Below are 67,484 nucleotides of genomic sequence, written 5' to 3'. Positions count from 1 at the left end.
ATTCCAGGAAGCAGCTGTGAGACACGGTTGGCTCCCCAGGCAGCTGTGGTGATAGAGCGGGGCCCGTTCTGTCTAGAGCAGAGAAGGCCGCTCAGGGGCCGGATCACGTCCCTCAGAGATGTCTGGGGGTGTAAAAGGTGAGCTGGCAAAAATTGCAGCTAGCTAAGCTCCAGGCAGACTGCAAAGAGCGACAAGAGGAACTTGCAAAACTGGGTGATGGGGCAATAAAGTGGCATGTGGGGTTCCGTGTTGATCTGTGCAAAGTCATGCCGATTGGAAAACGCCTTCCCAACTATATGCACAAAACGCGGGGCTCTAAATCAGCTGTTGCCGCTCAAGGAAGCGATCTTGGAGTCGCTGTGGCTGGTTCCCTGAAAACAGCCACACCATGGGCTGCGGCAGTCAAAAAAGCAAACCGAATAGTGGGAATCGTTAAGAAAGGTTGATGTACGGAGGGATGGATATGATATTAGCTAGCCTCGCTTATAAGATCAGCAGTATCTTAGAAATCCAGGGCACGCCCACAGCTTGATTACTGCATGCAGATGTGGTTGCCTCACCTCACAAGAGCTATCTTGGAATTGGGAAAGGTTCAGAAAAGGGCAACAGAAATGATGAGGGATATAGGACGGCTGCCATGTGAAGAGAGATTAATAAGAGCGGGACTTTTCAGCTTGGGAAAGAGACACCGAAGAGGGGATATGATAGAGGTGTTTCCAGTCATGGCTGGTGTCGCGAAGGTAGATGAGGAAGTGCTGTTTACTCCATCCCGTAACACAAGAGCAAGGGGTTACCACGTGAAATGAACAAGCAGCAGGTTGAAAACAAACCAAAGGCGGTGTTTCTGCACGCAGCGCCCAGCCAACCTGTGGAACTCCCTGCCAGAGGATGTGGTGAAGGCCACGAAGACTATAACAATGTGGCCATTCTTAGGTTCTGCTAGAAAGAGGATGGGGATCAGTAGTTCTCCACTTCCCTCAAGGGTGGAACAAGAAGGAACCAGCTCAGCTTGCAGAAAGATCCGGGGGAGATGGGGTATTAAGGCAAGGTCATCACTGGAACAGGTTTCCGAGGGCGGTTGAGAAATCTCCTTAGAGCCCTCTAACGACAGAGGAGGGACAACTCCCGGGGATCGGCTGGGTTTATTAGGTCCTGTCTCTGCATGCAGGGGCTGGATTAAATGGCCTTCCGGGGTAACAGATCCGTGGTGAGTCCTTCCGGGAGCAAAACAAGCTGATAAGCATCTCCCTGCAGCACACCCGGCTGCACCCAGCTACACGCAGCATCCTCTGCTGACCCTGTGGGGCGCGGGCAGATAATCCGTGCTAATTACAGCCACAGCCCACCTGTCCACTCCAACCACTTCTCAGAAGCGTAATGACTGTCGCCTCGCACCACCTCGAGGGAGGGAGAACAAGTTCACTGGCAGGAGCAAAAGCAGGTGCGGAGTTGCCTGAGGTCACGACGGGCAGAGCTGGGGACGGCACCCCGGAGTCCTGGCCGCCCAGCCCTTCCCCCGTGAGGCGCTAACCACTAGACCACACTCCCCACCAGGGAGGAGGAAGGGAGCGGGCCGCAAACGTTTCCTGCCGTGATGATGCCACACTGCCGTCCGAACGGGAAAACTTTTTTTCCTGTATGGAGGGATTGTTTTACGTCAGCAGGCGGGGTGGGGGAGGGAAGGAAGGGTGGCTGGGAGGTTTTTTCACCCCGGGTTTGCCAGGGAGTCGCCCACAATTTGCCCAGCACTAGAAGGGTTATTTCAGGGACATTCTCCAGGCTGCGTTATGCAGGACGCCAGCCCCGCTGGGTCCGTCTGTAAATCTCAAAGATCCTGCAGGCCATATGAGCAAAGGGAACCCTACGTCCCGCCATGAGAGGGCCCCGATTCGGCTCAGGCCTAGCTGACAGGAGCCAGCTGCATGTGGCCTGCCGGGGTGAGGAACCTTTTCTGGGTCGGGGCCGCTGACCCACAGAACAATCAGCCGGGGGCCACACCCAAGTGAGAAGCACAAAAAAACCCCAAACCCCTCCCTGAGGCAGCCCCTGAGGAAGGAGAAAGACACACCCCACCTTCCCCCCCACACCAGAGCCTCGGAGGGGCCCAGGCTTGTGTACCCCAGCCCTGTGGGGGAAAGCAGGGGGGCCGGAGAACCAGCTTGGGCTCCCCAATGCTGGAGACAGAGCCCAGAGGCCAGATCCAGGCAAGCGAGGGTCCACATGCAGCCCCTGGGCCCCCCTTCCCGCACACACTCCAGCCCTGAACCTGTGACCGCAGCAGGCTGGGTTTGTGTGCAGTCGTTAGTCCCGGATTTTGGTCTGCCAAGGCCTCTGCGGTCACCCCCAAGCCGGGTGCAAACCGGAGCAGGCTCCTCCGCGGCCAGTCTCTTTCCACGGGCTTTTTCTAACGCCCCACGGCGCAGCTGCGGTCAGCTCCAGACTACGTCGCCCCCAGTTTGGCGTGGCTTCAACCGTGAGCTGCCGGTTCTCCCCCCACAATGCCATCAAATAGCTGGACACAGGGCGCTTCAGACACGAACCCCTTAAGAGAGGGGTGATCAAGGCAGCTGTTGCTGCTACCCCGAACGTGAAGACCGATAAAGCACCCGGAACTGTGCCCATGGCGGTCGGTTTTGCAACGTGTTTGAGGCCTAGCGGTTAGCACATGCTTTAGAAATGTGTCTCTTGTAGGGTTGCCGGATGGGTTCAACAAAAGTACCGGAGACGCCTGACATTCCATCACAATCGACATGCCATCGGAGTTAGAAAATACCGGACAGTTCTATTTTCTCAGTTCTATTTTCTCCATTTGTTTCCCGAACAGAAAGCTCGAGTACTGGACTGCCCGGTTCAAAACCAAACACCTGGCCACCCTAGTCTCTGGTGATGAACAAGTAAAGGAGCAAGCTGAGCTGCAAGGAGCTGACTTTTTGGTGTTTGTGACTCATAGACTCCTAGACTTTAAGGTCAGAAGGGACCGTTATGATCATCTAGTCTGACCCCTGCACAGTGCAGGCCACAGAATCTCACCCACCCCCTCCTAGAATAATCCTCTCACCTATATCTCAGATATTGAAGCCTTCAAATACTTTGAAGAACCCAAGATGCAGAGAACCAGCGTTGCAGGGGTTCTTAATTCAGTTTTTATTTTTCATTTAAATCATTGTTCTGGGATAGGACTGAAGATAAGGGCTTCAGTATGCATGGGGTAACTGAATACACCAATGAATGGATCCTGGCAATCCCTGTGTGGTGAGGGTAGTCTCTAAAGTGCTACAGGACTACTTCTTTTTGTTGAAACACAGAAAGCCTGATTCTACAACCTTTCCTTGTGAGATCTATCAATGGTCCCCTATCCAAATGTTGCTCAGGCTTTTTTGACTTTCATTGTGACATTCAATGAGATCAAAATCCCAAGATAACCTACAGTTTCAATCATGGCTCAGGGTTTTCCCATCTTTTATTCCTGGTGTCCCTAGATTTAAACACTTCCTACATAGTAGAAATCATAGAATCCCGTGGCTGGAAGAGACCTCAGGAGTCATTGGGTACATCTAAACTACATGCCTCTGTCGGCAGAGGCATGTAGATTTGTTTTTTTGGCAAAGGCAAATGAAGCTGCGATTTAAATGATCGTGGCTTCATTTACGTTTACATGGCTGCCGCGCTGAGCCGACAAACAGCTGATCAGCCGTTTGTCGGCTCGCACGCTAGTCTGGACGTTCCCCCTGTCGACATCAAAGCCCTTTGTCGGCAGCCCCGGTAAACCTCATCCCACGAGGAATAACGGGGCTGCCGACAAAGGGCTTTGATGTCGACAGGGGGAGCGTCCAGACTAGCGCGCGAGCCGACAAATGGCTGATCAGCTGTTTGTCGGCTCAGCGCGGCAGCCATGTAAACGTAAATGAAGCCGCGATCATTTAAATCGCGGCTTCATTTGCCTTTGCCTATGTGTCTAATCTACATGCCTCTGCCGACAGAGGCATGTAGTCTAGACACAGCCATTGAGTCCAACCCCCTGCCCAAAGCAGGGCCAAGCCCAACTAAATCATCCCAGCCAGGGATTTGTCAAGCCGGGACTTAACTTCTAGGGATGGAGACTCCACCACCTCTTTAGAGAACCCAGCCCAGCGCTTCCCCACCCTCCTAGGGAACTAGCTGTTCCTAATATCCAACCTAGACCTCCCCCACTGCAATTTGACACCATTGCTTCTCATTCTGCCATCTGTCACTTCCAAGTACAGCCCCTCTCCATCCTCTTTGGAAGCCCCTTCAGGTAGTTAAAAGCTGCTCTCAAATCCCCCCTCACTCTTCTGCAAACTAAACAATCCCAAATCCCTCAGCCTCTCCTCGTAGGAAAGAAATGCACGGATGGACCGAAAGTCTTGGGACGATGTCTGGACACAAGTAGCTTAGGCCAATCCTAGAATCCAAGCGTTCATCAAGTCCAGTCTCCTGCCCTTACGGCAGGACCAAGCACCTTCTAGACCATCCCTGACAGGTGTCTGTCCAACCTGCTTTTCCATATCACGACGTCTATGGACCTTACCAGCTCGACGGCAGCTTGGCTGTGACCCACACCGCCGCGCTGCAGGCCTGCCCTCCCGTATCTAAATCCAAGGGGCTTATTACCACGCAGAGACCTGTTAGCCAGCGGGAGCCATCAGACCCTTCTGTCCGCTTCTCCGGTTCCTTGGCTGGAAGGCCCCTCCGGGACACGGCCGGAGCTTGGACGGATCCGCCACGCGTTGGCTGCGAGCGCCGGTCTGCGGAGAAACGACTGACAAGCCGGAGATGACACAGGGGCCCTTTTCCATCCTTCGCCGTGTGGTTTGTCCGGCCTTGGTCCCAAACACAAGCTCACAGCCTACAAAAAGTCCCTGTCCATGGGGATGTTCCTATGTGTCCGGCTGACCCCTGCCTTCTCTCAATGGGTTCATCTGATGGCTGATTGGCCGGGAGAGGCCATCAGGCAGGCGTTGGGCGTGTCAGAGGGCTGGGATGATGGAGTTGGGGTTGGCCCTGCTTTCAGCAGGGGGTCGGACTCGATGGCTCCTGAGGTCTCTTCCCACCACGGCGCCACACGTGGAATACGACGTGAAACCTGCCTGGAAACGCGATTTGCCTCGCTCGCCTGTTCCCCCGGCTCCCCCAGGTTTCCTTCGGGGAAGGTGCTGGCCCTGAGCCGTGCAGACGAGTCACGAGCCAACGACAGCCCCGGAGAGGACGAAGCACACGAGGGAGCCTCCCTCTGGGACTCGGGGTGACGGGGAGAGCCGGCGGCTCCCGTGCGCAGGGCACGGCTGGAGGGGGCGCCGAGGAAAGCTGGCAGGCATGGCAGTGGAACGAGGCCTCCTTCCTCGCCTCCCCCTTTCCTCCCAGGATGGGGGGGTCTCCCGCAAAACCCATGGGTTCCCTTCCCTCCCGACGCCCGGCTGCGGAGCCCTGGCCCTTCTGGGGGACTGCAGCATCTTCCCGAAAGGCAGCCGGCGGAGGCTGGAGAATCCGTCACTGCCCCCGGCCCTCTTCCCGGGGACGGGTGCCAAGCAAGTCCCCCTTAACTAGTGACCCTCTGGGGCACTCGATGGTTGGGTGGGTCGCTAGAGGGCTGTGTATGGAGCGGGATGAGAGGTGGACGGGAGTACCGGGGTAGATAGACGGGCAGACATCAGTGTGTAGGGCCACAGGGGGTACGAGGATGGATGAGTGGATGGATGGAGGAGTAGACTTTGGTGGGTTAGAGGTGGGGCCGGGAGCCAGGTCGCCTGGGGTCTGGTCCGGCTCTTGGAGGAGAGTGCGGTCTAGTGGTTAGAGCAGAGAGCCAGGTTGCCTGGGGTCTGTTCTGGCACAGGGAGGGGATGTAGGGTCTAGTGGTTACAGCAGGGGAGCTGGGAGCCATGTTGCCTGGGTTCTCTTCTGGCTCGGGGAGGGGTTGTAGGGTCTAGTGGTTACAGCAGGGGAGCTGGGAGCCATGTTGCCTGGGTTCTCTTCTGGCTCGGGGAGGGGTAGTAGGGTCAAGTGGTTAGAGAAGGGGAGCCAGGTCACCTGGGTTCTGTTCCAGCTCTGGGAGGGGAGTGGGGTCTAATGGTTAGAGCAAAGGAGCCAGGTTGCCTGGGTTCTGTTCTGGCTCTGGGAGGGGTTTAGGGTCTAGTGGTTAGAGCAGAGGGGGGCTGGGAGCCAGGATGCCTTGGTTCTGCTCTGGCTCTGGGAGGGGTGTAGGGTCTAGTGGTTAGAGCAGAGGGGGGCTGGGAGCCAGGATACCTTGGTTCTGTTCTGGCTCTGGGAGGGGTGTAGGGTCTAGTGGTTAGAGCAGGGGGGCTGGAGCCAGGTCTCCTGGGTTCTGTTCTGGCTCAGGGGGGGTTGTAGGGTGTAGTGGTTAGAGCAGGACTCCTGGGTTCTCTTCCAGCTCTGGGGACGGAGGGGGAGGTGGGGTCTAGTGGTTACAGCAGGACTCCTGGGTTCTCTTCTGGCTCGAGGAGGTGCTGGGACTGAGGGCTTACACTGGGCGCTTGCCCCAAAAGAAGGGTTCCTGGTGGAGGGGATTAGCCTGCTAATTGGGCGCCTCGCCTGGATAATTGCAGCCTTCCCAGCATGCGCCTTTCCAGGAAGCTGTTGAGCAAACGAGAGCAGCCAAGCGGCGCCCTGGCTCCCCTCTGAGCCCCCGGCCAGGCCTCCCCCAAACTGGCCGCCCGCCCTGAGCCTCGTCTCCTCCGGGCCCAGCCGCCGCGAGCCGGGCGCAGGCCTAGGCACTGGGGTCAGTGCAGTCCTTGGCGAGGTCTGCGGCTCCTCGGGAAGGCGGGGCTGGGGCGAATTCACTGGGTGGGTCTCCGCGCTGGGCCGTCCGCCAGGAAACGGAGCCCACAGGGCCTGGCTCCCAGTTCCCCCAGCAGGCCCCATGCCAAAACCCAGCTCTCTTGGCTCCCAGCCCCCTGCTCTACCTCACCAGACTCCCCTCCCCTCGCCAGGCTGGGAAGAGAACCCAGGAGCCTTGGTTACTGCAGGACCCTAGTCCGGTGAGATCGCCCGGCTCCCTCAGGGACTTCCCGACTTGCTGCAGTTTTGTTCCTACAGACTCTTCCACCGCACACACAGAACTATGCTGTCCGATCGCCCTGTTAGTCTGTAGAGATTAAAGGCACGTCTATGGTACGGGGAAGATCGACTCCGCCATCGATCTTCCAGGGTTTGATTGAGCAGGTCTAGCGAAGACCCACTCAATCGAACTCAGAGGGCGCCCCGTCAGCTCCGGTTCTCCTGCTCCTCTCTTGCCCCGTCGCATTCCCATTGTGTGGACGGCAATTTAAGGTGCGTCGACGCCAGCTTCTCGACACAGCATATCTTAGGTCGACCTCCCCCTCCAGTGCAGACCGGGCCTCGCCCATGGGTGTGGGCCGAAGCTTTGGTCTGACAAAGCGGCTTTGGCCCACGGAAGCGTATGCCCGGGTCTATCGGCTCGTCTGCAAGTTTCCCCGGGACCCCTCGTTCCCACTGGAGAGCGACTGTCGCAGACTCACGGACTTGGTAGCCCCGTTGAATGTTTCTGCCGGTCTCCACGGGGCTGCCCGTGGGTTGCAAGCCAGGCCGAGGCGTCGGGTCCCGAGTTCACTCTCGTGTGCTGAGCTCACCGTGAAGTCCGCAGGCTGGCTCGCCGCACGGATGCTTCCCAAGGGGGCGCCGCCGCAGCGCAGCCGGACTCCGCGTACCAGCCCTGGGGGGGGACTTAGCCGGCCCGCGGGCTTTCTAGGGCCCTGCAGCGCCAGACCTGCTCTGAGTCCCGCTCGGTGACTCCCCTCTGGGAGTCTTTTGCTGCTCGGGGGAGCACCCGTCTCCCAGGGAGGCAGCTGGAATCGCTGGGCGACGGGCCAGCGTCCCTTTCGCACCCCAGCGGCAAAGTCCTGTACGTCAATATCAGCATCCTTTGTGGCCCCATCAGCCATGAACACTGCTAGGGATCTTCCTGGCGCAGTCCCAAGAGGGAACCCGGCCGGACACAGCCCGGGCTGGGATGGTTGAATTGGGGTGGGTCCCGCTTTGGGCAGGGGCTGGACTGGGTGGCTCCTGAGGGCTCTGCCCACCCTGGGGTTCTGTGCGTGTGCCCCTCTATGGATCAGGACCGTGCCCCTGAGTTTGCTGGAGTCCTGCCCCGCAGTCCCCGAGTCATCGCCGGAACCTGGGAATCCGAGTGCAAAACACCGGCCCAGCAGCTCTAGCTCTCCTTGGCACTGGTGATTGTGCCGGGCACTTGGTGCAGAACAGCCAGGAATCCTTGGTATTTCTATTAAGAGAATTACAGGGGCTATGGCTCCAACATACCAGAGCCTATTTTGCGGCATAGCTCGGATACCGCTGGGTTCGTTCTCTTGCTGTCCGAATGCCAGCACTGTGCCAGCCAGCTGGAGCGTGCTCCAAAACGCCCTCGTCGGAGTCAGAATCACAGCAGGGACCTTGCCATGTGCTCTACAGGCGTGCAGGCGTCCGGTGCCTCCCGAAAAGTGAGCGCGACGACTTCCGCTCGGCCGCTCCCTGGGATCCCAGCTGCCAGCACGGGCGGGGGGGTTCCCGGACAACGGGCCATGCCTGGAAAGGAATTGTTTCACCGCCAATGAAAAGGGAAGGGGTATGAGCGCAGGGACAGTGCAAGTCGTGAATGACCACAAGGGGGCTACAAGCGCCCCTGGGAGCAGTCGCTGGCAGACACACGGCCCCCGTCACTCCCCACTGCCCCGGGGAGCAATCACTGGTGGACACATGGCCCCCGTCACTCCCCACTGCCCCAGGGAGCAATCGCTGGTGGACACACGGCCCCCGTCACTCCCCACTGCCCCAGGGAGCAATCGCTGGCGGACACACGGCCCCCGTCACTCCCCACTGCCCCAGGGAGCAATCGCTGGTGGACACATGGCCCCCGTCACTCCCCACTGCCCCAGGGAGCAGTCGCTGGTGGACACACGGCCCCTGTCACTCCCCACTGCCCCAGGGAGCAGTCGCTGGTGGACACACGGCCCCCGTCACTCCCCACTGCCCCAGGGAGCAGTCGCTGGTGGACACATGGCCCCCGTCACTCCCCACTGCCCCGGGGAGCAATCGCTGGTGGACACACGGCCCCCGTCACTCCCCACTGCCCCGGGGAGCAATCGCTGGTGGACACATGGCCCCCGTCACTCCCCACTGCCCCGGGGAGCAATCACTGGTGGACACATGGCCCCCGTCACTCCCCACTGCCCCGGGGAGCAATCGCTGGTGGACACATGGCCCCCGTCACTCCCCACTGCCCCCGGGGAACAGTCGCTGGTGGACACACGGCCCCCGTCACTCCCCACTGCCCCAGGGAGCAATCGCTGGTGGACACATGGCCCCCGTCACTCCCCACTGCCCCCGGGGAACAGTCGCTGGTGGACACACGGCCCCCTGTCACTCCCCACTGCCCCGGGGAGCAATCGCTGGTGGACACATGGCCCCCGTCACTCCCCACTGCCCCTGGGAGCAATCGCTGGTGGACACACGGCTCCCGTCACTCCCCACTGCCCCAGGGAACAGTCGCTGGTGGACACACGGCCCCCTGTCACTCCCCACTGCCCCGGGGAGCAATCGCTGGTGGACACACGGCCCCCGTCACTCCCCACTGCCCCGGGGAGCAATCGCTGGTGGACACACGGCCCCCGTCACTCCCCACTGCCCCGGGGAGCAGTCGCTGGTGGACACACGGCTCCCGTCACTCCCCACTGCCCCAGGGAACAGTCGCTGGTGGACACATGGCCCCCGTCACTCCCCACTGCCCCGGGGAGCAGTCGCTGGTGGACACATGGCCCCCGTCACTCCCCACTGCCCCGGGGAGCAATCACTGGTGGACACACGGCCCCCGTCACTCCCCACTGCCCCGGGGAGCAGTCGCTGGTGGACACATGGCCCCCGTCACTCCCCACTGCCCCGGGGAGCAATCACTGGTGGACACACGGCCCCCGTCACTCCCCACTGCCCCGGGGAGCAATCGCTGGTGGACACACGGCCCCCGTCACTCCCCACTGCCCCCGGGGAACAGTCGCTGGTGGACACATGGCCCCCTGTCACTCCCCACTGACCCGGGGAACAGTCACTGGTGGACACATGGCCCCCGTCACTCCCCACTGCCCCGGGGAGCAGTCGCTGGTGGACACATGGCCCCCGTCACTCCCCACTGCCCCGGGGAGCAGTCGCTGGTGGACACATGGCCCCCGTCACTCCCCACTGCCCCGGGGAGCAATCGCTGGTGGACACATGGCCCCCGTCACTCCCCACTGCCCCTGGGAGCAGTCGCTGGTGGACACATGGCCCCCGTCACTCCCCACTGCCCCGGGGAGCAGTCGCTGGTGGACACACGGCCCCCGTCACTCCCCACTGCCCCGGGGAGCAATCGCTGGCAGACACACGGCCCCCGTCACTCCCCACTGCCCCAGGGAACAGTCACTGGTGGACACATGGCCCCCGTCACTCCCCACTGCCCCAGGGAGCAGTTGCTGGCAGACACACGGCCCCCGTCACTCCCAACTACTCCCGGAAACAGTCGCTGGCGGACACAGGGCCCCCATCACTCCCAATTACCCCTGGGGAGCAGTCGCTGGCAGACACACGGCCTCCGTCACTCCTGACTACTCCCAGGAACAGTCGCTGGCGGACACACGGCCCCCGTCACTCCCGACTACTCCCGGGAACAGTCGCTGGCGGACACACGGCCTCCGTCACTCCCGACTACTCCCGGGAACAGTCGCTGGCGGACACACGGCCCCCGTCACTCTCAACTATCCCCGGGAACAGTCACTGGCGGACACATGGCCCCCGTTACACCCGACTACCCCTGGGAACAGTTGCTGGCAGACACATGTCCCCCGTCACTCCCGACTACTCCCGGGAACAGTCGCTGGCAGACACATGGCCCCCGTCACTCCCGACTACTCCCGGGAACAGTCGCTGGCGGACACACGGCCCCCGTCACTCCCGACTACTCCCGGGAACAGTCGCTGGTGGACACACAGCCCCCGTCACTCTCAACTATCCCCGGGAACAGTCACTGGTGGACACATGGCCCCCGTTACACCCGACTACCCCTGGGAACAGTTGCTGGCAGACACACGGCCCCCCTTCACTCCCCACTGCCCCCGGGGAGCAGCAGCCGGCCATTGCATGGCCCCCATCACTCCCCACTGCCCCGGGGAACAGCGGCTGGCCGTCCCGCGGCCCCTGCTGCCCTGGGGAGCACCAGCAGCGCCCCCTGCCCTGCTCTGGCCGCAGGGAGGAGCCGGAGGGCAGAGTGGCCCCGTGCCCCCGGCAATGCCAGGTAAGTCTTCTAGAGAACGTACTTGTACGCTGCCCGGAGTGCCACATGCAGCCCCGCAGCACCTCTGTGCGGCTCCATGTCCTAATCCGGTACCCGCGGGCCGGCCGCGGCCACTGCCGTGCCTCCAAGCCCTCCCTCCCCAAACCCGGCTGGCATGGGGCACCCACCATGGCCAAGGACAGTGCCCGGGGGGGCCGCAGAGCGAGGGGAACCGCGGGCCCAGCTGGCGAGTGGCAACAGGGGAAGCAGGAGAGGCATGTGCCAACCTCTGCCGAACCTGTCGGTCAACATTCTCAGCAGCCTAACTGGATGGCTATATAGCCGTGCGGGGTGCACACCCTGCCCTGGCTCTGTGCACCGCCCGGCAGCCTGGCTGCTTCTCTCTGCGGGCCTGGGGATCCCCTTCCGGGCTAGCGACGAAGGAGCAGCATGGAGGAGCGGCGAGGAACCAAGGCCAGCGGGCTGAGAACCGGGTCCCTGCTCCTGCTCACGTTGCTGCTCGGTAAGACTCCAGCCGCGGGAGCGAGTCGCCTCCCGCAAAGGTGCGGGGGAAGGGAGAAGCAGGGCTCTCTGCTGCACTGGAAGGGGAGTGGGGTGTAGTGGTTAGAGCAGCAGGGCTGGGAATTCGAGCCATAAGGAATCATGGGTAGGATGTGTGCATTGTATTCCCAGCTCCGTGTGGATTGTGGTTGCTGGTGGAGGGCGTCTAAGCTAGGGTACTCCCTCGGCTAAGGGTGACACGGGCCCGCCGGATCGGTTCCCCCAGCTCTGGGTCAGGAATGACTCCCTGGCCGGTCAACGGAGCGGTTAACATGCAGGGCGGAAAAACCTGCCCACTCCTGGGCCTCATTGTGGAAACCGTGGGCTTTAAACCCCTGCTGTGTTTGAAAGCTTCAGGGGGTCGCCGAGTTGGTCTGTTACAGAAAAAAACAACAAATGGTTTGCTAGCACTTTATAGACTCACCCAACTCGGAGATGGGGCCATGAGCTTTTGTGGGCACAGCCTACCTCTTCGGATGACTGGAGCTCTGACTTTAGGATGTGTTTTCCTCCCGTGTGTGTGAGCCAAGATCTGGCTTTTCAAAATGACAAACTCCAGGCAGATGAAGAGAGAAGGAACATCTGTAGGAAAAGGGTTAAATTTGACACTGACCGATATTTTTGGTGGAGGAGAAAAGGCAACCGTCTGCCCAGAAGTATTAAAGTTAGGCTCACAAACTTTAGGGGAGAGACGGGGGAGTTGGTCCAAGAAATGGGCAGAGGAGGGGAAGCTGTAATGTGTCTGCAAAACTCCCTGCTGACTTTGGGGGCAAACGTTTTGGGGGCGAACGGCACAGAAATTGCAGGTGCAAAGGGGTCCGGTTGAAGAATGCAAAACCCACAGAGGTTTGGTGGGGAAGGATTTATCCCCACATGCTCCACTCCGGGTCCAGCCTTTGAAATGTGGCTGCCTTCAAAACTGCCCCCAGCGGGGCAAACCTCAAAATGGGGGGGTGCAAACATGCAGCCAGATTTTGGGTCCAGTCATGCAAAAAAAAAAAAGGTCTAGAATTTGTATGTTGCCACGGAAACGGGTTCAGTTGTGACCCCGGCCCGAGGCCGGTGTCAGTCTCATACATGCTGTGGGGGGGCTTGTTGCGTGTTCGCGAGAAATCACAGCGGGTTATTCTCGAGCTGCTTTTCCGTGGAGTTTCAAGTCCACTCTTGTCTGTGCAACTTCTCCCTACGCCGTATCTTCGGCAGATTTCAGTCCGGATCGGGTTTCATGCAAATGCTCCGCCCCAGAGCTGGTCGCAGCGCCGGGAAAGCCATCTGTGTGCGGCTCTTCCCCAGCGGCCTTGTCCCGCATGCAGCTTTGTCTCCCCTTCTGCAGACACATAACCCACCCCCCATGCATATTTTAAGCCTCTCTCCTAAACAAACAAAGCAACTAGCACAAACTTTTTGGTGCAGACACACAGGGAGAGAAGGTCCCTGCTGAAAGCAGCAGGCAGCGCAAGCAAAATTGTTCTTCCCATTTCACAGATGGGAAAACTGAGTCCTAGAGTGAAGCACAAATTTACTCACAGGGGAATCTTTAGCCAAGCTGGGAAGAGAGCCCACCAACCTCCCTCTCCTTCTCCTCTCCCAGAGTTGGAGAGAGATCCGAGGAGTCCTGGCTTCCAGCCCGCTGCTCTATCCACTAAACCCCACTCCCCTAGCCAGGCAGAGAACCCAGGGTCCTGCTGCTCTCCTGTCCTGGCATGCTGCAGAATGAGTGAGGGGAGAAAGTTACCCTGCTGGTGTCTCCCTGGTGCCCTCTGCCAATGCCTGACCTGCCCGCACCAGGGCTGAGCCGTGCGAGGTGAACAGCCCTGCCTGCTGTGAGCGCGGTGAAGCCAGGCACGGAAGGGAAGGTGGGCACCCTCTTCCCAAGCACTCGTCCCCCGGTTCCAGGTGCAACCAAGCAGCAGAACTCCATGCCTCAGGGGGAACTCTGCAGCTGGGATGCTTAATTGGCTAATGAGGGACAGCTGTAATTCTTAACGAGCTGCTGCCCAGGCCAGCCTGGCAAAAGGCGACATGGGCCGTGCGTGCCACGGGGCTGGAATGCTTGGATCTTGGGGTGCTGGCTGCTGGCTTGCACCAGGGGAAAGGGTGGGAAGGAGGAGGCCTGATACCAAGCTAGATGGGCCCATGGGTTGGCTTCGGCACAGTCAGCAGGATTAAGGGCATGGGGTGCGGCCAGCGCAGAGACGCCAGGCCCGGCCTGTAGCCAGCCGTGTCGCAACGCAAGAGGCGGTGCCGCATTCCACGGGGTTGGCTTCTATCCTTCACTTCCTCCCCTCTAATCCCGGGTAATTGCCACCCTGCAATTAAACACCAGGGAGGTGAAGCCGGCCGAGATGTGCCGGCTCGGATCCCACGCCAGCCCTGGAATGTGAGCCTGCCTCTAGGAGCAGGCAGGGTGCAGCCTAGCTCGGAGACCCTCCAGCACTGGGGTGGGGGACTGTGAACGGGGGGGCAGCTCCCGGGAGGGTGATTGATATACCAGGCTGCCTGAGTTTGCAGAGAGCCTGAAGCGATTGCCCCGAGACTCCCAAATCAGAGCAGGGCAGGAAGCCGCTTCCTGCCCCACCGATGTTTTTGAAAGTTTCCCTTTTCCTCCCAGCTGAAATCAGGCTCGGATGCCCAAGCCCCGATCGGTGCGGGAGGAGACGGCGGGTCCCACACTGGGTCAATCCAAAAGTTTCTTTCCAGTAGCCCTCTGGGGGGGGGGGGTTCTTCCCCGAGCCTCATTCTGCAACATGGCGAAGCCAGCGTCTCTTCGCGCCAGACTCTCTCAGCCCCAACAGGTCCCAATCAAACTGGTCGGGCGGCGCATAACACGTTTTCCCCCCCAGTTGTTTCTGGGAGACGGCAAGGTGGCCAGCCCGCATCTGGTTTTGCAAAGCGCTCCCGGGGTGAGAAAGGGGCAGAGCTGGTGGGAAACCAACGAGCGTTGCCAGGAGAACGTGGGTTCCCACGGCACAGAGGGGGCAACTCACCCGAATCCTCCTGTTGGTTCTGTTTTAAACACCTCCGGGTCGTTGGGAGCCTGTCCTGGCTCGCGGGCGCCGTGCTGAGCGCTCCAGGCGGCCGGAGGAGGGAAGGGGCGTCTGGCGCCAAGTTGCGGCCACTTCTGGGGTAGAACAGCTGGGGAACAGCCGCATGGCAACGGAGCACAGGAGTGATTCGCCGGGCACTGAGAGGCGGCCACTTCGGGGGTGGAACTGGGGGCGCGGCTGGTCTCTCCGCTGCCTCCGGGGTGGGGCGGGAGAAGGCTGCGGCCTAGACCCCACGTCTCCCCCTCTGACCTTGTCTCCTTGCATTGCAGGGGCCCAGCAGAGCCAAGGAACCCAAGGTGAGTCCACGCCCCGGAGCCAGGGCTGAGCAACCCCCACACCAAGCCGGGCGCCTACCCTCTGTCCCTTCTCTCTGCAGTCTGCGGGCGGCGCCACGTGAGCCTCACCCGGATCGTGGAGGGGAACGACACCAAGGAGGGGGAGTTCCCCTGGCAGGCCAGTGTCCAGTGGAAAGGGGTCCACATGTGCGGGGCCTCCCTCATCAACCAGGAATGGCTGATCACGGCCGCTCATTGCTTCTACCAGTGAGTGTGGGGGCTCCCCGGGCCTGCCCCCCGGCACCTGCCCCGCCTGCCGGCCCAGCCTGCCCCCTCGCTCCCGCCCTGCCCCCTGGCACCTGCCCTGCCTGCCGGCCCCGCCTGCCCCCTCGCTCCCGCCCTGCCCCCCGGCACCTCCCCGCCTGCCGGCCCCGCCTGCCCCCTCGCTCCCGCCCCACCTGCCAGCCCAACCCTGCCCCCTCGCTCCCACCCTGCCCCCCGGCACCTGCCCGCCTGCCAGCCCCACCGTGCCCCCTCACTCCCACCCCGCAGCTCTTGTCAGTCCAGCCCTGGGATACTCCTGCCGCATCCCCTCTCTGCTACTGCCTCAGCCCCTAACCTGCCCTGATGGGTTTCTCCCCCCAGGCTCCGGAACCTGACCCAGTACCGGGTGGTGCTGGGGATCCTCCAGCTGCAGAACCCGGGCCCCCATTCGCGCGCCTGCCCTGTGCAGCGCATCATCCCCAACCCCAACTACGCCGGGCAGACCACGAGCGGGGACATCGCCCTGATCCAGCTGGCCACGCCGGTCAATTTCAGTGACTACATCCTGCCCATCTGCCTCCCGGACACCTCCATCCGATTCCCGCCGGGCAAAGAGTGCTGGGTGACCGGCTGGGGCAACCTGCGCCCCTGGGGTAGGTCGGCACGGGTCCCCCGCAGCGGGCATGGGGCCTTGGGATAGGCCCGGGCAACGTGGGGCCAGCAAGATGGGAGGGAGAAGAGAAAGCAAGACAGCGAGCAAGAGAGAAACCCAGCACGTAAAGAGAGCAAAGGAAGAAAGCGAGAGGAGGCGCGTTACCAGAGCCAGCGCTTGGCTGGCAGAGGCTGAAAGTCGGGGGTCAGGAGCACAGAGACTGTGCAGAGGAAGGACTGCAGGGCAGCATGGAGCCGGGGGGCCGGCGAGGAGGAATGAAAGAGCGGGAAGGGAGCAGGGGCACCAGAGAGCCAGGGCAGGGGGAAAGCCAGGGAAAGGGGCTGCAGGAGAGCAGGGAAGAGCCAGGAAAGGGAGGAACAAACTGTCGAGAGGGAAGGATGGGGCGGGGGAGCGCAAGGGGACAGGGAAGGGGCTGGGGCAGACAGCAAGCCCCTCACCGTGGCTCTTGGTACCCTTGCAGTGGACCTGCCGTCCCCGCAGACCCTGCAGAAGCTGCAAGTCCCCATCATTGACACCAAGACGTGCAAGTCCCTGTACCGCACCAACGGGGTCAACCGCCCGCCCTACAGAGACATCCAGGACGACATGATCTGTGCCGGCTACGCTGAGGGCTTGAGGGACGCCTGCAATGTGAGCGCCCAGGGGCCAGAGACCCCAGGAGTGCTGGCCCCCAACCCCTTCTCTAACCACTAGCTCCCACTCTCCTCCCAGAGCCAGGAAGAGACCCCAGGAGTCCTGGCTCCCAGCCCAGGGAGTAGGCGGGGTGGCAATAGGCCCAGGGTTATGGACACCAGACAAGGCCTGGCTTCTGTGCAAGCAATCCCTTTGCAGCATCCCAGTGCAACTTTTATCCACCTGCCAATCCCCACCCCAGAGGTGGCTGCATTTTAGTTCTGGAGCAGCCATCCCTTTGGAGCCCTGCTGTGAATATGCAGCTGCCCAATTTCATAGCTCCCATCTGCACAAGCCCTTCTGCCTGAGAGAGAAGCTCCCATTGTGTACAGGCCTGGTCTGAGATCAGGGCCCTGCTGAGGCAGGAGGTCTTTGTCAAGCTCAGAATAGCTCCCATATCCCCAAATTGGCTTTTTTAGTCTAGGAAAACAAACTCTGAGAGAGGAACTGAGTTTGAAAATTTTGAGATTTTGAAAATTGCAAATTTTGAAAATTTTCAAATTTTGAAATTTTCAAATTTTGAAAATTTTGAAAATTTTGAAATTTTGAAAATTTTAAATTTTGAAAAGTGCAAGTTTATATGCAGAAAATAACAGGAAGGTACTGACAAATAAATTAATGACCTCATTAATTATCAATTAATTAATTTCAATTCTCCCATCCCAGGGCACTAAATCTTCTCCCTCTCTTCCTTAGGGTGACTCTGGAGGCCCCATGATGTGCATAGTAGGGGATGTCTGGGTGCTGGCTGGAGTTGTCAGCTGGGGCGAAGGCTGTGCCATCAAAAACCGCCCCGGAGTCTATAGCCGCCTCACCTCCTATCAGAACTGGATCCAGGAATATGTCCCTAATATAGAGTTCATCAAGGAGTCCAAGGGCCGGAAATCTCGTGACGTGGCAAATATCATAGGACAAAAGCACCCTGATGAAGTCTGGGCCAGCCATGCTGCCTCTGCTGCTGTCAGCACCCTCGTCCTCTTGGCTTGCCTGCTGTACCTGATCTAAAACCGAGACAGTGGGACAGAGAAAGAGAGAGGATTCCCTGCCTCCTCTAGCAAGATGGAAGAAAAAGAAAGAAGGAATCTAACTCTCTGATCCTGTCTCCCCAAAACTGGCTCCCTAAAAGCCCTGGACTTTAGCATTCCCTGTGGGGAAATAATTTAAAAAGTTTAAAAACTAAGGAAATTCCCAGACCAAAAAGTTTGTGAAACACTGCAAGTGCGCATACTTCCCTCTGTCACTACAGCCAGGGTGCCATAGTTGTGAAGGAGGGTCAGCCACTTGTTCTAGGTTTCTATCTTCATGAATATATTTAGGGCTAGGGCATGGGAGATAGGACAAAATAGCCTTTGCTTTCTTAGGAGGGATCATTTCAGGCGGGTATAAATACATGGGAGATGGCCATCAGTGTCTGGTTTTGTAGGGTGGATGAGGTCTCTTGGGAGAAGTCAAGGAGATTTTGGTTGAGGGTGAAGTTAACCGAAACTGTTTTGAATGGTGCTAATTTGATAGGAACATGTCGACATTTCTGACTTTGACCAGGAAAAGATTGGCAAGTGCTAATGCCATCAGACAAGGGCCTCCTCTGGACTCGTGTGCTCAGTTCTGGGCACCCATGGAAAAGAAAGTAAAATTCTGAGATGGACAGGTGCAGAAAAGGCCTTCGCGGACGAGCAGAGGCATGGGAAGCCAATCTTATGAGGAGAGACTTGGAGAGACTGGCTTTTTTAGTCTAGGAAAACAAAGCCTGAGAGAGGAACTGAGTTTGGAAATTTTGCGATTCTGAAAATTGCAACTTTTGAGATGGCAAAAATTGTGAAATTTTGAAATTTCAAAAAGGGAAAATTTTGACATTTTGAGAAGTGCACATTTTGAAATTTTAAAAAATTGCAAATTTTGAAATTTTGAAAAGCACACATTTAGTTGAGGAGAATAACAGAAAGGCACTGATGGTAATTAATTCATTAATTTCAATTCTCCTCTTTCACCGCTACCATCTTTTGACCAGCACAATCTGGGTTACAAACCATATGAATTTTATTCCACTTTGGAGCGGAAGTCTTTCTCTCTGGATTGACCGATCCCCTTTATAAATTTGAGAGGGTGTTTATGGGCGTATATATACTGATGCATTTCTCACATGAACTAACTCTAAATATCATAAAACACAGACAAACGCAAGTCCTGAGATAACCTGCGTTGTTTTATGGTCTTCCCGCTGTGGAGCACAAACTGTGAACGAGAGACAGCTCAGATGTTTTGATATTAAGGAGCAGTTTGGTCACTGGACACAATATTGACCGATAAATAGAGGTGTGTCCATAGACATGCCAGAACTACGGGTATTTGTTGAAATGGTATGCAGTTCCTGGTATTTCAAACATTTATCTTTATTGTGACTTTCAATATTTCACACCTGCTGGTGGTTTGTTTTGTAAGTGAATTGGTTGTGACCTTAACAACTTTTTTTGTCTGGGAATTTCCTTAGTTTCTGGGAGCTACAAAAAACTTGCTGCCATTAGTTATTATTTTTCTTTTGATCAAGCATCTATTTCTCTGGAGGCGGCGGCTTGTTTCAGTCAAACGCAAGGTAACGCGGCATTCCAATATTTCGCCGCCGGAGCGCAGGACTGCTTTGGTCCAGAGATGACTAGCAGACAGAGGTTGCAAGCTCCATCCAGCTGTCCGGGTGGGGAAATGCGACTTTCTCAACTGCTGTTGCTTGACTCCTTCACCCTTGCTGTTTGGCTGGGATTTGGTGAGTCTACCGTCAGAATGTGTGGGACCCGTGGGGCCAGAGTGATGAATCTCAGGGAGTTTTATGAAGTTTTACAAACTCTGCGCCCTTGGGTTGAAGTGCTTGGAAGTTTCCAAAGGCGGCAGGAGACGAGGACAGACAAGTCTCTCTTCTGTGAGTGCCAATCCAGATCCTTCTCTCTGCTTCTTTAGCGAAGACCCGGATTCTCAAGGGAGCTGCACGTCATGGGCAGCAAAGCACCTAGACGGGATCTAGCCAAGGAGCGTGAGCCGAACATCAGAGAAGCCAATGGCTGGTGGCCACTGATCAGGTCGCCAGCGCCAGCAAGGGGTGGACAAAGGAATTCGCTGTTTACAACAAGGGCTGGCTCTCAGGAAAGCTTTCCAGACCTAAGCTCACGGCTGGAACAGGCTCCTCGGGGGAGAGGGGGGGTCATGGATGTACCATCGCTGGAGGGGTCTAGGAACTTGTCTGGGAGGGTCTAGGTTGACTTGGTCCTACCTCAGCCTGGTGGGCATGAAGGAGAGGGCCTGCTGTGTTTCCATCCTGCCTGGCGCGGCCGCGATCGGCAAAGGGCCCTTCCCGAAGGGTTGGTCCCAAGGAGACGTGCTCTTCTCCACCCTCGGAGCCCACCTGCAGCTCCCGAGGCCTGGTCCGTTGTCGGACGTTTCCAGCGTGACTTCTGGATGCGCTCAGGCCTGGATTCCTCCTTCAAAGCCAATAAAATCCTTTCGCCCCCACAGCGGCCTCTCTGAGCAAATAAAGCAAGGGGAAGAGATTGCAGCTGGGCGCCCCCCCCGGTCCAGATGTGCTAGAGAGAGGGTGTGAACTCCTCGCGCCCCCTCCGCCGACGTGGGGTGGGGGGCTCGCCCGGCAACGGGTCCAAGATGCACAGTAGCTGCGAGGCATCGCGAGCCGAGACGGGGCCCGCCACGCAGGGGCAGCTCCGTCAGGAAGCCGGCGGCCGGGCCGGGCCTACCCTGGAAGGATGGGGGGCTCAGATGGGGTGTCCCCAGGGTGAGCTAACGGCCTCGTCCTTGCACTGGCGAGATGTTCCCTTCCCAGAGGAGGAAATTCACGGTCCCCTGGATCCAGGCCAGTTTTCCACTGCAGATCCTGGGGGGGGGGGCGCGGAGGCTGGGAAAGGAAGGCATGCAGCTGTTCACATCTGGATGTGAGCCACCGCCAGGCTCACCCCCCACCACAAGACCAGAGGGGCTGGAGGGGGAGCTGATACAGGCAGGACCACGCTGGCTTCCTTCCCACCCTGGGTGAACGTGCGCTGCCTGTTCCCACGCTGGAGCTAAATGCTCTATTAAAGCCAGAGAAAGAGTTTAACCCTCTCGGGCCTGCAGGGTAGAAGCCAGGAATCCTGGCTCCTGGGCCCCCTGCTCTAACCACTAGAGACCACTTCCCTCCCAGACCTGGGGAGAGAATCCAGGAGTCCTGGCTCCCAGCCGCCCCCCCGCTCTAACCACTATTCCCCACTTCCCTCCCAGAAGTCCTGGCTCCCCACTGACCCCTGCAGTCCCCAAAAGGCCTCTGTCTCCACCCCCTACCCGGCTGGCCCCTGCCCGCTCACACGTGAGCCTGCGAACGGTGAACAATGTGTCCAGGCCAAGCTGCCCGGAGGGCGTGGATGTCCTCAGCCAGGGCCATGGCTGCGCTCCCCTCCCCCCGCTTTCATTTCCTGCCAGATGTGGTGTTTCCACCCAGCCCCGGTGCAGAGATTTCCAGCCTGTAAGCCGATCCCCGGGCTTTGGGGGGGCTGGGGGGCGGGGAGCAGGAAACGCGGGCGGCCGAGAGCAGAGCTCGCCGGGACCCTGGGCGCTCCGGCCAGACGAGGCAGGGGCTGCGGGCTGGGACGGGCGGCACACGGCGCCATGAAGGTAACACGGTGCCATGAAGGGGCGTGGGGGTGGAGGGAGCAGGCCGGGAGACGGAGCCGGGCCCCGCAGCGGGTGGGGCTGCGCCGGGCTCTGCCCCAGCAAAGGGGGCTGGCTCAGCTCGCGCTGCGGCAGGGCAGGCCAAGGCCAGGTGTGTCTGGCCGGCCCTCCCCCTGCAGGGCTCGCCAGGGACCCCAGCCCCCCCTGACCTCGCCAACCCCCTCTGTCTGCCCGCAACCCCCCTGCCTAGCCATCCCCTCTGTCTGCCTATCCCATAGCCCCCTGCCTACCCATCCCCTCTGTCTGCCTATCCCATAGCCCCCTGCCTACCCATCCCCTCTGTGTCTGCCTATCCCATAGCCCCCGCCTACCCATCCCCTCTGTGTCTGCCTATCCCATAGCCCCCTGCCTACCCATTCCCTCTGTGTCTGCCTATCCCATAACCCCCCTGCCTACCCATCCCCTCTGTGTCTGCCTATCCCATAGCCCCCTGCCTACCCATCCCCTCTGTCTGCCTATCCCATAACCCCCCTGCCTACCCATCCCCTCTGTGTCTGCCTATCCCATAGCCCCCTGCCTACCCATCCCCCTCTGTCTGCCTATCCCATAGCCCCCTGCCTACCCATCCCCTCTGTCTGCCTATCCCATAGCCCCCTGCCTACCCATCCCATAACCCCCCTGCCTACCCATCCCCTCTGTCTGCCTATCCCATAGCCCCCTGCCTACCCATCCCATAACCCCCCTGCCTACCCATCCCATCCCATCCCCCTGCCTACCCATCCCCTCTGTATCTGCCTATCCCATAACCCCCCTGCCTACCCATCCCCTCTGTCTGCCTATCCCATAGCCCCCTGCCTACCCATCCCCTCTGCCTACCCTATCCCATAACCCCCCTGCCTACCCATCCCCTCTGTGTCTGCCTATCCCATAGCCCCCTGCCTACCCATCCCCCCCTGCCTACCCATCCCATAACCCCCCTGCCTACCCATCCCCTCTGTGTCTGCCTATCCCATAACCCCCCTGCCTACCCATCCCATAACCCCCCTGCCTACCCATCCCCTCTGTCTGCCTATCCCATAGCCCCCTGCCTACCCATCCCCTCTGTGTCTGCCTATCCCATAGCCCCCTGCCTACCCATCCCCTCTGTGTCTGCCTATCCCATAGCCCCCTGCCTACCCATCCCCCTCCGTGTCTGCCTATCCCATAGCCCCCTGCCTATCCATCCCATAACCCCCCTGCCTACCCATCCCCTCTGTGTCTGCCTATCCCATAGCCCCCTGCCTATCCATCCCATAACCCCCCTGCCTACCCATCCCCTCTGTGTCTGCCTATCCCATAGCCCCCTGCCTACCCATCCCCTCTGTGTCTGCCTATCCCATAACCCCCTGCCTACCCATCCCATAACCCCCCTGCCTACCCATCCCCCTCCGTCTCCCTATCCCATAACCCCCCTGCCTACCTCTGCCCTGCAAGCCTCTCTCTGCCTGACAACTTATCCCTTTAGTCTCCTTCTCTGCCTATCCCCTGCTCTTGATCTGCGTAGCTAGCTCCCTTCTCTCCCCCACCCCTCAACCTACCCCTCTGTCTAGCCCCCCCCCTTCCCCACCTCGCTCTCTTGCTCATCAATCCCATTCGCTCCAATCAACACGAGCGTGTGGCCCACATGCCCTGGGACCGCCGCCAAGGGAGACTGACATTTGCTGTACAGCCGTAGCCAGCAGCTTCTCAGTGTGTACCTCCTGCAGTAGACGCAGGTGGCTTTAGTCCCCAAGGTCACAGGCTCAATCCCCCCTCTGGCCAGCACTCTGCTTGTGGGGGATCGACCCCGCCAGACTTGATCTCTTTCCGAAGCGTTTGGCAGCGTGAGGCTGGTAATAGACAGAGACTGTCGGACATTTGACTTCCTACCACAAGGTATATTGGCTGAAAAACCAGCCTGGTATCAAATGACCATACCCCACTTTCTGTGGGTTAGATCCTGGCCAGCGGGTAGGTCTCTAACTGTCCCAGGGGATCTCCACGGAGCAGGTGCATTTCTAGCGGGGTCCCACCACTGGCGGTTTTTGGCCCTACACCATTTCACACTAGTGTCTGTGACTTGGAAGAGAACACAACATCTTCACTGAGAGAGTTTGCAGCTGCCTCACGGCCCTGCTACTCACCAGGCACTGGCAAGGACAGCCAGGAGAACCCACACAGCTGCAGAGAGCAACAGACGGGGCAGGGAAGCATGAGGATCAGGGATATGGGCTGGAAGGTGGAGGAGCCCTGTATGTTCCACCCAGCCCTGGCTTGGCGGGAGGCCAGGGCCTTCAGGGGAAAGAGGAGTGGTGGGGGTGGGGAACCATGGTCCCCCCACTTTTAAGAAGAACAATGCCAGTTATTTACATATTCGGAGGTTCTATGTTTTCAAATATGTAGACATCAATTGCAGCCCAAAATCCAAAGAGAATGGTTCTCCCTTTGCATTTCTTTGTGCTGACCAATATTTGCACTGGACAGATCAAAAAGTAAATGGTGTTTTTCCGGTCACTTCCTATGTGCACGGTCATGCAGTCTCTGCCTCATGAAAGTTGAACTTCAAATTATGTGCCGAAAAGAATTGCCTTTAAAAATAAAAGTGTGCCCTACAAGTCCACTCAGTCCTACTGCTTGCTCAGCCAATGGCTCAAGCAAACAAGTGTGTTTACATTTGAGGGAGGTAATGCTGCCTGCTTCGTGTTCACAGTGGTCCTTGAAAGCGAGAACAGATGTTTGCATGGCATTGTCGTAGCTGGCATCACAAAATATTTACATGCCAGGTGTGCTAAAGAGTCGTGTGGCCATGCTGCTTATGGGCTCTGCTGCATAATGATCCAAAGCAGCGTGGACTGACCTACGTTCCTTCTCATCATCTGAATCAAATGCCACTAGCAGATGATTGATTTCCGTTTCCGGTGCTTTGGGTTCTGTACTTTCGGAGGGTTGCTCTTTTAAGACTTCGGAAAGCTCATTCCATGCTTCGTCCCTCTCAGATTTTGGAAGGCTCTTAAACCTCGGGACAAGTGCTGGAGCCATCTTTAGAAATCTCACTCTGGAGCTTGCTTTGCGTTTTGTCAAATCTGCCGTGACAGTGTTCTTAGAATGAACAACATGTGCCAAGTCGTCATCCGAGACGGCAATAACATGAAATATGTGGTAGAGTGTGGGTAAAACAGAGCAGGAGATATGCAGTTCTCCCCCAACAAGGTCAGTCACAAACTTAATTAACACATTTTTTTAACGAGCATCCTCAGCCTGGACGCATGTCCTCTGTAGAAGCATGAAGGGACACATGTATGTTTAGCAAAGCTGTCATGTAAATACCAGGCAAAGTGCCATGAGAACATTTGCTCTCACTTTCCGGTGACATGGGAAATAAGAAGTGGGCAGCATTATCTCCCGTAAATATAAACAAATTTGTCTGAGCCATTGGCTGAACAAAAAGTAGGACTAAGTGGACTTGTCGGCTCTAAAGTTTTACTTTTTTTTTACCAAAAAAACCCACCTTACCCTTTCCCAATAAACAGATTGCACTCCAGTGCCTGTATGAGGCAGGATGAAAAATACTATCACTTTTGTCTTTTTTACAGTACAAATATTTGTAATACAAATTAATCATGTCAAGTGCATACTGTGAACTTTATAGTCTGTGTTGTCACTGAAATCAATATAATTCAAAAGGCAGAAACCCATCCAAAAATATCGAATGCATTTCACTTGGCATTCCGGTGTTTAACAGTGCGGTTAAAAAGCAATTAGTCATGGTTCATTTCTGGAATTGCAATTCCGTTTTTGAGTTAATCATGGGAACGAACCGCAATTCATTGACAGCCTTAGTTATTTGACCTGTATCTTCAACCCTGGTGCGACCGCTACTGGAATCCTCTGTCCAGATCTGGTGTCTGCGGTCCGAGAAGGATGTTGATAAATTAGAAAGGGAATAGGGAAGAGCCATGAAAATGAAGCACAGATTAGAAACCATTCTTAGTGGTGAAAGGCTCCAGGAAGTCGATTGATTTAACTTAAGAGAAGATCCAGGGATGACTTAATCCCAGTCCATAAATGGCCAAATGGGAACAAGTCTACTATATATTTGAGAGAGTTTGTTTGTTCATGCGAGCGAGCGAGTCTGTCTGGCCAGCCATCTGTTTGTTCAAGAATTTCTCCTAAACGGTAAATGCTAGGACCACCCAATTCGGTAGGCAGCGTCCTCTCACCACAGCTCAAAGCAAGGGCAGAGTTTGGTTGCGCCAGGACAAGGGACTGTGTCTGGAACGGAATTGCTTCTCACAAAACCCGACAGAAAAGAGAGACTCAGTCCTGAGCCTCCCACCCGCAAGGAGCGAAGGGAAAGTGCCCCGTTTGCTGCATTCCTCACTCTGGCTGGGGGGGTGCATGGGGCAGATGAACCTGGACCTGCCCCAGCAAGGGGACATGCCCCCCTCCCCTGCTGTGCCCGCTGCAGCTGCAGCAGCCATGGAGAAGTGCTTCTCCCCAAGCCCCAAGCCGCTGCAGTGAGGGAGGGCTGGGGTTGTCCTCTCTCCCTGGCGCAGCCTGCATATGAACCACCCCCCACCCCACAACCCTGCCCCACATCTATGATTAAAATGAAGACAAACAGAACTGACCTGAGAGAAGGACCTGAGCAATGCCGGATGAATCGTCTAGTGTTTCGGTTCGGGCTCCTCAGTGTTGCAAAGAAAGATCATAGAACCCTAGAGCACTAGAACTGGGAAGGACCTCGAGGCATCCGCTCCGGGCAAATTGCTCCGACTCAGGGCTCCTTAGAGCCTCTGACCAGTGGCCTTCCCAAACAGGTCACAAACCAGCACTCCGAGCAAAACCCCTGACAGCCCAGCTCTCCCTGTGCCACAGTCAGCCCCAGGCCTAACACACAGGGGAGGGGTTATGGGACCCAATCTCACCCACCCCCAACGGGTCTTTCCAGTCCCAAAGAACCAGCCACAAATCCCAGTCAATGTACACTCTGGATCTAACCCACGAGATCACGCCGGGCCAGTCCTTGAGCATCTACCATCGAAAGGGTTATTACGAAAAGAAAGAAAAGCCTGAGAGTGAGGTTGTGAAGGAGAATAGGGGATGTCTACACTACCAGCCCAGTTCGAACTAGGCTTTCTACCGTTACTCCTTGTGGAATTCGAAAGCCTAATTCGAACTACCTACTCCGTGCCGCGTGTAGCCGCGTGTAGCCGCAGGCACGGAGTCCACACTAACGGGGATTTAAAAATGGCGGCGCCCGGCAAGATGCAAATGAAGCCTGGGATATTTAAATCCCGGGCTTCATTTGCAACTTCGAATGCCTACATTAGCCAGTTCGAACTAGGGGGGCAGTGTAGACAGACCCATACATGACATGCACCGAATCATCCAGTTCTCGATGCAGGCTCTCAGCAGAGCTGGCTTAAAAGTCTCTGGTGCACATCCTATGCCAGGATGGGTCCACAGTGCTTCCCGGCTCGCTGTGCCTCGCAAGGCTGCATCTGGGATCAGAAGCAGAACTGAAGACAAGATGGAGTCGCCTTGTGGCATTTTATATCCATCCCTGGTCTCTTCCAAGCTGGAGCGGGTCACATGGCCCAGTGACCGATCCCAGTATCCCCATGATACTGGCTGGTTTGCTGGTCCCAGGCACATTCCTCAGGTGGGTACTGGCCTCTCCGAGAGCCTCGTCCCTGGAGCCTCGCTAATTAGCACAGTCACTGACTGACGATTCCTAGCCCCTTGCTCTGCCTCAGACGGAGAATCTCCCAGCGTCAACACAGAGTCCATGTTTCTAACCCCACACAGACATCACACACGCACATGAATCACACACACAGGATCAGTAGGACATGAGCTTCCATTGGACACCTCACATGGCCCCTTTGTACAGACTTTGGAGCTACCCTCCCTCCCCCAGGCGCAGCAGTGATATGGCTGCTCCCCTTAAAATCCAGTAACGAGACAAAAGCACCGTCTAGACCATCCCTGACAGGTGTCTGTCCAGCCTGCTCCCCAGCCCGATGGCTGGCAGTCAAAGCTGGAACAAACTCCGCCGGGACACAAGGCATGGGTGGCTGCGGGCGTGGTGGGGGGGGGGGGAATTAGCCGTTGGGGAGTGGACATTTGGAGCATGTGAATGAAGCCAAGGTGGTCCTGGGGCAATCAGGGTCCAGCCACCTCAGAGGGCGACGAGACCCCCCAGAAGAAGCGAGCCCGTCATGGCGGTGGGGGTCCGGCGGGTCTTTCACAGAAGCCTTTCACGTTCTGCACCGGCCGGTGGCTTGGACCTCTGTTGCCGGGTTCCGGCCATGGGGGGACGCGTGATGGAGCTTGAGATACACCCGGCGTAGAGCGACTGTGCCCCCCGGGAGACCGGGGTGAAGGGTTCATTCCTTCGGGGGGGCCAACCAGAGGGGAAAAGACCAAGGGTCTTACTGGTTTGGGGAGCCCCAAAACGTCATCAGTCCCCAGCCCAAAACCTTTGTGGGACTAGACGTTAAATCTCTACAGGGGAGGGACGTTCAGAGCCAGGAGAGGGGCCAATTCCAGGGTCCCCCATTGTTACTCTGAAGCTCCCCACTCGGGGTCTGTCTCTCTCCAGTTGCTGGTCCATTTCCCGCTGCTGGTCCTCCTGCTGGCTCCAGCGCCCACAGCCAATGGCCAAGCCATCCTTACGCAAGGTAAGTCCCATCCGAAGCCGTGTGGATCCTGCTAGCAGGGCTAGCAGCGGGGCAGGGCTCAATGGGCCAGGAGGAGGACGGGGCCGCGCCGGGTCTGACGACGCTCTCTCCGCCGGGCAGCCGAGCAAAAGTTGTGTGCGGACGAGCCCCTCCCCCTGGACTGCGATGACATCTACGACCAGGGCTCGGAGACGGACGGGGTCTATCTCATCTACCCCGCGGGCCCCAACACCCCCGTGCCGGTCTACTGCGACATGACCACGGACGACGGGAAATGGACGGTGCGTCAACCCCTCAGGCGCCCTTCCACCTCTCTCTCCACCAGCCCCCATGCCCCTCCCGGGGCCAGGAGAGACCCCAGGAGTCCCGGATCCCACCCGCTCCCCGCTCTAACCACTAGCCCCCACTGCCCTCGCAGCCAGGAGAAACCCCAGGAATTCTGGATGCCACCTGCTCCCCGCTCTAACCACTAGCCCCCACTGCCCTTGCAGCCAGGAGAGACCCCAGGAATTCTGGATCCCACTTGCTCCCCGCTCTAACCACTAGCCCCCACTGCCCTCGCAGCCAGGAGAGACCCCAAGAGTCCCGGATCCCACCTGCTCCCCACTCTAACCACTAGCCCCCACTGTCCCCGCAGCCAGGAGAGAACCCAGGAGTCCCGGATCCCACCTGCTCCCCGCTCTAACCATTAGCCCCCACTGCCCTCGCAGCCAGGAGAGACCCCAAGAGTCCTGGATCCCACCTGCTCCCCGCTCTAACCACTAGCCCCCACTGCCCTCGCAGCCCAGAAAGGGACGTCCTGCCGGAGCCCCTCCCCCGGGCGTCTGACCCCGCTCTCTCTCCAGGTCTTCCAGAAGCGCTTCAACGGCTCCGTCAGCTTCTTCCGGGGCTGGAACGACTATCGGTTCGGGTTCGGCAGGGCCGACGGGGAGTACTGGCTGGGTAGGTGATGGGACCGGACCCCCACCAGCCTCCCCTGCGCCCGTTCGTCTGACCAGAGTGCCCTACCGTGGGTCGCTCCCCCCCGTCCCCCCCTCCAGCCCTGCCTTGTCCGACCCGCCCCACCGCCGGCTCCACCCCCCCCCCGTCCGCCCCTCCGGCCCTGCCTTGTCCGACCCACCCCACCCCACCGGCCCCACCCCCACCCGGGCCCCACCCCCCCCACCCCCCCCCCCCCTCCACCCCCCCCCTCGTCCACCCCTCCGGCCCTGCCTTGTCCGACCCCCCCCGTCCGCCCCCCCGCCCTGCCCCACCCCCCCCGCCGCCCCACCCCCCCCCGCCCCACCCCCCCCCGCCCCCCACCCCCTCCAGCCCTGCCTTGTCCGACCCGCCCCACCGCCGGCCCCCCCCCCCCCCCCGTCCCCCACTCCAGCCCTGCCTTGTCTGACCCGCCCCACCGCCGGCCCCACCCCCCTCCTCGTCCACCCGTCCGGCCCTGCCTTGTCCGACCCACCCCACCGCCGGCCCTACCCCCCCCCGCCGGCCCCACCCCCCTCCTCGTCCACCCCTCCGGCCCTGCCTTGTCCGACCCGCCCCACCGCCGGCCCCACCCCCCTCCTTGTCCACCCCTCCGGCCCTGCCTTGTCCGACCCGCCCCACCGCCGGCCCTACCCCCCTCCTCGTCCACCCCTCCGGCCCTGCCTTGTCCGACCCACCCCACCGCCGGCCCCACTCCCACCTCGTCCACCCCTCTGGCCCTGCCTTGTCCAACCCGCCCCACCGCCGGCCCCACCCCCCTCCTCATCCACTCCTCCGGCCCTGCCTTGTCCGACCCGCCCCACCGCCGGCCCCACCCCCCTCCTCGTCCACCCCTACGGCCCTGCCTTGTCCGACCCGCCCCACCACCGGCCCCACCCCCTACCTCATCCACCCCCTCCGGCCCTGCCTTGTCTGACCCGCCCCACCGCCGGCCCCACCCCATCTAACCCGCCCTTTCACTGGCCCCAAACCTCACTCCTCCTCTGCCCCACCCACCTAACCCTCCCCCCTCCAGCTCCGTGAGCCCCGTGAGTCCAGCCCGTCCCACATGCTGCCATCCACCCACCGGTGCACACCCCCGGCCATCTGCCCACCCCCACCCCCATCGCCTCCCCCTTCCCATTCTTTCCCCTTTCTCCCGTCCCTGGCTTCCCGGTTCCTGCCCCACTGCGCCTGGGCCGGTGCCCCAGTGGAAACGCGCTCCCCCCCCCCCCCGAGTACCCTGTCCCCGGGGGAGCCTCACTCGCGCGCCCCGCCCGCAGGGCTGCAGAACATCCACCTGCTGACCCTGAAGCGCAAGTACGAGCTGCGGGTGGACCTGGAGGACTTTGAGAACAACACGGCCTGGGCCAAATACACCGACTTCTCCCTGTCGCCGCACGCCATCAGCGCCGAGGAGGACGGCTACACCCTACACGTGGGGGCCTTCACCGACGGCGGGGCCGGTGAGAGAGCCCAGGCGGCCGGGCCCCGGGCCCCTCCTGCAAGCCATACCCTGAATCTCACCTCCCCCGCTCTAACCACTAGCCCCTACTCCCCTCCCAGAGCCGGGGAGAGAACGCAGAGGCCCTGGCCCCAGGCCCCTCCCCCGCTCTAACCACTAGCCCCTACTCCCCTGCCAGAGCCGGGGAGAGAACGCAGAGGCCCTGGCACCAGGCCCCTCCCCCGCTCTAACCACTAGCCCCTACTCCCCTGCCAGAGCCGGGGAGAGAACGCAGAGGCCCTGGCACCAGGCCCCTCCCCCGCTCTAACCACTAGCCCCTACTCCCCTCCCAGAGCCGGGGAGAGAACGCAGAGGCCCTGGCCCCAGCCCCTTCCCCCACACTAACCACTAGCCCATACTCCCCTCCCAGAGCCGGGGAGAGAACGCAGAGGCCCTGGCCCCAGGCCCCTCCCCCACGCTAACCACTAGCCCCTACTCCCCTCCCAGAGCCGGGGAGAGAACGCAGAGGCCCTGGCCCCAGGCCCCTCCCCCACGCTAACCACTAGCCCCTACTCCCCTCCCAGAGCCGGGGAGAGAACACAGAGGCCCTGGCCCCAGGCCCCTTCCCCCACACTAACCACTAGCCCATACTCCCCTCCCAGAGCCGGGGAGAGAACGCAGAGGCCCTGGCCCCAGACCCCTCCCCCACGCATCTCCCCGGCCCTTCCTCAGTGTCCCTCTCACCAAAAATGCTGGGAGGAAAGCAAGGGGAGGAGACGCCCTACCCGGGCCCATCCCGCCCGTCCCCTTCCCAGGGCGGGGCCCGCTCCCCCGGTGGGACGGAGCCCCCCCTTCTAACCCGCCCCCCTCCGATCCAGGCGACTCCTTGTCCTACCACACGGGGCAGAAGTTCTCCACCTTCGACCGGGACCAGGACCTGTACGTGCAGAACTGCGCGGCGCTCTCCTCCGGGGCCTGGTGGTTCAAAAGCTGCCACTTCTCCAACCTGAACGGCTTCTACCTGGGCGGGGCCCACCTCTCCTACGCCAACGGCCTCAACTGGGCCCAGTGGAAGGGCTTCTACTACTCGCTGCGCAAGAGCGAGATGAAAATCCGGCGCATCTGAGCATGTCGGACTGGGGGCCGCGAGTTCGAATCCCGGGGGGGGGCGGGAGTGAGGGGCGCCCATCCGAGGGGCTGGCCCCTGCCCCCTTGTGCCCCACTCTCTGTCCCCTAATAAAACTCCCTTCCCTGAGGCTGCTCTCTGGCTCTTTACAGGATGGGGGGGTCACAACCCCCAGTCTGCCCCGTCTTTGCTCCCCGCCCCCGACAGATAGCGGAGCGACAGCGGACCTCAGCTCAGCTGGCACCCAGAGGCCGTGCATTGGGGGGAGTCTGGGGGCTGCCCCTCAGAGTGCTGGGTCTTAGCCATCCCACACACCTGGCTCCCTGCCCAGCCTCATGGAGGCTGCTCACGAGCCTGGACCCCCGACAGACTTTGTCCCACAATGCACTGCAAACTGAGCCCTCTGGAGAGGCATCGCCGGTGTCCCACAATGCACGGGTGGGGCGGCTCCCTGGGGTCCCACAGAGCACTGCAAATTACCCAGCAGCCCTTGCTGCATGGCTCCGTAGAAAGGGGCTTCACTGGTATCCCACAATGCTTTGCTGCAAGACTGTCCTTCTATCTGCATCCCTGAGGGAATTGGCTTCAACTTGGTCCCACAATGCATTGCAAATTACCCAGCAACCCTAGCTACAAGGCCCCGTTCCCAGGGTAGCATCGCTAGCCTCCCACAATGCACTTGGCCATGAGCTATGGGTCTTCAGCACACATCACCCAGCAAACTTTGCTGCATCTCAACCTGAACAGGGCCGCCTCCCACAATGCATTGCAACCCACCCAGCGTCTAGGGGACCATCGCTAGCCTCCCACAATGCATTGCAACCCACCCAGCGTCTAGGGGACCGTCGCTAGCCTCCCACAATGCATTGCAACCCACCCAGCGTCTAGGGGACCGTCGCTAGCCTCCCACAATGCATTGCAACCCACCCAGCGTCTAGGGGACCATCGCTAGCCTCCCACAATGCATTGCAACCCACCCAGCGTCTAGGGGACCGTCGCTAGCCTCCCACAATGCATTGCAACCCACCCAGCGTCTAGGGGACCGTCGCTAGCCTCCCACAATGCATTGCAACCCACCCAGCATCTAGGGGACCGTCGCTAGCCTCCCACAATGCATTGCAACCCACCCAGCGTCTAGGGGACCGTCGCTAGCCTCCCACAATGCATTGCAACCCACCCAGCGTCTAGGGGACCGTCGCTAGCCTCCCACAATGCATTGCAACCCACCCAGCGTCTAGGGGACCGTCGCTAGCCTCCCACAATGCATTGCAACCCACCCAGCGTCTAGGGGACCGTCGCTAGCCTCCCACAATGCATTGCAACCCACCCAGCGTCTAGGGGACCGTCGCTAGCCTCCCACAATGCATTGCAACCCACCCAGCATCTAGGGGACCGTCGCTAGCCTCCCACAATGCATTGCAACCCACCCAGCGTCTAGGGGACCGTCGCTAGCCTCCCACAATGCATTGCAACCCACCCAGCGTCTAGGGGACCGTCGCTAGCCTCCCACAATGCATTGCACGGTGTCACTGCCTCCCCTACCCCCAGCGGCATGCTGGGGGCGCAGCTCAGAGCTAACTCCTGAGAGACCGTGAGCCCTGCCCGGCACCCGCCCTCCCAGCAGCCCCCAAGCAAACCAGTCTCCTTCCAGCTAGAGAGGGGACTGGCTGGGGCCTGGGACGTGGGGACTCTCCCCTCCAGGGGCCACGGGCGCCGCCTCCCTATGTAACCCGGGCACCCGCCGCGGGTCCTCCCTAGGGCCAGCAAAGCCATAGGGCAGAGACCCAGAGAGGGGGGGATGCTCAGGAGAGCCGCCGGCAGATCGGGGGTGTCACCCGGGGTGGGGAGTCCCGGGCCCTGCCCCCATCCGCAGCCGGGGGGCTCCCAGCCGGCAGGGGGCTCAGGAGGGTCACCAGCCCCCAGGAACCCAGTGCGGCACAGACTGGTCAGCACAGGGACCAGGAGCAGCCAGGGCAGCCCAGCTTGGGGGGAGCCCAGAACCAAGGGCCCTGCTCCCCAGCTCTGCCCCCCAAGCCCACCCAGGCTCACCCACACACCCAGCAGCCTGGTCCCAGCCCCCCAGACAGGCTCATCCTCCCTCCTTGGACCTGTTTCCTGGGCCAAAGGGGTCTCCTGGCCACATTGCTCCCGGGCTCAGGGTGAGGGACGTTGGCCAGCGTATACAGCGTATTCCCTCCATGAGTCACACCCGGAATCCCCATCTGGGATCGGCGCAGCCCCCAGGGAAACTGAGGCACATGCGGGGCTACCACAGGACAGTAGAACTCAGATGCAGCACAAGGGGATCCAAGCGCCGGGTTCGTCATGCAGGGAGAGGGCCGGGCCTCGCCACCACGAAACGCGACCGGCGACAATACGGAGGAGAAAGGCGCCAGGCCGGCGCCCCGAGAGGCCCCATCCCCCATCCCCCGCCCTGCAAAGCCCAGCAGCACCCCTGGATTTCCTCCCACGCTTCACTCAGATCCCTTCCTCCTTGTTTGGAGCCCCCCACTTCTAGAGCCCTGCAGCCCCAGCTGATCCCCCAAACGTACCAGACCTGTCCCCCATCGGCGGGCCTAACCGGACACAGCCTTGCTCTGAAACAGCCATGCAAGAGCCCTGGAGTCCCGGCCCCCAGCCCGCCTGCTCTACCCACTACACTCCACTCCCCTCCGAAGCCAGGAGAGAGCCCTGGAGTCCTGGCCCCCAGCCCGCCTGCTCTACCCACTAGACTCCACTCCCCTCCGAAGCCAGGAGAGAGCCCTGGAGTCCTGGCCCCCAGCCCGCCTGCTCTACCCACTAGACTCCACTCCCCTCGCGAAGCCAGGAGAGAGCCCTGGAGTCCTGGCCCCCCGCCCGCCCCGCTCTGACCCCAGACGTGTCTAGACAGCTGTAGCTCCCTGGCTCCCTGCAGTTGTATCTGGCTCCCGCCCCGGCCCTGCAGCCAAAGTCAGGCTTTGAGGGATGAGCTCACTGCACACGGGTTCTGAGACGCAGATCCTCAGCCAACATCTCTGCCGAGCCTCAGCCACGACCCGGCCTGTGTCCCTACGTGCCCCAGGGGGCTGCACGGCGGGAGTGGGGGGCACCGGCAGGGCTGGGCTGGCAGGGGCTGTGGGGCGGGAGTGTGGGGCACTGGCAGGGCTGGGCTGGCAGGGGCTGTGGGGCGGGAGTGTGGGGCACTGGCAGGGCTGGGCTGGCAGGGGCTGCGGGGCGGGAGTGTGGGGCACCGGCAGGGCTGGGCTGGCAGGGGCTGTGGGGCGGGAGTGAGGGGCACCGGCAGGGCTGGGCTGGCAGGGGCTGGGGGGCGGGAGTGAGCGGCACTGGGGGAGGCTGGGCTGGCAGGGGCTGTGGGGTGGGAGTGGGGGGCACCAGCAGGGCTGGGCTGGCAGGGGCTGGGGGGCAGGAGTGAGGGCCACTGGCAGGGCTGGGCTGTCAGGGGCTGTGGGGCGGGAGTGGAGGGCACCGCAGGGCTGGGGGCAGGGCTGGGCTGTCAGGGGCTGTGGGGCGGGAGTGGGGGGCACCGGCAGGGCTGGGCTGGCAGGGGCTGTGGGGTGCGTGCGCGGGGCACTGGGGGGGCTGGGCTGGCAGGGGCTGTGGGGCGGGAGTGAGGGGCACTGGGGGGGCTGGGCTGGCAGGGGCTGTGGGGTGGGTCTGAGGGGCACTGGCAGGGCTGGGGGGAGCTGGGCTGATAGGGGCTGTGGGGCGGGAGTGGGGGGCACTGGGGGAGGCTTGGCTGGCAGGGAGCAAGGGGGCGGGAGTGGGGGGCACTGGGGGGGCTGGACTGGCAGGGGCTGGGGGGTGCGAGTGGGGGGCACCGGCAGGGCTGGGCTGGCAGGGGCTGGGGGGCGGGAGTGCGGGGCACTGGGGGAGGCTTGGCTGGCAGGGAGCAAGGGGCCCATCTACCCCGGTCTCCCACCTCCTGGCTATGCCAGAGGAGCTGCCGGCTCCGAGTCGATGGAACCGGGGGACCTGCCCCCCATTGCAGGTGTCACACGGAGCCTGCCTGTCCCAGGGGAGTATCTGACCCCTCCCCCATCTTTTCCCACCTCTCCCTTCCCGTCATGCCGGCTGCCCCTCACCCCGGTGTCTGGTCTCCCAGCAGCAGGTGCCCCCCCGTGACGGCGCGTCGGGGTTCTCCCGGCCCTGCACCCCCGCCCTCAGCCGGATGTGACTCCGCCAGCCAGTGGAAGAGCGAGGGGTCACTGCGGCCCCGCATGGGACGGATGGGGGCTTAGGACGGCTCCCCTGGGGGAAGGGGTCGCAGGCCCCTGAGCCTCCCTACACTGGTTAGTCTGCGTCCCCCACGCTGCCCCACAGCCGCCTGCCCCCCTCCACAACACCCCTTCCTTTGCTCAGCGCCCTGGTCTCCGGGACATGAGGCTCTCGGGGCCACCCCCGCCGGGCAGTGCAGACGCAGGCCAGCAGGGGTCACCCCCAGCCCACACAGCAACCAGGGAGTGCCCCGCCAGCGTGGGCCCAGGGCCACAAGTGGAGACAGCCCCCCCCCCCGTCACTCCCCCGGCCCCTCAGGCCAGATCGTGGGGTGGCAGGTCCGCCCCGGCCCCACGGCCTGGCACGTGGGGGGGACTCGCTCACCACCTGCCAGGGTGTGGGGCCGGGCACTGCTTCCAGGGGTGTTGGCAGGGGGGTGTCCCGGACGCCTGGGTTCCTCGTCCTGGTCTCTCTCCTGCAGCCTCCAGGACCCGCCCTGTACACGGTCCCCCTGGGCCCGCGTGCTGTCGGCCCCTGGCCCCGTCTGTCCCCCAGCCCCAACACGCCACCATCCGAGCCAGCTGCTGCTCCACCCCCTTGGGGTCCAGCCCCTCGGCCTCCCCGGGCGCTGGGTCTCCACTGGGGGGACGTGCACCAAAAGTCCAGGCACCTGGGTTCTCTGTGGGGGGGAGTAGAGACTAAGGGATACAGCAGGGGGAAGGGGGGAGCCAGGACGCCTGGGTTCCATCCCTGGCTCTGGGAGAGGAGTGGGGGCTAGTGGTTAGAGCCGGGGGGGCTGGGAGGCAGGACACCTGGTTAGAACTGCGGCTGTGGGGAGAGTCTGGAAGCTGGGACTAGAACCCAGGTGTCTTCACTCCCGTCCCCCACTTCCAGTTCCCATCCCCACCCCATAGCCCCTGCAGGATGTGTGGGTCCCACTGGGACACCCCGACCTAGGAGGCCTCTATCCCGAGCTCTGCTGGGATTGGCTGATAACGCAGGACCAGGTGAACCCCCCTCCCCACCCCCGCATCCGCTCCCTGCCGCCTCCTGCCCTCTAGTGGCTGCTCCTGGTCCCTGCAGGCGCCTCCTGCCCTCTAGTGGCTCCTCCCTGTACCTGCAGCCACTTTTCTGCCCTCTAGTGGCTGCTCCCTATCACTGCAGCCACCTGCTGCCTTCTAGTGGCTCCTTCCTGTACCTGCAGCCGCCCCCTGCCCTCTAGTGCAAGGATGGCCAAATGCGGCTCTTCAGAAGTTAATATGCGGCTCCTTGCATAAGTAGCAAATCCACGGCTGCTCCAGCTCCTGGGCAGCAGCCTTCGCCGCCTCCCAGGGCCGAGGGAGATGACCGCCACCGCACCTTCCCCCGTGGCTCCCCACCCCCTCCATCCTCCTGGTGGGGCTCCTGGTGCAACTGTCAACCAGGGCGGACTGTCCTCAGTGTACCAGGACTGCATCGCGCCGCCAGGTGGGGAGGGCCATTTTCTTTTTTATTTAAAAAAAATCCAGGGCTGGAGCTACAGGTGCCAACTTTCCCCTCGGCCGGAGGGTGCTCACTGTTCCACAACCAGCCCTGCCCTAGACGCTACCCCCCTAGGATCCTGCCACTTCCCACCCTCTCCACGGAGCCTGTCACACTCACGCTTCTCCCTCCAGTGTCTCCCACTGAGACAGAGCTGATCCCAGGGGGCAGGAGAAAAGGAGAAGGAGGCTCTGACCGGTGGGGCTGCCAGGGGGCGGGATGTGCTGGAGGCGGGGCTGGTGACACAGAACTGTTGCTCTTTGGCAAGGTGCATTGGTCAATTCTGGCTCCTTCTCAGGTTTAGGTTGGTCACCCCCTTCTAGTGGCTGCTCCCTGTCACTGCAGAGCCTCCTGCCCTCTAGTGGCTGCTCCCTATCAATGCAGCCTCCTCCTGCCCTCTAGTGGCTGCTCCCTGTCACTGCAGCCCCTCCTGCCCTCTAGTGGCTGCTCCCTATCAATGCAGCCTCCTCCTGCCCTCTAGTGGCTGCTCCCTGTCACTGCAGAGCCTCCTGCCCTCTAGTGGCTGCTCCCTATCAATGCAGCCTCCTCCTGCCCTCTAGTGGCTGCTCCCTGTCACTGCAGCCACCGCCTGCCCTCTAGTGGCTGCTCCCTATCAATGCAGCCTCCTCCTGCCCTCTAGTGGCTGCTCCCTGTCACTGCAGAGCCTCCTGCCCTCTAGTGGCTGCTCCCTATCAATGCAGCCTCCTCCTGCCCTCTAGTGGCTGCTCCCTGTCACTGCAGCCACCGCCTGCCCTCTAGTGGCTGCTCCCTATCAATGCAGCCTCCTCCTGCCCTCTAGTGGCTGCTCCCTGTCACTGCAGCCCCTCCTGCCCTCTAGTGGCTGCTCCCTATCAATGCAGCCTCCTCCTGCCCTCTAGTGGCTGCTCCCTGTCACTGCAGCCACCTCCTGCCCTATAGTGGAGGGCTGGCCAACCGGTTACAGGAAAGGAGCCAAAATAGTTGTGAATATAGGGCAAAGAGACGGGGGGCAAAGTTGTGGAGCAAAAGGAAGAAAGGAGCCCCCCAGATGCATTTGGTTGAGCAAAAAAAAAAAAAGCCTGCCCCTTTAGATGCGCATGTAAAGACTTTTTGGCCACATCAGGCTCCTGCCAGCTGACGCCCTCTTGAAGACCCCATTTTTAATGCCCTTGCCAGACCGCTTCCCTGCCCCGATAAGCACAGTGAGTCGAGAGGCAGGGTTCATTTTCAGGGGTACAGGGGATGCTTCACAAGCCTCAGGGGTGGTTTTGTGAGCTGCCCCCTGGTGGGCAGCATTTTGCCGGCAAGCTGCGGGTTGGCTACAGCTGCTCTAGTGGTGGCTCCCTGTAACTGCAGATCCTCCTGCCCTCTAGTGGTTGCTCCCTGACACTGAAGCCTCCTCCTGCAGTGTTTCTCCACTAGTGGTACGAGTACCCTTAGGGGTACTTGAGAGAAGCCTGGGGGGGGGGGGTACGCCAGCACAACTGAAATTTGCAGAAAACTGAATTTTTGTTTTAAGTTTCACAGCACTTTATTATTTTTGTACTTTTTACACCCAAAAAAGTCATCGCCCACCTGGCTACGATTAAGTTGTTTAAACAAATGTGTTGCAATGGTAGAAAAAAATTGTGTGTCTGAAAACTGTAGGTACTGGGGGTACTTATATTTTTAAAGGGGTACTTTAGAAGAAAAAAAGGTTGAGACACACTGCCCTAGTGGCTGGTTCCTGTCACTGCAGCCTCCTCTTTCCCTCTAGTGGCTGCTCCCTGTAACTGCAGGCTCTTGCTGCCCTCTGCTGGCTGCTCCCTGTAACTGCAGCCTCATCCTGCCCTCCAGTGGCTCGCTCCCTGGTCAGGACCATGCTGGGTCAGAACAAAGGTTCATCTAGCCCATTGTCTTTTCTGCCAACAGTGACCAATGCCAGGTGTCTCAGAATGAGTGAACAAAATAGGGAATCATCAAGTGATCCCTCTCCTGTTGTCCATTCCCAGCCTCTGACAAACAGAGGCTAGAGACACTACCCACACTGCCCATCCTGACTGATCTGTCCTCCATGAATGTATCTAGTTATTTTTTTGAACTCTGTTAAAGTTCTGGTCTGCACAACATCCTCTGGCAAGGAGTTCCCCAGGTTGACTGTGTGCTCCATGAAGAAAAACTTCCTCTTGTTTGTTTTAAGCCTGCTACCTATTCATTTCATTTGGTGACCCCAAGTTCTTATGTTATGGGAACTAGTAAAGAACTTTTCCTTATTCACTTTCTCCACACCTGTCATGATTTTATAGACCTCTGTCATATCCCCCCTTAGTCTCTTCTTTTCTAACCTGAAATGTCCCAGTGTTTTAAATCTCTCTTCGTATGGCAATTGTTCCATGCCCCTAATAATTTTTGTTGCCTTTTTTTGAACATTTTCCAATGCCAAGATATCTTTTATGAGATGAGGCAACTACATCTGCACACTGTATTCAAGCCGGGGGGGTACCATGGATTTCAACAGAGGAAATCAGATAGTCTCAGTCTTATCCTCTATCCCTTTCTTAATGCTTCCAAATATTCTGTTTGCGTGAGTTGTTAGAGCTAAATTAGTTCCCATCATTTTACATGTATTGTTCGGATTATGTTTTTCATTTTTGCATTTATCATCATTACAATTCATCTGCCTTTTCGTTGCCTCGTTTTGTGAGACTTAGTTTTTGTTACTTAGTTTTGCGAGACTGTTTTAAAGCTTTTCACAGTCTGATCTGGAGTGAACTATCTTGAGCAGGTTTCTATCATCTGCAAATGCTGCCACCTCGCTGTTTACCCCGTTCTCCAGATCATTTATGAATATGTTGAACAGGATGGGTCCCAGTACAGACACTTGGGGAACCCCCCTAGCTACCCCATCTGGTCTGAAAACCTGTCCATTTATTCTCATCCTTTGTTTCCTGCCTTTTACCCAGTTATCAACCCATGAAAGGGCCTTCCCTCTTATCCCACGACGACTTAGCTTACTTAAGAGCCTTTGGTGAGGGACCTTGTCAAAGGCTTTCTGGAAATCTAAGTGCACTACATCCACTAGATCCCTCTTGTCCGCGTGTTTATTGACCCCTTCAAAGAATTCTAGTCGATTTCCCCTTACATAATTGATGTTGGCTCCCCCCACCAACAAATTATGTTCCTCTATGTGTCTGACAATTCTGTTCGTTACTGACATTAAACTTACTGCTCTGTAATTGCCAGGATCACCTCTGGAGCCCTTTAAAAACCCATTGGTGTCACATGAGCTATCTTCCAGGCATGTGGCACAGAAGGTGCTGTAAGGGCAGGTCACACACCACGGCTAGGAGTGCTGCAATTGCACATTGGAGTCCTTTCTGAGCTCCTGGGTGAATGCTAGTGGGTCCTGGGGACTTCCCCCGCCCCCTGCCCTCTAGTGGCTGCTCCCTGTAACTGCAGCCTCCTCCTGTTCCCAACGCATGCCCCCCCCCCCCCCAATATTCTGGGGTGCCCTGGTGACTGGCGATGCCGGCGCCCTGTGTGGGATGAACCCAGGAGCCGTGCCCCCTCTGCCTGCCTGCAGGGAATGGTTTGGAGGGGCACCGGCAGGGCTGGGGGCAGGACTGGGCCGGCGGGGGCTGTGGGGTGGGAGTGGGGGGCACCGGCAGGGCTGGGCTGCCAGAGGCTGTGGGGTGGGAGTGAGGGGCACTGGCAGGACTGGGCTGCCAGAGGCTGTGGGGTGGGAGTGGGGGGCACCGGCAGGACTGGGCTGGCAGAGGCTGTGGGGTGGGAGTGAAGGGCACTGGCAGGGCTGGGCTGGCAGAGGTTGTGGGGTGGGAGTGAAGGGCACTGGCAGGGCTGGGGGGGCAGGGCTGGGCTGGCAGAGGCTGTGGGGTGGGAGTGGGGCACTGGCAGGACTGGGCTGGCAGAGGCTGTGGGGTGGGAGTGGGGCACTGGCAGGGCTGGGGGGGCAAGGCTGGGCTGGCAGAGGCTGTGGGGTGGGAGTGGGGCACCGGCAGGGCTGGGCTGCCAGAGGCTGTGGGGTGGGTGTGGGGGGCACCGGCAGGACTGGGCTGGCAGAGGCTGTGGGGTGGGAGTGGGGGGCACTGGCAGGGCTGGGCTGGCAGAGGCTGTGGGGTGGGAGTGGGGGGCACCGGTGGGGCTGGGGGCAGGGCTGGGCTGGCAGAGGCTGTGGGGTGGGAGTGGGGCACTGGCAGGGCTGGGCTGGCAGAGGCTGTGGGGTGGGAGTGGGGCACTGGCAGGGCTGGGCTGGCAGAGGCTGTGGGGTGGGAGTGAGGGGCACTGGCAGGGCTGGGGGGCAGAGGCTGTGGGGTGGGAGTGGGGGGCACCAGCAGGGCTGGGCTGGCAGAGGCTGTGGGGTGGGAGTGAAGGGCACTGGCAGGGCTGGGCTGGCAGAGGCTGTGGGGTGGGAGTGGGGCACCGGCAGGGCTGGGCTGGCAGAGGCTGTGGGGTGGGAGTGGGGCACCAGGAGGGCTGGGCTGGCAGAGGCTGTGGGGTGGGAGTGGGGCACCGGTAGGGCTGGGCTGGCAGAGGCTGTGGGGTGGGAGTGGGGCACCGGTAGGGCTGGGCTGGCAGAGGCTGTGGGGTGGGAGTGGGGCACCTGTAGGGCTGGGCTGGCAGAGGCTGTGGGGTGGGAGTGGGGCACCAGTAGGGCTGGGCTGGCAGAGGCTGTGGGGTGGGAGTGGGGCACCGGCAGGGCTGGGCTGGCAGAGGCTGTGGGGTGGGAGTGGGGCACCGGCAGGGCTGGGCTGGCAGAGGCTGTGGGGTGGGAGTGGGGCACCGGCAGGACTGGGCTGGCAGAGGCTGTGGGGTGGGAGTGAAGGGCACCGGCAGGGCTGGGCTGGCAGAGGCTGTTGGGTGGGAGTGGGGCACCGGCAGGGCTGGGCTGGCAGAGGCTGTGGGGTGGGAGTGGGGCACCGGTAGGGCTGGGCTGGCAGAGGCTGTGGGGTGGGAGTGGGACACCGGCAGGGCTGGGCTGGCAGAGGCTGTGGGGTGGGAGTGGGGCACCGGCAGGGCTGGGCTGCCAGAGGCTGTGGGGTGGGAGTGGGGCACCGGCAGGGCTGGGCTGGCAGAGGCTGTGGGGTGGGAGTGGGGCACCGGTAGGGCTGGGCTGGCAGAGGCTGTGGGGTGGGAGTGGGGCACCGGTAGGGCTGGGCTGGCAGAGGCTGTGGGGTGGGAGTGGGGGGCACCGGCAGGGCTGGGCTGGCAGAGGCTGTGGGGTGGGAGTGGGGCACTGGCAGGGCTGGGCTGGCAGAGGCTGTGGGGTGGGAGTGGGGCACCGGCAGGGCTGGGCTGGCAGAGGCTGTGGGGTGGGAGTGGGGCACCGGCAGGGCTGGGCTGGCAGAGGCTGTGGGGTGGGAGTGGGGCACCGGCAGGGCTGGGCTGGCAGAGGCTGTGGGGTGGGAGTGGGGCACCGGCAGGGCTGGGCTGGCAGAGGCTGTGGGGTGGGAGTGGGGCACCGGCAGGGCTGGGCTGGCAGAGGCTGTGGGGTGGGAGTGGGGCACTGGCAGGACTGGGCTGGCAGAGGCTGTGGGGTGGGAGTGAAGGGCACTGGCAGGGCTGGGCTGGCAGAGGCTGTGGGGTGGGAGTGGGGGGCACCGGCGGGGCTGGGGGCAGGGCTGGGCTGGCAGAGGCTGTGAGGTGGGAGTGGGGCACCGGCAGGGCTGGGCTGGCAGAGGCTGTGGGGTGGGAGTGGGGCACCAGGAGGGCTGGGCTGGCAGAGGCTGTGGGGTGGGAGTGGGGTACCGGCAGGGCTGGGCTGGCAGAGGCTGTGGGGTGGGAGTGGGGCACCAGGAGGGCTGGGCTGGCAGAGGCTGTGGGGTGGGAGTGGGGCACCGGCAGGGCTGGGCTGGCAGAGGCTGTGGGGTGGGAGTGGGGCACCGGCAGGGCTGGGCTGGCAGAGGCTGTGGGGTGGGAGTGGGGCACCGGCAGGGCTGGGCTGGCAGAGGCTGTGGGGTGGGAGTGGGGCACCAGGAGGGCTGGGCTGGCAGAGGCTGTGGGGTGGGAGTGGGGCACCGGCAGGGCTGGGCTGGCAGAGGCTGTGGGGTGGGAGTGGGGCACCGGCAGGACTGGGCTGGCAGAGGCTGTGGGGTGGGAGTGAAGGGCACCGGCAGGGCTGGGCTGGCAGAGGCTGTGGGGTGGGAGTGAAGGGCACCGGCAGGGCTGGGCTGGCAGAGGCTGTGGGGTGGGAGTGGGGCACTGGCAGGGCTGGGCTGGCAGAGGCTGTGGGGTGGGAGTGGGGCACTGGCAGGACTCAGAGAGCTGCTCCACGCCTTGCCCTCCTGTTATACCAGGGCCACCTATGGGCTCCATTCTCTGCCCAGAGCCACCTGCTCACCCCTCCTGAGAGGCTGCCAGAGGAGAGGTTCCACCTCCGGGTGCCCTGGGGCCTGGCTGAGCGTTGGGGTCGGCTCTCCATCTACACAGGTCCAGGACATGGAGCTGTGAAGGGCTGGGCCAGGTCTGGGCACCACAGAGGGTGTCTGCTCGGGGTGAATTACTCAAAACCAGGGCTGCTTCCAGCCCCAGACTGGAGACCTCCCCAAACAGGCCACACACCAGTCCCACCGAGCGCTCCAGCTGCCAATCCAGCCGGCAGGAACCTCACGAGCAAAACCCCTCAGACACCCCAGCTCTTCCTGTGCCCTAATCGCCCCGGGCGTCACAAAGTGAGGGGTTACAGAACCCAATGACACCTACCGTGAGCCTGTTCCTCTGGTACCAAAAAAACAGCCACAACTCCCAGGTCAATGTACACTCTGCATCTTACCCACAAGATCACGCTGGGCCAGTCCTTTAGCATCCAACATCTAAAGGTTTATTACTAAAAGAAAGAAAAGCCGGAGAGTGAGGTTGTTAAAGTATCATACATGACATGCACCGAATCTCCCAGTTCTCAACGCAGGCTCTAGCAGAGACGTTACAGCTGCTGGCTTAAAAGTCTCTGGTGTCCATCCTATGGCAGGATGGGTTCATGGTTCTTCCAGCTCGTTCCCTACAAGGCTGCATCTGGGATTAGGAGCTGAACTCAAGACAAGATGGAGGGTGCCACATGGTGCTTCTACACCTCTCCTGGCATCTTCCTGGCCAGAGCAGGTCCCATGGTCCAATGACCTATCCCTGTGTCCCATGCCCTGGCTGGTTTGCAGGCTCCATTCCCTTGTAAGTTTGGCCCTTCAGAGTTAAACAGCAATTTCGTTTGCCAAAGCAAGTTTTTCCCTTCCCCTTGTCCTGAGGGCTCAAACCCGGCTCAGTGAAGACAAAGGGCTGGCGGGGTGTGTCTCCCTTGCTCACAAGAGCCATGGCATTCTCCCCCTCCCCCCAATCAGTGGGGTCACAACAATAAGCTGTAGACTCACAAATCTCTCGTCCTTCCACCTCTAACCTCTGTTTCCACATGGAACCAGCTATCAGATTCCCTGATCGATGACCAGTGTCCACCGTGTCCAGAGATGGGCACTTAACTGCCATCTCCTGCATCCCAGAGAGAGTGACCACACAGCCGTTCTGCCCTCCACACTTAGCCACACAGTCCTCCTGAATCTGAGACACACACTGTCCACTCTCATCTTCAGCCTGGGAACACGCCTGTCCCGGCCACACTGACCTCCCAGCCAGCTGGTCACCTACAGTCACTTGGTTCTCAGACTGCTCCAATTCTCTGGCTGTTCCTGCCTCACCTGTAACAATCGTCCGCCCCTTTGAAGCCCCTCCAAAGCCATCCGCACTGGATCTTTCTAATTCCAAGGCAGCGGAGTCACTAACAGACAAATTCTGTCTGCCAGGCGCTGACACAAGCATCTCCTGCATCAAGCTGCTGCCTTTTCCAGGTGGAGCTTTCTCCGGAATGGCATCCCCAAGTAAAGCCCTCTCGCCTCGCTCAGTCCCTGCAAACGGCTTGCTACAAGCACTGCCAGGACTCTCTTCCCCATGAGCTTCCTTAAGCGACAGTTCCCCCGTCTCTGGCCCTGCCGCCGTATCCCTCTGCTGAGCCACCACCAACTCCCACATTCATTTACTCCCTGGCTCACCTCTGGCTCCTCAGGTGGACTCACGGACAATCCCCTCAGGCCAACAGACAGAGCGATGAGCTCCAAGGTCAGAGACATCTTCTTCCCCTTTGCAACTCTCTGGACTGGCCCCTCACGGCTCCCTGTCCCAGCACACACAAGGGTAGGAATCCTTCTCTCTTCCTCAGGTAACACACAGGCCCCTGAACCGTCTAATCTCTGGGATCCTGGCCAGACACTGACCAGATCTACCCCAGTCACCGCCTCCTTCTCCCCAGCAGACACAACCCTCGGGCTACCCCCTTTCTGGGCCTTAGCTGTATCCAGACCCAACTCCGGGACAACAGCCCTGCTCTCAGCCATCACAGGCTGCCGGGCACCTTCCTCAGACACAGGAAGAAACTTCCCCGCACACAGACAGACAATCCGAGACAGTCGCTCCCTTGTCCCAGTGCCCCTGGATATTCTCAGGCCCACAGCTAGTGACGGGGACAGCTTCCTTCACTCACACACTGCTACGCCCAGCAGCCAAGCTGCCAGTGCCCACACCCTGTGGCTGCTCACACTTCGCACAGCTCACTTCCCGCTTGTGCAAGGGACATTTCACAAGCACTACTGGCTAAGAACTCATCCCGCTCCAGAACTTTATCCTGTTCCCCAGTGAGGGTCTCCAGGTGTCCGGTTTTGAACTGGCCAGTCCATTATTTGAACTTTCTGTTTGGGAAACAAATGGAGAAAATAGAAATGAGAAAATAGAACTGTCCGGTATTTTCTAACTACTGTGCCATGTAGAGTGCGATGTCATGTCAAGTGTGTCTGGTGCTTTTGTTGAAACCATCTGGCAACCCTATCCCCAGTGAGGAATTCACCCAGGCCCTCCCCTGCACCCTGCTCCAGAGAAGCGTTGTCCCGACCCCTGGGGTCCCCCTGGCCTGCTTCTGATTCCAGCCTCACCCCTGAGGCATCAGACAGGCCCCGAGAACCCTCATGCCCAGGCCCACGGCCCCCCTGCACAGACACCCGGCCCTCTGCCTCAGGCAAACAGCTAGAGACTTTCCCCTCCATTGCAATAGGACCGACTAGCCCCAGACAGCTGCCCAGAGACACACGCACCCCCTTTACAAGCCCCATACGTGCTTTGGGGCTGGGTTAAGACGTCAGCCGAGTTGAACACAACGGCCATGTCACAAAAAGCAAATATGATTCTAGGTTGTATCAACAGGTGTGTTGTAAGCAAAACTCGTGAAGTCATTCTGCCGCTCTACTCTGCACTAGTTAGGCCTCAGCTGGAGTACTGTGTCCAGTTCTGGGTGCCACATTTCAAGAAAGATGTGGAGAAATTGGAAAGGGTATAGAGAAGAGCGACAAGAATGATGAAAGGTCTAGAGAACATGAGCTATGAAGCCAGGCTTCATGAACTGGGCTTGTTTAGTTTGGAAAAAAGAAGATTAAGGGGGGACATGAGAGCGGTTTTCAAATATCTAAAAGGGTGTCACAAGGAGGAAGGAGAAAATTTGTTCCTCTTGGTTTCTGAGGACAGGACAAGGAGTAATGGGCTAAAAGTGCAGCAGGGGAGGTTTAGATTGGACTTTAGGAAAAAATTCCTAACTGTCAGGGTGGTCAAATATTGGAATAAATTGCCAAGGGAGGTGGTGGAATCTCCCTCTCTGGAGATATTTAAGAACAGGTTAGATAGACATCTGTCAGGGATGGTGTAGACGGAGCTTGGTCCTGCCTTGAGGGCGGGGGGCTGGACTCGATGACCTCTCGAGGTCCCTTCCAGTCCTATGATTCTATGATTCTATGAATCACACCCACACGGTTACACACCGAACTCCCCGGAGGAGACAGTCGCTTCAGTTCTTCTATTTTCTTAAGCTGAAGTTCAAATCTGGCAGCTTTCTCCTTGGCTTGTCTGAGCCTCCTGTCCGACTCGACCATCCTCTTTGCAGCTTCTGCCTTTCTCTTGGCAAGTTCTTGTTCCTGCTTCTGCCTTTTCTCAACAGATGTTTTGATTAGCTCTTGCGCTAATTCAGCCCTTTCTTTGGCAACTTCTTGCTCTCTCAGCAATTTCTTTGGCTTGCTTCTGCTCTCTTTCAGCAGCTTCTTTGGCTACTAACATCCATCCCTGTTCTGGTTCAGAGGCTCTCTCTCTAAAAGCAATGCCTCTCTCCAAGCACAAATCCTTCAGAGTCCTTTTGTCCAGACTCTCGTATAGTCTCTGGCTCATCGCAGCGGCTCTTTAACCCACCAAACTCTCAACACCCCAAAATCCAATGGAGACAGCGCGGGGTCCTGATCCAAAGCTCAGTTGACCAAGATCTGTGGAGCCAGCCAACTACGCCACTGTGACAGACCAGGCCGGGTCTGGGCACAGCTGAGGGCGTCCGCTCAGGGCGAATTGCTCAGACTCAGGGCTCCTTACAGCCCCAGACTGGAGACCTTCCCAAATAGGCCACACACCAGTCACACCGAGCGCTCCATCTGCCAATCCGGCCAGCAAGAAGCCTCATGAGCAAAACCTCTGAGACCCCAGATCTCCCCGTGCCCCGATCAACCCCAGGCCTGGACACAGGTGAGGGGATCTAGAACCCAATTACACCTACCCCGAACGGGTTCTTCCGGTCCCAAGAAACCAGCCACAGTCCCCAGTCAATGTACACTCTGGATCTTACCCACAAGATCACGCAGAGCCAGTCCTTTAGCATCTACAATCTAAAGGTTTATTACTAAAAGAAAGAAAAGCAGGAGAGAAAGGTTGTGAAGGAGAATACATGACATGCATCGAATCTCTCAGTTCTCAATGCAGGCTCTCAGCAGAAGTGTTACAAACTGCTGGCTTAAAAGTCTCTGGTGTACATCCTGTGTCAGGATGGGTCCACGGTTCTTCTGGCTCATTGGTCCCTGCAAGGCTGCATCTGGGATCAAAAGCTGAACTCAAGACAAGATGGAGAGTGGCACATGGCACTTATACACCTCTCCTGGCATCGCCCTGGCCAGAGCAGATCAGATGGTCTAATGACGTATCCTGTCCCATGCCCTGGCTGGTTTGCAGATAGCCAGACACGTCCCTGAGGTGCGTATTGGCACCTAGAGATCTATTGTCCCTGCACAGTCAATGGCTGAACACTCTTTGCCCATTGCTCTGCCTCAGACAGTGAATTTCCAGCACCTACACAGAGTCTATATTCATAACGCCACACACAGACACCATACAAGTACATGACTAGCATATACAGGGTCCATAGAACACAAGCTTTCATTCAACACCTCACATGGCCCCCTTTGTATAGACTTTGGGGGCCACCCCCCCTCCCCCGCCCAATAGGTGCAGGATAATCTGTAAAGTTCAGTAACGTGACAGGCGCCCTGGGGATAAACAGCCCAGGAGGAAAGAGACGTCAGCTTCCTAGCTGGCTCCACCCGCTGCTGGGGCCGCCCGAGCCGTCCGTGGACTCCCCGGCGGTGGGTTCCACCCGGCCCTGCACACAGCCGTGCCCGGTGGGCTGGGAAAGGCTGCAGGGCGGAGGGAGGGAGCAGATGCAGATCCGCATGTCATAGCAACCTGCTGCGTGTGGCACACTTGGTGCAACGCCGGTTGGAGGGGAGGGGCTGGAAGCGTTCCTGGCGTGAGATGGCTCCCTTGCTCAGAGAGGGGGGTGCAGGAGGTTAGCCGGTTAATCGAGAAGCTGATTCTTGTTGGTTTTTGTTACTGGTTAAACTCGCCCCCACCCTGCCCCCGGGGAGCTGACTGCTCTGTGCTGCAGGCTCTGCAAACCCCACACCTGGGGGCACCAGCTGCCCCCCCCCTGCTGCCTAGCACCCCAGGAGTGGGGCTGGTGACAAGGGGCATCTTGAGCACCTCTCCAGCCTCCACCATCCTTCCCCCCTGCCCAGGGAAAACAATCAGCCCATGTCACCATTCGACTGGTAATGGTGACACGGCGGCTGGCCGTTTCTATTGTTGGCACCCCCGCTCGGGACAGGGGCCCCCCCGCAAGGGGGCCGGACACGGAGACCTCTTTGAGGCCAGAGACAGTTAGAGGCTGCAGGGCTCCCATGTCCTCATGCAGCTCTGAGAGGGGTGTGGGATTGAGGGGGCTAGAGCGAGGGGGGCCGGGAGCCGGACTCCTGGGTTGTCCCCTGGCTCTGGGAAGGGGGGCCAATGCTCCGACAGCAGAGCCCATGGGGCCAGCAGCGGGGACCCCGTGGAGCTGGAGGCTGGGACGTCAGGCAGCAGCCGCACCTCACACATCCCACTCGGATGGCATGAACAGGGGGAAATCTGCCTGGCAAATGCCAGGCTGTGGGGCCTAGAGGTTCGTGGGGAGAGAATCTGGGAGCCAGGAGGGGACTAGGGTCTAGTGGGTTAGAGCCAGGGTTGGGGGAGGCGGGGCTGGGAGCCAGGACTCCTGGGTTTTCTCCTCAGCTCTGGGAGGGGAGTGGGGTCTAGTGGTTAGAACAACGGGCTGGGAGCCAGGACTCCTGGGTTTTCTCCTCAGCTCTGGGAGGGGAATGGGGTCTAGTGGTTAGAACAACGGGCTGGGAGCCAGGACTCCTGGGTTTTCTCCTCAGCTCTGGGAGGGGAATGGGGTCTAGTGGTTAGAACAACGGGCTGGGAGCCAGGACTTTTGGTTTGCAACCCTGGCTCTGGGAGCCAGCGACACTGCATGGGGGACTGTTGCATCCAGGCAAGAGGTGCAAAATCTGGGGGGTACAGTAGCACCTCTGCAGCCCCACTTCCCGCCCCAATGGAGGAGAGCGGTTAGAGCAGGGGGGCACGCCTGGGACCACCTTGGAGGGGGCGCTGCCTCAAGACCTCACTCCTGCAAGCTCTGGCCTGCTGCTGATGGAGACACACACTTGGGCGAAGCGCGGAGAAGGGGAAAGGACGCGAAGGGAAATCAGATAAAAACCACCCGTTAAACCCCAAGTTGCCACATGCCGGCGGTTCCGTAACGGCCACGTTTCTTGCCAGTTGTGAGATCTCGATAACACAGCGCCCCCCTCCCCTCCCCTCCCCTCCCCTCCATCACCACCCGGGGGCTGCCATTAAAACCCCGCAGCCCAACGGGACCCGCGGGGAACAGACAGCGGGCGAGAGGTAAGAGATCCCCAGCCCAACCCCCGGGCAGCCCCAGATGTTCACAAACTGGGGGTCCGGCGCCCGTGACACTGGGGGGCCTGTAAAACCAATGCTGGGCGCAGCTTTTCCCTTGCCCCCAGCGTTCGCAAGCCCCCTCCGCAGCCCCGCAGCCTGGAAATGGGTTTTCCTTTGAGACGGAAATCGTGCCGGGCTCACCTGACTCCTGGAGCTGGGGCTTTAGGAATAAAATGAGACCCTGCCGAAAGTCCTGGGAGCCAGCCAGACTGTATCCCTCCCATAGGGCCCCATTACCCACCCCCACCGGCCACCCCATCCCCTGCCATGGGGCCGGACAGCTAGTCTGACATCTGGTCACTCCAGTTTCTTTCAGCTGATCCCCCTCGGTGAGTTATTCGGGGGTCGGACGCCAGGATGTCCCCCAAGAAAGCCGCCCTCCTGCTTCTCGCTGCAGTTTGGCTGCTGCCCTCAGGGGACTCAGCGGTAAGTGGCTTCGATACAGTATCCCTGCCCCACCCCAGAGGTGGCTGCATCTCAGCGCTAGGTGAGCCGCCTCCCTGCAGCACCGCTGTGCAGCTGTTCCCTAGCAGCCCTGCTCGGGGAAGGAGGCACATCCCACACATCCCACTCGGGTGGCATGAACAGGGGGAAATCTGCATGGAAAATGCCAGGCTGTGGGGCCTAGTGGTTAGTGGGGAGAGACTCCGGGAGCCAGGAGGGGACTAGGGTCTAGTGGGTTAGAGCCGGGATCGGGGGGGCTGGGAGCCAGGACTCCTGGGTTTTCTCCTCGTCTCTGGGAGGGGAGGTGGGTTTAGTGGTTAGACAAGGGGCTGGGAGCCAGGATTTTTGGGATGCATCCCTGGCTCTGGGAGGGGAGTGGGGTCTAGTGGTTAGAGTCAGAAGGAAAGGGGGGGAGGGCGAGCCAGGAGACCTCTGTCCAGCAGCAGCAGGAGGTGCAGCGGATCCTCAGACTAGCTGAGATCAGGGGGTTTTCCGGCTCTCCAAGTGCAAACAGAGGGGGAGGCCAGTGGGGGAAGGGGGCCTGGCTAGAAGGGGACTAGCCAGAATGGGGGGCCCAGGAGCAGCTGGGGGGGCAGCTGGACCAAGGAACATGCTGGGCGGGGCGCAGGCCGGAGCTACACTTAGCAGGTAGATCTCAGCCGGGCACCATTGCTCTGGGGGGTGCAGGCGTCACGCCCTGAGCCCTGCCCCCCACCCGACCCCACCTCCCCTGCCAGGCGCCCTGCCCAGAGACGAGCTGGGGGCCACGAACCCCCTTTCTCAGGCTCCCGCCAAGGCCCGGCCCTGAGGGCCCAGAACTCACTGGGGAGGGGCTGGCTTAGGGGGGCCCAGGCAGGCAGAAGGGGGTCGGAAATGGGGGTGAGAGGGCAGAAGAGCCCAGAGCCCCCTGCAGAGCCCAGCACCCCACGTTCGGAGGACTCGGCGGCTCTGAGTGACGGGGTCAAATGGCCCCGGCTCAGCGTGCGCCAGGACACAGGCTGGGAGAGGGAGTGACCTGCCTCAGGAACGGGCCAGGAGTCCGGCGCTAACCACTAGATCCCACTGCCCTCCCACAGCTGGAGGGGGAACCCAGGAGTCCTGGCTCCCAGACCCCCTCCTGCTCTACCCACTAGACCCCACTGCCCTCCCACAGCTGGAGAGAGACCTCAAGAGTCCTGGCTCCCAGACCCCCCCCTGCTCTACCCACTAGACCCCACTGCCCTCCCACAGCTGGAGAGAGACCCCAAGAGTCCTGGCTCCCAGACCCCCCCTGCTCTACCCACTAGACCCCACTGCCCTCCCACAGCTGGAGAGAGACCCCAAGAGTCCTGGCTCCCAGACCCCACCCCCACCCTGCTCTAACCACCAGACCCCACTGCCCTCCCAGAGCTGGAGGGAGACCCCAAGAGCCCTGGCTCCCAGGCCCCCCGCTCTCTACCCTCTAGACCCGTGGTCCCCAACACGGTGCCCGCGGGGGCATTTCTCTGCACCCGCCAAGTGCTCAGGGCTCGCCTGGCCCCGGGCGCATGGCGCACAGTGAGCGCCGGCCCCGGGGGCGCCGCGGATTCACCCCCTGCGGCGCAGGGGGGGGAGAGAGCGCCGGGCGTGCGGCGCTTGGGGGAGGGGAGGGGAGAGAGCGCCAGCGCCGGCCCCGGGCGCGCGGCACTTGAGGGGAGAGCGCCGGCCCCCGGAATGCGGCTATGGGGGGCCCCGCCCCCGGCTATGGGGGGGCCCCGTCCCCGCCACCGCGCCCCCCGGGCGCCCGGCGGGCGAACAGCCACGCCCCCTGGCGCCCGGCAACCCCAAAAGGTTGGGGACCACTGCTCTAGACCCCACTGCCCTCCCACAGCTGGAGAGAGACCCCAAGAGTCCTGGCTCCCAGACCCCCCCCCCCGCTCTACCCACTAGACCCCACTGCCCTCCCACAGCTGGAGAGAGACCCCAAGAGTCCTGGCTCCCAGACCCCCCCCTGCTCTACCCACTAGACCCCACTGCCCTCCCACAGCTGGAGAGAGACCCCAAGAGTCCTGGCTCCCAGACCCCCCCCCTGCTCTACCCACTAGACCCCACTGCCCTCCCACAGCTGGAGAGAGACCCCAAGAGTCCTGGCTCCCAGACCCCCCCCACTCTACCCACTAGACCCCACTGCCCTCCCACAGCTGGAGAGAGACCACAAGAGTCCTGGCTCCCAGACCCCCCCCCCCCCCGCTCTACCCACTAGACCCCACTGCCCTCTCACAGCTGGAGAGAGACCCCAAGAGCCCTGGCTCCCCCACGCTCTCCCCGGCCTGAGTAGCTCTCCCTTCATCCCGTCTGAGCGTGAGCCCATGTCTGCTAGGCCCGCCCCTGTGCACCCTGCGTGGGCGAAGGCGGCCCCCAACTCGACATGGCCGCCTGGTCGGTGGATGACACGTACCGCGGCTGCGAGCCCGCCATGGAGCACAGACTCGCGGCCCTGCTGCGCCTGGAGCTGGCGAGCAACAAGAACTTGCGGGAGGCGTGGGCCAAGGCCAAGGAGGAGTGGATGAGGCTGAAGAAGATCCCCGTCTTCACCCCGAACATGCAGTCCTTGTGCAGCGTGGCCGTGTGGGCCTACACCCTGGAGAACCCGCCTCTCTACCGGGAGTTTAACAACGCCACCCGGCTGGGCTGGGCGGGCGGCTCCCGCTCCTACGCCCGCTACCCCTTCAAGGCCCTGCACTTCCTGCTGACCCAGGCGCCCCGAGCCATCTGGGGCATCCAGCCCAGCTGCTCCACCGTCTACAGGGGAACCAAGATCGACTTCTCCGTCGGCCGCGTGTTCCGCTTCGGCCACTTCACCTCCACCTCCCGGAGCAAGGCGGCCGCGGCCAACTTCGGCCAACGCACCTTCTTCCAGCTGGTCACCTGCACGGGCTACGCGCTGCAGGGCCTGTCCCACATCCCCAGCGAGCAGGAGGTGCTGGTGCCGCCCTACGAGCTCTTCCGGCTGCAGAAGATCAAGCGGAACGGGGCGGCCAAGACGGTGCAGGCCAAGTCGGTGGCCGTGTGCAGCAACCACAACTGCGCCCTGACGGGGCACGGTAGGACCTGGCGGCGGGAGGGCGGTGGGCTCCCGCCAAGGGGCCGGCTCGGGGGGCGGGAGACGTTCCCCGCCGGGCCGGGCCAGGGAAACGTAACCGGGTCTTGTCTCTTTTCCAGGAGACCCCTATGTACCGAAGTGTCCTGCTCACCAAGGTACCGGCCTTAGCCCTCCGTTGCATGGGCACAGGGGGGCAGTAAGGATAGCAATGGAAAGAGTCCTGGGCCCTCCTCCCAGCTCTAGGAGGGGAGTGGGGTCTAGTGGTTAGAGCAGGGGGGAGGACCAGGAAGGGGAATGGAGTCTAGTGGGTAGAGTGGGGGACTGGGAGTCAGGACTCCTGGGCATTATGGGAGGGGAGTGGGGTCTAGCAGTTAGAGCAGGAGGGCTGGGCTCTCTCCCTGGCTCTGGGAGGGGAGTGCGGTCTAGTGGTTGGAGCAGGGGAGCTGGGAGTCAGGACTCCTGGGCGCTCTGGGAGGGGAATGGGGTCTAGTGGTTAGCGCGTGGGGGGGCAGGGGGGAAGGGAGTGGAGTCTAGTGGTTAGCGCAGGGGGGGCGGCCAGGGAGGGGAGTGGGGTCTAGTGGTTAGCGCGGGGGGGGGGGCTGGGAGGGGAGGGAGGGGAATGGAGTCTAGTGGGGTCTAGTGGTTAGAGCAGGGGAGCTGGGAGTCAGGACTCCTGGGCGCTCTGGGAGGGGAGTGGGGTCTAGTGGTTAGCGTGGGGGGGGGAGCAGGGGAGCTGGGAGTCAGACTCCTGGGCACTCTGGGAGGGGAGTGGGGTCTAGCGGGTAGAGCAGGGGAGCTGGGAGTCAGACTCCTGGGTGCTCTGGGAGGGGAGTGGGGTCTAGCAGGTAGAGCAGGGGAGCCGGGAGTTAGGACTCCTGGACGCTCTGGGAGGGGAGTGGGGTCTAGTGGTTAGCGCGGGGGGGGGGGTCCAGGGAGGGGAGGGGAGTCTAGTGGTTAGAGCAGGGGAGCTGGGAGTCAGACTCGTGGGCGCTCTGGGAGGGGAGTGGGGTCTAGCGGGTAGAGCAGGGGAGCTGGGAGTCAGACTCGTGGGCGCTCTGGGAGGGGAGTGGGGTCTAGCGGGTAGAGCAGAGGAGCTGGGAGTCAGACTCGTGGGCGCTCTGGGAGGGGAGTGGGGTCTAGCGGGTAGAGCAGGGGAGCTGGGAGTCAGACTCGTGGGCGCTCTGGGAGGGGAGTGGGGTCTAGCGGGTAGAGCAGGGGAGCTGGGAGTCAGACTCGTGGGCGCTCTGGGAGGGGAGTGGGGTCTAGCGGGTAGAGCAGGGGAGCTGGGAGTCAGACTCGTGGGCGCTCTGGGAGGGGAGTGGGGTCTAGCGGGTAGAGCAGGGGAGCTGGGAGTCAGACTCCTGGGCGCTCTGGGAGGGGAGTGGGGTCTAGCGGGTAGAGCAGGGGGCCTGGGAGTCAGACTCCTGGGCGCTCTGGGAGGGGAGTGGGGTCTAGCGGGTAGAGCAGGGGAGCTGGGAGTCAGACTCCTGGGCGCTCTGGGAGGGGAGTGGGGTCTAGCGGGTAGAGCAGGGGAGCTGGGAGTCAGACTCGTGGGCGCTCTGGGAGGGGAGTGGGGTCTAGGGGGTAGAGCAGAGGGCTCCGAGCCAGGAGACGGGCTGAGCTCGAGCTACGTCTGGGGGAGGAGCAGCGCTAGCGGGGCACGGCTGGCTCACAGGTGCGTGTTTGTCTCCCCGCAGTGCTGCACTTGTGAGCTGCTGGCGCTGGGGGGAGCAGCAAGCGCTGCGGCTGGGCCTGGCCATGTCCCCGGATGGGGGGACCCCCCCCCGCCTCTCCGCTGGAACGCTTGGGGAACACAGCCCCCCCCCCACTTCCCACTTTCACCTTCCCGCCTGGCAGGCCTGCGCCTTCCCCCGCCAGAGCCGGCTCCCGTGCTGCATTGGCCAGGGGCCCAGGCACTGAGACCGGGGAGGGGCCCAGGGCCTTGGAACGGGGCCCCACCGGCCCACCTTGGCACATGGGAGTAGTAGCCGCAGTGGCACCACCCTCTTCCCAGTGGGGGGGCTGAGATGGGTCTTAGCCCCTCCCATGGCCCCCCCTCCCCAGGGACCCAGAGCTGCTGACGGGTGCCCTGGACCCTCCACCTGGGGTCAGGGACGTGGGTTGGGGGCGGCTCTCCCGCACCACGGCCCCCCGCCCAGGGTAGGTCCCACCTGCTCCCTGCGCTGCCCTTCCCACCGCCGCCCCAGCCAATGTGTCCCGCTTCCCGGTCCGGCCGCGGATCCCGTTCTGCCTTCTCCCGCCTCTCCGGCGCAATAAACCCGCCCGCTGCAGCATCACAGGGACTGGCCCGGTTGCGCCTTCGTCGCCAGGAGTCCAGGGTGAGGGGCTGTGCTTTGCCCTTGCCGGGGCGGGGGAGCTGGGAGAGCCACACGGGAAAGGGGGGGGGCCTCACAGCAAAGGGCGGACACGTGCCCTCCGGCGCTGGGGCTCGGGGGGCTGCGCCCGCTTAGCCCAGAGGGCAGGAAGAGGGGGAGGGGAGGGGGGAAGGGGGGTGCGGGAATGGGACTGACTGCCTGGGGGGGCAGGGATTTGCCCCTCGGGGGGCTGGCTCCAGTGTGACCCCAGAACAGAGGTGGAGCCCAGCGCCCGGGGAAGGCAGGCGGGGCCCGGATCCAAGAGGGGCAGAAGGGGACAAGGCGGTTGGGGAACCCCGAAGGGGCCGCGCCCGCTGCCTGGCTGAACTGTGCGCAGGGGTTCTGGGGGGCCGGCCCTGGGGCCCCCGGTTCGTGGAGCCCACAGGCCATGAGCTAACCCGGCCAGGGAGACGCGGCCGGAATCTGCTGGACACGGTCTCCATCTACTGGGGAGCGCCGGGGGGGGGGGCAAGTTCAGGGCTGAGGAGGGGAGAAAGAAAGGGGGGGGCTGTGTGTGTGTGTAACAGCATTGGAACTGTGTGTGTGTGTGTGTGTGTGTGATTCATAGGAATAAGTATATGTATATTCATATTCTTATAATGGAGTAGCTAGTGTATTGTCCTAGGTAAAGGCATTATTCTACTGCCTGTGCTCACTATCCCATGTACTGAAATCGATCTGTGTAACTGCACTGCTTTCCTTTACTATTCTGTGCACAGTAACGTTAACAAGAGTTCATCTGAAGCATTTTTACTGGCTCCTCTCATATCTAAAAACCGAACCACACGACACCGGAAAAGCTTGTTTCGAAAGAGAGCGTCCACACGGCAAAAGCACAACGAAACAGCAGTGTGCTTTTGCAGAAGATAGCATCCACATGGATTGGACACTCTCACATTTCAGTTATGATTAATATGGACCAAGTGGCCATCAGGGCACCTGTCTTATTTCCTGGAGGCCTCTTCTTTTGAAAGAATTCCCTCTTCCCCGTCCATGCACGCCTTTTTCCGAAAACGTTTTTTTGGAAAAAGTCTTCTTCCTCATAGAAAGAGGTTTACCGCTGTTGGAAAAACCCCTCCATTCTTGTGACTTTCTGTCGAAAGAACTGAATGGCACCGTGGACCCAAATATTGTTTTTCTCTGCCCCCTTGTCACTAGGATGCCAAAGGGTCCCGCTTACTCCATTTGCCCCGGGAATCCTGCACCGTGTCCCTTTAGAGCCCCACACACCCTCTGGTCTGGGGCAGAAGCGATCTCTTTGCCCCACGGCTAGTGGCCACCCTGCGGAGACTACGGAGCATCTGGGATCTCCTGCCCAAATCCTTCGCCTGTAGCCCATGCACTTAAAGCAGCATGTAACAGTCAGGGTTAGATCCCAGGACTCCTGGGCTCTCTTCCTGGCTCTGAGAGGGGAGTGGGGTCTAGTGGTTAGTGCGGGGAGGGCTGGAAGCCAGGATTCCTAGGATCTATCCAACGTTCCCTCTAATTTTTTCCATCCATGTGCGGAATAAATGTTATATGCACTGATGCATGTGCGGCCGTGCACCGCCAGTGAAAACACACGCTCCTGGATGAGGCACTGGGGGTGCTGTGCTAATCAGCGAGGTGGCTTTGAATGTCTCCTGGGTGGCCATCCAAGCACTCCCCAGGAAAACCTGTTCTAGCCCAGCTGTGCCAGCCTACAGGGTCACGTCATTTCTCTGAATGTGGTCCCCGCCCCCCGTCCATCAGACCAACCCTGCTGTTCCTCAGACTATCAGCTCTTTGGACAGGGACTGTCGTTCATTAGGTCTGTGCAGCGCCTGGCCCAACGGGTCCCCTTCCAATCTCAGCCTGGGCGCCCCGATCTCAGCGGTAGCCGTAGGAAATCCAGACCCAAACCAGGCCCCGCAGGGCTGGGAGACACCGCGCTCTTTGCTGTTTGTAAAACCATTTATCCACAGCTGGAACGCCAAATGGATTACAACCAAAGACACACACGCGCGGAGAGAAAAACGCCCCCGCGCGTGCGCACGACACAACTGGCCCGCTCACCGCTCTCTGCCCCCTGCTGGCGTGCACCAGTAATGCAGCTGGGAAAACAAACAGCCCAGCCAAACCCAGCACTGGGGGCTTCTACCCTCCTCCACAGATACCATGTGGCATCTCGGGGGATGTGGCATCAAGGCAATACAGTGTGTGGGTTGGGTAAGGCACCCGCTAAACCTCTGGAAACCTGGGATTGAGTCTCTGCTCCATCGCTGATTCCCTGGGCGAATTTGAGAAGACTGGGGATTAGGTTACAGTAGGCAGTGGGGAGGGATAAACCCAGAAACACATGGAGATGAGAGCGGACACAGATTGGGAAGTCGATGAGACACACACTAGGGAGTAGAACAGTGCACCGGAAAATAGATTTTCCATTCCCTGGAAAAAAATTGAGTTTTTTGGCCCCAAAATTGCAACTTTTTTTGGCAAGGAAAAAAGTTCATTTGGGGTCAAAATGTTTCCTGTTGGTTAATACTCAACAGTTGGACATTTCTGGGGGTACAAAACACGGCTCTCCAAAAGAAAAGCCATCGCCAAATGAAGTATCGAAAGTTTTGACATTTTCAAATTTGAAAATGTCTATTTTGTATAGAAAATGGAATTGAAATGATACCGGGGGGGGGGGGAGAGGGGCTGGCCTTGTCAACGCCATTGCTTGTTTCAAATGGAAACCAGCTGATTTGACCCTAAAGTTCTGCCCCGCTCTTAGGGAGCAGGTTTGTTTGGGAGGTGAGATTAGGGGAGGGGGAGAGGGGAGGAGAGTGGCGCTTACCTTGGGCAGCTCCCAAAAGCAACCAGGGCCCTGCTCTGGCAGCTGCTCCTAGGAGAGGAGCTAGGGGTCTCTGTGCCCTGTTGCCCTCAGGCACCGCCCCTGCAGCTCCCATTGGCCCCAATTCCCGGCCAATGGGAGCTGCAGAGTCAGTGCTCGGGGTGGGGGCAGTGGGTGAGGCCCGCCAGGGGCTGCGAGGATGTGCTGGATACATCCGAGCGGCAAGGGCAGGGCGGAGGCCTGCCTTAGCCCCACTGAGCCGTGCCCCCCGTCGGCAGGCGATTTCAGCCTGGGCGCCGCACTGTCCAAGATTCCCAGAGGGGTCCCCACCTCCACTCAAAACTGTTTAGTGGCCGGCACATGGAGAAAAGGTTAAACCCCCTGGACAAGACAGGGTGGGATTAGCCAGGTATATTAAAGAGAGCAGCTGGCCAGGGAGAATAGGGATGGGGAGATGGTTAGAGGGGAAACGGGGATCAAAAAACGGTGCTGATTACACACCAAACTGCCTAGAGAAACCCCACACAGCGATCCAGGCCATGAAGGGCAGGAATTCCTCACGCCGCTGGGTTTAGGGAGAGTCAAAGGCGGGTGAGCAACGCTCATGCTCCAGGGCAATTCATAGGGGTCAGGGAGGAAATCAAACCCCCCCCCCCCCATATTGCAAGGCAGCACCTCTTCCTGGCACTATGGGGACTACTGAGCCCCTGCCCTACGGCGCAGTGCCCTGAAGGTACAGGCAAGCTCTGCCATCCATGCATGGTGCCTGCTTCATGTGAGACTGTCGGGGCAGCAGGCGAACCAGCAACGGACCCACACGAGCAGGAGACAGGAGCGTCTAATTGCTGCTTGACTCAGCCCATCCTGACCCCAGAGGGAGGGGAAGAGGGGTTTGCTCCTGACCCCACCCGCAGCCCCCATGAGGAGAGACGGCGCAGAGGGGCTGGGGTCTCAGTCTCAGGCATCTTGGAGGTCGGGAATGTCGGAGAGGATCATGGGAGAGCCCAGCTGCAGCTCCTGCTGGAGGGATTCCATATCGGCTGGGTTCATCCGATGCACCTCCAGCCAGTCAGCCAGCAGAGAGGCAGAGAGAGGGGCTGAATCGCCCTGGCTAGGGGAGGAAGAAGAAAAAACAGATCAGACAGACGCGGGGCTGAGCAGCTAATCACCGTGAGCCCCCAGGAAGGACTGGAACCTGTGACCCAGGGACCTAGTGATGCTGCAGAGCTTCATGGGAGTTGTAGTTCAGGGGCTGTAGTCTGACAGGATGCCCCAGGAGCTCCCTGGGAAAGCTTAACTGTGGGTAGGGCTCCCCAGCCAGTCCAATGAGGGAGCCCGGCTCAGAGGACAGAATGAGATAACCCAGCTACTACTCCCATGATGCACTGCAGCAGCTCAGCCAGAGGGAAGCCATGGGGCATCATGGGAGATGTAGTTTGACCAGGGGGTGCAAGTTATGGAAAGTGGGGGGCAGCTGAAGAACTCGGATGAATGGACCTACAGGGTTAACGCAGTGGGGGGGCTGGGGAGCAGGATGTCCGGCAGCGGCTCTAGCGGCTTCGCGCAGCAGGGAGGGCTCACCTGTCCCTGTTCTCCGCCGCCATGTCAAAGGACTGATTGAGGAATTCCTCCAAATCGAACCCCACGCCGTAGCCCGCTCCACTGCCCTTGGGGGTCACCGAGAAGACGGGCGGCAGGAGATCCTCCACCTGTGATGGCAGCAAGACACAGTGAGCCTGGCCCCCCCGGCGCCCATCTCTCCCACCCCCGCTTATCGGCTCCCCGGCAGAGACGGAGCGGCCCCATCCGGGCCCACCTCGACGGATCTGAGGCGCTGCCCTTAAAAGGGAAAGGCCCCGTTACCTGCGACTTGGAGAGCTGCTGCGTAACCATGGTGATGTCCGGTGACTCCGTGGGGACAGTGTCCGGCAACGGGGCTGTGGCGACCGGGTGCTGGTTGGGCCCTTTGACGCCGCCTACCGCTGGCTCCGGGGTCCTCTTCCCCATCTCCTGCAGGAAGACGGCCGGGTCCAACCCCACGCCCTCCCTGCCTGGGGGCACGAGGCTGCCCAGGGGGCGGCTCGACGGCCCCTCTTGCGGCTGTGCCCCGTTAGGGGTCGTTGGGCCTTCCCCGGGTGCCAGCCTCCCGGCCATGGGCCAGTTCTCTGGGCCCTGGGCCCCAGGCCATGCCAAGCCGAAGGGGGCCTGGAAGATCTGGCCCGGGGCGTATTTGACGCTCAGAAGGCACTCAGGTTTCGACAAAGCTTTGTGGCAAGCCGTGGAGGCCACGAGAACTGGAGGGAAGGGGCCGGGCGGGGCCGGGAAGTACTGCACCATGTTGGGAGCGGGGCCACTGGCTGGGTCTGCAGTCATAGGCAGCACAGTGAGTTTAGCGCCACCGCCGGCTGGCGCCTTCTCAGGGAAACTCAAGAAATCCGACGTCGCAGCCATGTGACTAGCTGACATGGCTGGGAGGTGGCCAACGGCTCCCGGTGGAAGGTGGCCAGTAGGGGTGGCTGGAAGGTGGCCAGTGGCTCCTGGTCGAAGGTGGCCAGCATGGATGGCTGGGAGGTGGCCAGCAGGTCCCAGTGGAAGGTGGCCAGCAGGAGTGGCTGGAGGGTGGCCGGTGGGTCCTGGTGGAACATGACCGACAGAAGTTGTTGGGAGATGGCCAGTGACTCCCAGCGGAACATGACCTGCAGTCATGGCTGGGAGTTGGCCAGTGGCTGCCAGTTGAACGTGACCTGTGGCTCCCAGAACGTGGCCGGCAGGCGTGGCTGGGAGGTGGCTGGGGGCTCCCGGCGGAACGTGGCCGGCAGGCGTGGCTGGGAGGTGGTTGGTGGCTCCCAGCGGAACATGGCCGGCAGGCGTGGCTGGGAGGTGGTTGGTGGCTCCCGGCGGAACGTGGCCGGCAGGCGTGGCTGGGAGGTGGTTGGTGGCTCCCGGCGGAACGTGGCCGGCAGGAGTGGCTGGGAGGTGGCTGGTGGCTCCCGGCGGAACGTGGCCGGCAGGCGTGGCTGGGAGGTGGTTGGCGGCTCCTGGTGGAACGTGGCCGGCAGGCGTGGCTGGGAGGTGGTTGGTGGCTCCCGGTGGAACGTGGCCGGCAGGCGTGGCTGGGAGGTGGTTGGCAGCTCCTGGTGGAACGTGGCTGGCAGGCGTGGCTGGGAGGTGGCTGGTGGTTCCCAGTGGAACGTGGCCAACAGGTGTGGCTGGGAGGTGACCAGCAGCCCCTGGTGGAACATGACCAGTGGCTCCCGGTGGAACGTGGCCAGCAGGCGTGGCTGGTACAGGACCGACAGGCGTGGCCGGGGCGTGGCCAGCAGGAACAAGGTTGCCAGGCGTGGTTGGGGCGTGATCCATGGGCCCATTGAGAGCCAGTTTCTGATGATTCCGGTCAATCATCTTGGTCCATCTCTCCAGGAGGCTGCGGTCGTTCTCGCTCAGCACCAACCCGCCCAGCACGTCGCCGCGCCGCAGCTCCTTGCGCTCCTTCTCCTTCTGCTTCTTCTCCCGCTCCTTGGCCCGCTCCTGCCGCCGCTTGCGCTTCTCCTCCCGCTCCCGCTGCCGCTCCTGGGCCGTCACCGGCTTCCTCATGTCCAGGGGCTCAGGGACGGAGCTCAGGGTGTCTGGGAACAAAGCACAGAGGAGTCAGCTCGCTCCCGGCAGCCCCGGGCATCACCCCCAGCCCTGCCGGTGCCCCTCACTCCCGACCCGCGAGGCCAGAGGCGTCCAACCTAGACAGCTGGCTGGGAAGGGCCCCCTCAGGGTAACGGCCCGTAGAAGAAGCATGGCCCACACCTGGTGAGCCTTCCTGTGTGGACAATTCGGTCACCCTGCAAGTAACGGGTACCAGAGCATGTGACCAGCCCACAAGCCTCTGTTACCTACCAGCTCTGTGTTCTTGGGGAACCAGAGCATGGCCACCTGTCCGCCCTGTGCTCTTGGGGAGCCAACGATGGAGTTACGACCGTTCGCACTTACGACCAAAGCTCCCATGGAGCGGTCGTAAAGGCGGTCCCCGAGTTCCGGACGCAACCCGCGCGTACGAACAGCGCGGTCGCGTGTAACTCAATGGGGTGCGAGTTACGAACGGATCCAGTTACGGCCCAGTGTTTGGTGCGTAACTCGTTCGTCACTCGGGGAGAGGCTGTACAAACAAATGCAAAATATCCCTCTTAGGAAGCATCAAGTGCACACATCCAAACTGGGACCCGAGGAAGAACTACCCCAGAAAAGAATCTGGAGGCCATAATGCGCCATAAGTAAATAAGCGTGAACAGAGTAACACTGTGAGCAAACATCATTCTGGGGAGTATAAGCAGGTGCAAGACACAAGCAGCTCCACTCCAGACCGTACTGTGTCCCGTTCTGGGTGCCACATTTCAAGGAAGATGTGGACAAACTGGAGAAAGTCAAGAGGAGAGCAACAAAAATGATCGCTCGTCTAGAAAACATGACCTGTGCGGGCAGATTGAAAAAACACCTGGTTTTCTTGAGTCTGCAGAAGAGGATTGAGAAGGACAGAATAAGTTTTCAAGCTTGTTACAAGGAGGATGAAAATGTGTTCTTCTTAACCTCCGAGGATAGGACAAGAAGCAACAGGCTAAAATTGCAGCAAGTGCAGTTTGGAATGGAAAGCAGGACAGATTTCCTGCCGGGGTGGTTATGCTCCGGAACAGAGTGTCTAGGGAGGCTGTGGGATTTCCATCTTGGAGGTTTTTAACAACAGGTTAGACAATCACCTACCAGCCGCCGTTAGGGCAGGGGAATGGCCCAGATAACTATGGGTATGTCTACACTACCCCGCTAGTTCGAACTAGCGGGGTAATGTATGCATACCGCACTTGCTAATGAAGCCCGGGATTTGAATTTCCCGGGCTTCATTAGCATAAGCGGGGAATCGCCATTTTTAAATCCCCGCTGCTTCGAACCCCGTGTAGCGCGGCTACACGGGGCTCGAACTAGGTAGTTCGGACTAGGGTGCCTATTCCGAACTACCGTTACTCCTCGTGAAACGAGGGTAGTGTAGACATACCCTTACTGAGGTCCCTTCCAGTCCTCTACATCTCTGATTCTAGGAAAATCAGAAACAGAATCCAAGATTCCTGGCTCCCAGCCCCCGCCACCGCCCTGCTCTCACCACTAGACCTCACTCCCTTCCCGCATCCCAGCCTTTCACCTTTGTTCTTATTGCGCAGCGCCGACTTCAGCAGCGCGGCCTTGAGCGCCGCCTTGGTGTCGTCCGAGATGGCCCCCTCCCTCTTCGGTGGCAAGGCTTCCGGCTCAGCCTTTACCTCGGCCGGCCCCTCGAGGTTGGGGGGAGCCCCAGGCGAGGTCAGGTCTATGGTCTCCGGAGGGTAAGGGACTTCCACGGGGGCTGGCGACTCCATGGCATAGTCTCCCCCAGTGGATCCGGCGCTGGGCATGTCCACGTCCTGGCAGCGCAAGGGGGCAGCAGCGGGCGGGGCGGCATCGGCCGGCCGGAGGGCGGGTTTGAAGCTGATCTGCCGGCGGATCCCTTCGCGGCGCTCATGGAAGTCATGGATCTCGGCCACAATGGCCTCCTTGATTCGCTCTTTGGTGAGGACCTGCTTGTCGAAGTCGAAATCGAAGGCGGGCACGCAGTCGGGCTCGTCGTCTGGGTCGTGGTACTTGGCCACGAAGGGGTGCTTGAGGGCCTCGGCCACGGTGATCCGCTCGCGGGGGTCGAAGCGCAGCATCTTGGCCAGCAGCGCCAAGGCCGAGCGGTCGGCCTGCTGGTAGAGGGTCTCCCAGGGCACCGGCTGGCGGGAGGGCAAGCTCTGGATGTAGGCACGTACCCGGTCAGCCCCGATGGCGTGGATCACCTTGGCGGAGGGCGTGCCCAGCACCGTCATGATCAGCTGCAGCTGGTGGATGTAATTCTTCCCGGGGAAGAGCTGCTTGCGGCCCAGCATCTCGGCAAAGATGCAGCCGACGGACCACATGTCAATGGCCTGCGTGTATTCATGCAGGGAGAGCATGAGTTCCGGGGCCCGGTACCACCGCGTGGCCACGTACTCGGTCATGAAGTATTTGTACTCGTCCGGCTTGGTGCACAGCCCCCGGGCCATGCCGAAATCCCCGATCTTCAGCTCGCAGTTCTCGTTGATGAGCAGGTTGCTGGGCTTCAGGTCGCGGTGGATGACGTTGGCCGAGTGGATGTACTTGAGACCCCGGAGCAGCTGGTAGAGGAAGTATCGGACATGTTCCAGCGTGAGGGGCTGGGAGGAGTGGATAATCTGGTGAAGGTCGCTCTCCATCAGGTCTAGCACCACGTACCTGCCAGGGGGTGGGGAGGTCAGTGGGGAAGAGGACCCAGAAGTCCTAGCTGCCAGCCCCACCCTCACGTTCACTCACTAAACACCCCTCCCTAGAGACCCCAGAGGTCTAGGCCCCCGCACAAGTCTCCCTGCTCAACCCTACCTCTTCCAGAGCCGGGGAGACAACCCAGGAGTCCTGGCTCCCAACCCCACCTAGCTCTAACCACTAGATCGCACTCCCCTCCCAGGACCAGGGATAGGCCTCAGGAGCTCTGGCTCCCAGCCCCGTACGCCACTCTCCTAGGGTTGCCAAATGGACACACTTGACATTACATCACAACCTACATTCCATCTTATTTAGAAAATACCAGCCAGTTCTATTGTCTCAATTTGTTTCCCGAACTGAAAGCTCAACCACTGGACTGTCCGGTTCAAAACCAGACACCAGGCGACCCTACTCCCCTCCCAAAGCTAGGGACAGGATCCGGGGCGGGCGCTCACACGGATCTGAAGTCATCATAAGGCACCGCGGGTTTCAGGATGTCTTTGATGGCGATGATGTTGTCGTGCTTGAAGTGTTTGAGGATCTTAAGCTCGCGGAGGGTCCGCTTGGCGTTCATCACCACATCGAAGGCGTTGGGGATCTTCTTGATTGCCACCTGCTGGCCTGGAGGGAACCAGAGCAGAGAGGGTCAGAGTAGAGACGCCATCCCCTGCGCAGCCCTCCCCTATGGAACCCAGGAGTCCTGCCTCCCAGCCCCAAACTCTGACCCCTCTAGGCCTAATTCCCCTCCCAGGGCTGTGACTAGACCCAGGAGTCCTGCCTCCCAGCCCTCCTCCCGTTCTAACCCACGAGCCCCCATGCCCCTCCCAGGAGTGCGGCTGGGTCCGAGCTGACCTGTGGACCGGCGCCGGGCGGAGCTGACCACGCCGTAAGCTCCGGTGCCGATGGTCTCGATGACCTCGTACTCGTCCCCCACCTCGAAGGTGACGTCGAGGGAGCGAGCCTTGAGGATGGCCAAGTTCTTGGCTGCTACGGTGGCCCGGTGCGCCGGCTCCCGCTTGTCCCGCTCCTCCGCCTCCTCCTCTTCTTCCTTCCGCGGCTCTGCCATGGTGCCTGCCCCCTGCTGAGGGAAGGCCGGGCAGGGGGAGATCAGGGAGAGGCTCCCTGAGAGAACCCAGGCATCCGGGAGTGGTGGTGCAGGCAATGGGGGGTGGGGGGGTACAGGGCCTCAATCAGCTGTGGTGGGGGAGGGGAAGAGAGAACTAGGAGAGGGTGGGGTCACAGTGCACGGAGCCTGGCAGGGAGGGGGGCGGGGCCTGGCAGGGAGGGGCGGAGCCAGCAGGGTGGGGGCGGGGCCTGACAAGGTAGGGATGGGGCAGGAGTCTTGGGGACTGGGCACCATGGGACCAGGCCTGGCAGGGAGGGGGCGGGGCCTGGCAGGGCGGGGGCGGGGCAGGAGTGTCTCTGGGGTGGGTGCCATGTGACTGGGCCTGGCAGGGAGGGGCGGGGCCTGGAAGAGAGGGGCGGGGCTTGGCAGTCGGGGGCGGGGCCTGGAAGGGAGGGGCGGGGCTTGGCAGGGAGGGGGCGGGGCAGGAGTGGGTGCCATGTGACTGGGCCTGGAAGGGAGGGGCGGGGCTTGGAAGCCGGGGGCGGGGCCTGGAACGGAGGGGCGGGGCGTCATGGGGCAGAGACTCTCTCCCCTTCGCGGAGGGGCCGAGGGCCGCTGGGGGCGGGGTTTCCCCAGGGGGCGGGGCCTCGCGGCCTCTCTCACCAGCTCGCGCCCCGCGCCTCCCCAACCGCGGGCCGGTTCCCCCTCGGGTCCGCCGCTCCCAGCGCCTGCCCCGAATGCCCGGATGTGGCGTCGCCCCGCCCGCCCGGCCAATCACGGCGGAGGAAGGGGCGAGACCCGCAGAAACGCGCAGGGGCCGGGCGGCTCCAAGTCCCGCCCACTCTCTGGCGGATGAGCCAATCGCGCGAGGG

General features: G+C 60.9%; 4 protein-coding genes across 5 annotated transcripts; 3 read left to right on the top strand and 1 right to left on the bottom strand.

Annotated features, from left to right (window-relative positions):
* Positions 1–11,639: 11,639 nt before the first annotated feature.
* On the top strand, positions 11,640–20,282 carry LOC142829302 (serine protease 27-like). The gene is made up of 6 exons (XM_075928745.2): positions 11,640–11,813; positions 15,168–15,194; positions 15,275–15,440; positions 15,819–16,090; positions 16,571–16,740; positions 17,479–20,282. Exons 1-6 carry the CDS (start codon positions 11,741–11,743, stop codon positions 17,785–17,787), a joined length of 1,017 nt encoding a protein of 338 aa, XP_075784860.1. The 5' UTR covers positions 11,640–11,740; the 3' UTR covers positions 17,788–20,282.
* Positions 20,283–21,270: 988 nt separating this feature from the next.
* Positions 21,271–31,787, top strand: MFAP4 (microfibril associated protein 4). Its single transcript, XM_075928750.2, has 6 exons — positions 21,271–21,429; positions 28,052–28,130; positions 28,251–28,411; positions 28,976–29,072; positions 30,371–30,553; positions 31,410–31,787. The coding sequence occupies exons 1-6, from the start codon at positions 21,424–21,426 to the stop codon at positions 31,655–31,657; spliced, it is 774 nt and encodes a 257-aa protein (XP_075784865.1). The 5' UTR covers positions 21,271–21,423; the 3' UTR covers positions 31,658–31,787.
* A 19,112-nt stretch (positions 31,788–50,899) lies between these two features.
* Positions 50,900–56,533, top strand: LOC142829305 (ecto-ADP-ribosyltransferase 5-like). The gene is made up of 4 exons (XM_075928763.2): positions 50,900–50,968; positions 53,325–54,048; positions 54,167–54,202; positions 55,745–56,533. The coding sequence occupies exons 1-4, from the start codon at positions 50,900–50,902 to the stop codon at positions 55,756–55,758; spliced, it is 843 nt and encodes a 280-aa protein (XP_075784878.2). The 3' UTR covers positions 55,759–56,533.
* A 1,802-nt stretch (positions 56,534–58,335) lies between these two features.
* On the bottom strand, positions 58,336–67,422 carry MAPK7 (mitogen-activated protein kinase 7). Of its 2 annotated transcripts, none has more exons than XM_075928718.2 (7): positions 67,276–67,422; positions 66,399–66,627; positions 66,002–66,167; positions 64,399–65,519; positions 61,083–62,845; positions 60,801–60,928; positions 58,336–60,330 (listed from the first exon to the last, which is right to left on the bottom strand). In XM_075928718.2, the coding sequence occupies exons 2-7, from the start codon at positions 66,610–66,612 to the stop codon at positions 60,177–60,179; spliced, it is 3,546 nt and encodes a 1,181-aa protein (XP_075784833.2). In that variant the 5' UTR covers positions 66,613–66,627; positions 67,276–67,422; the 3' UTR covers positions 58,336–60,176. The 2 variants fall into 2 exon arrangements, with proteins under 2 accessions (XP_075784833.2, XP_075784834.2); XM_075928719.2 differs by having other exon boundaries at positions 66,399–66,624; positions 67,276–67,375.
* Between the last annotated feature and the right edge of the window lie 62 nt (positions 67,423–67,484).

This window comes from Pelodiscus sinensis, chromosome 5 (assembly GCF_052426305.1).
Source record: "Pelodiscus sinensis isolate ZL-2025 chromosome 5, ASM5242630v1, whole genome shotgun sequence".
In the NCBI taxonomy this organism is placed as follows: domain Eukaryota; kingdom Metazoa; phylum Chordata; order Testudines; family Trionychidae; genus Pelodiscus; species Pelodiscus sinensis.
The sequence above is the reverse complement of the archived record's forward strand: the minus strand, read 5'-3'. Positions and strand labels throughout refer to the sequence as shown.

Excerpts from the sequence above, each read along its gene's own strand:
- MAPK7 (XM_075928718.2), bottom strand. The coding sequence starts at position 66,612 with ATGGCAGAGCCGCGGAAGGAAGAAGAGGAGGAGGCGGAGGAGCGGGAC. Across the intron at positions 62,846-64,398 it reads GCTGCGCAATAAGAACAAAG|ACACCCTGAGCTCCGTCCCT; the intron begins GTGAAAGGCTGG and ends CTTTGTTCCCAG. Across the intron at positions 60,331-60,800 it reads GCGGCGGAGAACAGGGACAG|CCAGGGCGATTCAGCCCCTC; the intron begins GTGAGCCCTCCC and ends TTCCTCCCCTAG.
- LOC142829302 (XM_075928745.2), top strand. The coding sequence starts at position 11,741 with ATGGAGGAGCGGCGAGGAACCAAGGCCAGCGGGCTGAGAACCGGGTCC. Across the intron at positions 15,195-15,274 it reads GCAGAGCCAAGGAACCCAAG|TCTGCGGGCGGCGCCACGTG; the intron begins GTGAGTCCACGC and ends TTCTCTCTGCAG. Across the intron at positions 16,091-16,570 it reads GGGCAACCTGCGCCCCTGGG|TGGACCTGCCGTCCCCGCAG; the intron begins GTAGGTCGGCAC and ends GTACCCTTGCAG.
- LOC142829305 (XM_075928763.2), top strand. The coding sequence starts at position 50,900 with ATGTCCCCCAAGAAAGCCGCCCTCCTGCTTCTCGCTGCAGTTTGGCTG. Across the intron at positions 50,969-53,324 it reads TGCCCTCAGGGGACTCAGCG|GCCCGCCCCTGTGCACCCTG; the intron begins GTAAGTGGCTTC and ends CATGTCTGCTAG. Across the intron at positions 54,049-54,166 it reads CTGCGCCCTGACGGGGCACG|GAGACCCCTATGTACCGAAG; the intron begins GTAGGACCTGGC and ends TCTCTTTTCCAG.
- MFAP4 (XM_075928750.2), top strand. Across the intron at positions 29,073-30,370 it reads CGACGGGGAGTACTGGCTGG|GGCTGCAGAACATCCACCTG; the intron begins GTAGGTGATGGG and ends CCCCGCCCGCAG. Across the intron at positions 30,554-31,409 it reads CTTCACCGACGGCGGGGCCG|GCGACTCCTTGTCCTACCAC; the intron begins GTGAGAGAGCCC and ends CCTCCGATCCAG.